The sequence below is a fragment of the Antennarius striatus genome, chromosome 3 (genome assembly GCF_040054535.1).
Source record: "Antennarius striatus isolate MH-2024 chromosome 3, ASM4005453v1, whole genome shotgun sequence".
Lineage (NCBI taxonomy): Eukaryota > Metazoa > Chordata > Actinopteri > Lophiiformes > Antennariidae > Antennarius > Antennarius striatus.
In genome coordinates, this window is record NC_090778.1 from 15,265,955 (window position 1) to 15,327,821 (window position 61,867).

At 40.3% G+C, this 61,867-nt stretch overlaps 2 protein-coding genes across 5 annotated transcripts; both read left to right on the forward strand.

Annotated features, from left to right (window-relative positions):
* The first annotated feature begins 30,381 nt into the window (after window positions 1–30,381).
* si:dkey-193c22.1 (uncharacterized protein LOC567837 homolog) lies at window positions 30,382–34,864 on the forward strand. Of its 4 annotated transcripts, none has more exons than XM_068311040.1 (9): window positions 30,382–30,496; window positions 31,367–31,394; window positions 31,487–31,636; window positions 31,720–31,840; window positions 32,374–32,586; window positions 32,702–32,785; window positions 33,048–33,189; window positions 33,400–33,562; window positions 33,690–34,864. In XM_068311040.1, coding segments are annotated over exons 2-9 (1,107 nt in total). In that variant the 5' UTR covers window positions 30,382–30,496; window positions 31,367–31,392; the 3' UTR covers window positions 33,922–34,864. The 4 variants fall into 4 exon arrangements, with proteins under 4 accessions (XP_068167141.1, XP_068167139.1, XP_068167140.1 ...); XM_068311038.1 differs by having other exon boundaries at window positions 30,396–30,671; XM_068311039.1 differs by having other exon boundaries at window positions 30,396–30,574.
* A 1,807-nt stretch (window positions 34,865–36,671) lies between these two features.
* Window positions 36,672–59,755, forward strand: cspg4ba (chondroitin sulfate proteoglycan 4ba). Its single transcript, XM_068311037.1, has 10 exons — window positions 36,672–36,856; window positions 40,660–40,823; window positions 42,613–46,185; window positions 47,340–47,807; window positions 48,317–48,493; window positions 51,102–51,300; window positions 52,186–52,317; window positions 54,200–54,372; window positions 54,836–55,019; window positions 55,909–59,755. Exons 1-10 carry the CDS (start codon window positions 36,769–36,771, stop codon window positions 57,951–57,953), a joined length of 7,203 nt encoding a protein of 2,400 aa, XP_068167138.1. The 5' UTR covers window positions 36,672–36,768; the 3' UTR covers window positions 57,954–59,755.
* The last annotated feature ends 2,112 nt before the right edge of the window (window positions 59,756–61,867 follow it).

The following is a 61,867-nucleotide window of genomic DNA, read 5'->3' on the forward strand; positions in this document are numbered from 1 at the left end:
TCCAGCTCTGTCTCCTGTCTTTTCCTCAGTGACACTGTCTCTAGACCAAACAACATCGCTGGTCTCACCACAGTTTTGTGCACCTTTCCTTTCATTTTAGCTGAAACTCTTCTATCACACATCACACCTGACACTTTTCTCCACCCGTTCCATCCTGCCTGTACACGCTTCTTCACCTCTTTTCCACACTCTCCATTGCTCTGGACTGTTGACCCTAAGTACTTAAAATCCTCCACCTTCTTGATCTCTTCTCCCTGTAACCTCACTCTTCCACTTGGGTCCCTCTCATTCACACACATGTACTCTGTCTTACTGCGGCTAATCTTCATTCCTCTCCTTTCCAGGACAAACCTCCACCTCTCTATGTACCCTAAGCATTATTATTATTATTGTTATTATTATTATTATTATTATTATTATTATTATCATTATTATTATTATTATTATTATTATTATCATTATTATTATTATTATTATTATTATTATTATTATTATTATTGTTGTTATTATTATTATTAATATTATTATTATTATTTTATTACGTCAGTGGATGTCAACCAGTAGTGGGTCCATTCACAGTCAAGTACGTAACATGAATAAATAAAGTCTAAATCTATTGGAGCACAGCTACTGTAAGCCTCGTCTGATCCCGTCTTAATTGTAAACTTTGTCAAGAGGGAAACTTTTAATCTTACTCTCAGAAGCACAGAGGACATCTGATTCCAGGACTGAGATCTGAAGATGGTCCCACAGACTTGATAAAAAGTCTGGAGATTGAAAAAAGTATCGTTGCTCATCCTGACGTGTGCATGAATGTTTATCAAATTTCATGGCAGCCGATTCTGCTGGATCGATCACCTTTGATCATGAACAAACTTGTAGCCACAGTCATTTTCAATAGTGAAGCAACCTATTCTGCATAGTTTCCAAATACCTTCCTCTATGACAAACTGTCATACCTCCCATATACAATACGTAACTTATCCAGGAGATGTCATGATGACTAAACGAAAATAGCTGTGTCCAGAGGAAGATACCAACAGTCTCTGAGTATTTTTGTCAACTAGTCAGGAACAAATGCAAAAATTACACACAACCATGAATCACATGCTTTGTCATGTTTTGACAGTACACCGTGTTTGTTTACAGGTGGTTATAATTACACTGTCACCTGGTCTCTACTGTATTTCGTAATGTTGTGAGGGCAGGTAGTTTTCTGCTCGTGGATTTCCATTGGTGCATGCCCGACAACACTTGACACCACTGCTATGGTGTTACATAGTTTGCATTTGTGATTACCTTTACAGAGAATGTGGGATCAGTCTTGTGCTCTGACCAGCTGTTATATCAAGGTCACAGCTGTTGTTATGAAGTCATCTTTAACAACTTCCACAGAAGAAATCCTAAAATCAGCTTTATATTCGAGATCTGTGTTACGGTTAATGGAGGAGGAAGAGGTTATTAAACAAGATGAATGAAAATTCATAGCAATAAGAAGAGCTTTATGTCATATCAAACTGTGTTCCTCTATTTACACTTCCGGTATTGTGTTTATTTTCCCAATGTCAGGGAATTTAATTAAGTAAAAAAAGAAAATTCGTTTAATCTATTCTGCAGGGTTGGATTTTTTTTTTGTTTCACACCAGACTGATGCATAGAATCAGAATCCAGGAATGCTATGGCGAATTTATATTGTTTTATGTATTTTCTTCTTTTCCTTTGGGCTTTTCCCTTCAGGGGTCGCCACAGCGAATCAATTGCCTCCCTCTAGCCCTGTCCTTTGAATCCTCTTCTCTCACACCAACTACCTTCATGTCCTCTTACACTACATCCATAAACCTCCTCTTTGGTCTTCCTCTAGGCCTCCTGCCTGGCAGTTCAAAACTCAGCATCCTTCTACCAATATATTCACTATCTCTCCTCTGGACATCTCCACACCATCTCAGTCTGGCCTCTCTGACTTTATCCCCAAAACCTCTAACATGTGCTGTCCCTCTGATGTACTCATTCACGATCCTATCCTTCCTGGTCACTCCCAGAGAGAACCTCAGCATCTTCATCTCTGCTACCTCCAGCTCTGTCTCCTGTCTTTTCCTCAGTGACACTGTCTCTAGACCAAATAACATCGCTGGTCTCACCACAGTTTTGTACACCTTTCCTTTCATTTTAGCTGAAACTCTTCTATCACACATCACACCTGACACTTTTCTCCACTCGTTCCGTCCTGCCTGTACACGCTTCTTCACCTCTTTTCCAGACTCTTCATTGCTCTGGACTGTTGACCCTAAGTACTTAAAATCCTCCACCTTCTTGATCTCTTCTCCCTGTAACCTCACTCTTCCACTTGGGTCCCTCTCATTCACACATGTACTCTGTCTTACTGTGGCTAACCTTCTTTCCTCTCCTTTCCAGGACAAACCTCCACCTCTCTAGCTTCTCCTCCACCTGTTCCCTGCTCTCACTGCAGATCACAATGTCATCTGCAAACATCATAGTCCATGGAGACTATCCAATGATGATTGTTTGATGTATAATTGTATGATTTTTTTGGATCGTTGTTTAGGTAATTCACAGAAAATAAAGGAAAAAATAAATCTTTACAATATGGGCAACTGAAATCAAGAATGGAGTCACTTTAGGAATTAGTTGAGGTTATTGCACTGCTGAATGGATAAGCCCTTACTTAACATATATGGCAGTTATCATGCTTTGATAGATGACTGAATTTCCAAGACTTAAAATGACTTTTCTGTCAGGGAGAATCGAGAATCAGCCAAATATGTGGCATTCTCCTGACATACAGTTCCTACACAGCTGGACCTCTGCCTGAGTGAACGTCCCACCCACATTTGTACTCAGTGTCTCTTTCACCGCTAACTGGGAGTTACTGTATTATAGCAAATCCGGCCATGATCACACCCCTTATCAAGTGCCAACAGAGGCAGAACTGGAGAGACTGGTGAACCAATGGTGGGAGAGCAGGCCATCTGGTAACCCCAGTTGAACCGCTCAGCTGTGACCAGTCATCAGCATCAGTTCTCTCAAAAAATTTCCACACTTACATGAGAATTACTGGCAGTCTGAATGCCTCATATTTGTCATGACCTTAACCCAAAAAAGTCAGATGACAAATCACTTGATGATCTTACTTGGACAATATTTGCATATATGACAAAGTGGGAATATATATATATATATATATATATATATATATATATATATATATATATATATATATATATATATATATATATATATATATATATATATATATATATATAAAGGAAAAAACGTCCAACTCATGTGAAAAGTGCTCTACTCATAATGGAATAGTTCTACCTTGTATTTAATATCCATGGATTTAGATACATTTACCACTCCCTCTCTAGACCTGGGAAATTATTTTCTTACTATAATATAAGGAAAATAGCAATGTCATTTCAATTATACCTCAAAAACTCATAACATACAGCATTAGGATGGTTTTAGTGCACTGATTAAACAAATAAGACAAAGTTAACACATTAATTATTATGTTTTAAAGACGTTTGGGGGTTAACTTTGGACGGGAAAATTGTTTTCTATGGTATTCAATGCCAGGCCATGCTACGCTATGTTATGCTATGTTATGCTACGCTATGCTATGCTATGTTATGCTATGCTATACTAATCGTGTGGATGGTAAATTTCCAGAGGTGTTTAATTGCTACCTCATAAGACTCACTGTTGACATTTTTTGACTGTTGACATAATTTTTGATCATCAACAGCAGATGATCAAAAATGATGAATCAACCGAGTCATCATAAGTTAAGAGTTTATAGCTTTGATATTACATTCCCATCTGTCACACAAATGCTAGACTTCGACACGGGGTCAGAGGTCAATGGACATATTAATGGACATGATGGATTTTTAATGTCGGACCAAGGCAACAAAAAGACCTTCATACAAGCTTAAGAACCCGCTATCGTAAGCAACAGGTTCAGCTTCCCCGTCAAAGATGATTCAGCATGTAGACGAGAAACAGCAGACTAAACCATCAATCGATCGATAACTGACTATAACTTTTGAGCCCCTGCCTTGCGTGCATACATTAACATTATTACAAACAAACAAACAAAAAACAACAACAATAAAGAGAAACCAAGGACAAATAAAGGATTTTTCTCTTTGTTGGCTTTTTAATTGGAAACACCTATGGTAACACTATGAACTGTAGACCATGTAGCCCATGTAGACTGTGTATATTTCAATACCATCTGTATGATCTGTCATGGCATATAAGAGGCCTACAAAGGCATAGTGCCTGTTTTTGGCAACATATTATGTAATCTGCCTTTAGCCATATTCACTCATCGTCAGATTACCACCACTATATCCATCACAGCGGGTCACGGGGAGCCGGAGCCTATCTCGGCAGCATAGGGCGTGAAGCGGGGGACACTCTGGGCACGACGCCAGTGCACCGCGGAGCCACACACGAAAGACATACAACCATGCACACACACACTCACTCCTACGGGCAATTTGGAACGGCCAATCAACCTGAAGGATATGCTTTTGAAGGTGGGAGGAAGCCGGAGAACCTGGAGAGAACCCATGCAGACACAGAGCGGGACTTGAACCCGGGTCCGCCGTGTTGTGAGGAGGCAGAGCTAACCACTGCGCCACCATGCCACCCTTGATCTATGAAGCTTAAAGTAAATTAAAGTTGAAAACTTTAATTACTTTAATGAGATTTGAAGTAAATGATTGTATCCTGTTTTACAATAGGATAAAAATAGATCCCCGTTAGGATTTCTTTTTTTGGGCAGATGTTTTGATTTGGCTTCATTTTTCAAGAGTTTAGAAGATCACATTTGTATGATCAAAAACTCCATGTGACAGAAAGCAAACATTTAAATTGTTAGGATATTTTGAACTTATGGCAAAACTACATAGTAACCATGTCCATTGGATATAATACAGTAATAACAAGGCAATCACAGACTGCAACATCTCGCTACACCCCTGAATTCAAAATTTTGACCTACTTGCCCAGGTCAAAGATTAAAGCTAGTGCTCTGACCTATTGTCATTGATCAAAACACTATCTTTGATATATGGTCTTACACACACTGGCCTTCTCCCTCTGCTTCTTGAGTGTACAAAAGTTGAAATTTAACCTTGACCTATTACTCTCAAGTTCAAGGTCATCATATCATGTAATTCTTGCTTCAAAGCGGTCATGTATTGTAATTGTCAGTGTCCGTGTGTTCGTCCGTTTTATCGTTCGTTCGTCCGTTTGTCCGTTATGTTGCAGTCTGTGACTGCATTGGTTCTGGTTTACTAGTGTCATGAACTACATGTTTCATGAACATGTTTTTAGTGACGGTTGTTTGTACATGGCCGAGGCAGTCATCACCTTAACCTGAATTGCTCCTGAAGGTGTGGTTGTATTGTACACAGCATTATCTACACCGACTATTTACACTTCAATCTTAACTCACAATACTACTGATAAAATAATGTTTGTGCGATCGTATGAGAGATTTACACCCAGCCACTTTTTAAAAATAGTTGGTGTTGTCCTGACCAGTCTATTCCTCTCTTGATTGCAGTACCAATTTGCTTGCATAATGCAGTAAGCAGCTTTATGACAAAGGCACAAAACAAAACAGACATTATTGTTTATGCATATGGATCTAGTATGGGTTTATAAACATAGACCTGTGTACATTTCAATAATGGTCCAAAAAGTGTTTTTTTGAGACTCTGAGACTGTAGATAGGGACACCGTTTACAACAGGAATTCAGGTTAGAGACACAGTTGAGCCGAATCCATGAAGCGTGTATGAATTAATTTTGCTTTGAAGTCACAGGGTTTGATTCATATGATTTACAGCTTCATAGATCAAACACAGTGGAGTGACCACAGCCAACTTCCCAACGTAAACCACAGACCACAAATCAAAGGGAACTTCATTTTTCATCAGGGTTACAGCGGTTCACGGAAGGAGGATTTACTGTTAATCTTTTAATGCCAACTCCAAAGACACATTTTTTTTCTTGAGCAAGACGATATGGAGAACTATCCTTTAAATCACTAAAACATGGACATTTAGAATAATCATTCAAATGAATTCTGTTTTCAGACCAATAAAGCCAGAGGAAAATTGTGTGGAAATTAATAATGTAGAGTAATTAACTAATTTAGCCAGTCAAAGCAGAGGTTAAACAAACTGGTATCTTAAGCCATCCGTTCATTTGCTTGTAAATGAGCCACTTATCCCCCTTGTGGGTTAAGGTCTGCTGGAACTTATCGCAGATGACATGCCAGCATATTGCAGGGCCACATGAAAAACAAACACACACACACACACACACACACACACACACACACACACACACACACACACACACACACACACACACACGCACAGTTTTATTTTGAAACTGCTTTATATGATGTCTTAATCCATTTATTCCATTCATTCATTCAAATGTGGACAATGTGTAAAATATGTATGCTGCCTCAAATGAAGAGAGATGATAGAGTGCTTCAGCATTCACTCACAGCTTTCTATCATTCATGGTTTACATGGTTATTCTTTGTGATGTGGCATCCAATTTTCCCAGTACTATGTTCCTGGGCTAACGTCTGTTCAAACTGCATGCATATGTTATCATTATTGATGTCTCGACCAGTTCCAAAGAGAAATATCTGTGGCTTTTCAGGTGCTGAATGTGTGCTAAGTTACAAATGGGACACATGTTAAACACTGAGCACCCTCTATCACCCTGTATTGGTTTTTGTAATTTTTATTATTTCAGTTTATAATTTTGTGGGTTCATATTCTGTTCATATGCAATATCAAATGTAGTATTTTAGTAATGAATGCATGGGTACAATGGGCAGAGCTCACACAGGCACTTTGGGCAGCAAGGTGGCCTTAGGGGTCCTTAAGAAGGTGCGTGCAGCTGTGTCATATTGTGTATATGGACAACCTGCGGCGTACAGAGAAGAGGCTGACGTTCTTCTTCGCGTGTAAAGGAGTCAGTTGAGGTGGTTTGGAACGCCTTGGGATCCCCCAGTCAGAGCTGGTGGATGTGGCCAGGGAAAGGGAAGTTTGGGGCTCCCTTTTGAAGCTGCGACCTGACTACGGATAAGAGTTGGAAGATGGATGGATGGATGGATAAATAATCCACTATAAATAATCATACATGTATAGTATACAGTGCGCCCTTGTTTGTGTATTTGTGCATCAACGCTCGCGACTTCACCTCATCGCGGATTTTTGGTAGGCAGTCACATGGTACTGTACACTAATTCTATTGGTTGACGGTATATGGAAGTGTGCTACGTTCCATGAGTCTCGGACTTGCGTGAGACACAAAAGTGCTTTAAACAGTTGATAAGACTACGGGAAAAAGTAATACAGATAGAAGGTGGTTTAAAATTAGTATGGGAGGGTTCTTGAACGTTTAAATTACCGTATATTACCGTAAATAATAAAATAATTTGTCGCAAACTTTTTTAATCGCGTGCAGTTCCTGGAATGCATTAACTGTGAGGAACGAGGCCACACTATATCTATATATATATCGCCCACCTGCCCCCACACACACACTCACACACACACACACTCACACACACACACACACACGCACACACACACACACACACACACACACACGCACACACACACACACAAGCAACTTGTGTATTGCTCAAGAGCACCTCAGCAGTGCTAAGGGGGTGAACTGGCACCTCCCATTGCAAGCACACACTCGAAACGTTTTGGCCCACACGGGTCTTGAACTGGTCCCCCGCCCAAGAGCCGGTGGACTGAACTATTGCTGCCAATAAGACTCACTCACTATTACAATTTCCCTTTTATGTTCTATCATGGTTCTACTGTATTTCATAATGTCTTCATTCTGTCTGTCCGTACTGAAGCTGCCTGTCCATAAGAAGCCAGAGAACCCAGAGACAACCTAAGCAGACACAGGGAGATCATACAAACTCCGCACAGAAAGGAATCAAACCCAGAACATTCTGCTCTGTAGTTTGTGTGTTCATCACTGAACGGGGTTCCCTCCTCAGTCACCTGAGGCCCTCGTCACATCCCGCGGAGCGGTGATGTATTGTAATTGTCAGTGTTTGTGTGTTTTTGAATACCACATTCAAAATCCGGATGACTGATGTAATCTGCAGTTTTGTAGTTGTAGTGTATAGTTGGTAGTGTAAATATAAACTGTAAATTGTTGATAATATATGTTAATATGTATACCATATGTGAATATGTATATTTCGTATATGTTATATGTTAATATGTAAATGTGTTAATTAAGTATTTATGTATGACACCCCCCCGCTGCCACAATCGCACAAATTTCCCCACTGTGGGACAATGACAGATTATCTTATTTTATCTCTTATCTTTGTCCATCCGTCCACCAAATATCTTCACATCCATCGCAGATAGGAAGATGAAACAAAAAGCACATTACTCGGGCGGCAAAGAGGATGAGAATGAGATGGTGACCTTGACCTTTAGAAAACTAGGTCAAGGTCAAAGGTCAACTTCTGTACATTTTTTTGCACATATCTCAGGAACCAGATAAGATAAAAAGACGGGGGGAAAAAGGCGTTATATTCAGGGAGGCAAAGGGATGAAAATTAGATCACAACCTTGAGCTTGAAAAACTTGAAAAGCTAGGTCAAGGTCAAATTTTCACTTTTATACCTTTTTAGGTACACATCCCTGATGAGATATAATCATAAAACAAAAAGAAACATTTTCAGGAAGCCAGAGGCACAAAAATGTGTACGTCATGGTAAAATTTTGATTTCAGGGGTGTCACGGGATGTTGCAGTCTCTGACTGCCTTATTTTCTCTGAATCAGAGATCTGAAGACTTAGGGTATCATAAACATTGTTCAACCCTTTGGGGCAAATTTGTAGCCAGTAATGTTGACATAATAACCAGAACTTGACCTAATTGTACTGCTGTAGTTAGAACCTTTCCTCTGAAGCAGCTTTGTATTACTGTCATCCAAATAAAACAATGGTTTGTTATCAAGAAGAGATCACCTCTCCACCTTCCCAACCTCCTGATGTATGGGAATGGGCTAAAGCTATGCTGAATGTTATGGTATTCCACGGGAGTCTCTGTTGAGGAAGAAATCCAAACACTCACGTCTTGGCTTGACATAAATTATGCAACTCTATAAGGCATATGACAGTGTTCCCACCTCAAGTTACGCTGGCAGCAGGAACTCTGTTCACATACCTAAGCACACTAACACATGGCTTCTAACCCAACCGCAAGGCTCAAAGGTGACCACAGACTGGATACGTTCATTCCAAGCACAGCCACACACACACACACACACACACACACACACACACACACACACACACACACACACACACACACACACACACACACACACACACACACACACACACATACACACACACACACACACACACACACGCACACACGCACACACGCACACACGCACACACAAGTGAATTTGCCTTGGAGGCTGAGGGATTTACCCCCATATGGAGTATTTTGTCAATGAATGAAGAGCACACAATGCTGTGGCAGACACGCTGCAGTGATACTAGGACGGGAGCTTTGGAGAAAAAAAGGTTCACACACACATGATAACCACTTCCGTCTCTGGCATTGGTTTTTTACTCATGCAGTAGTATTTCACTAAGAATGAAAAGGAGCCGGTAAACTGAGAAAAAGAAAGAGCGGCAGCAGAAAAACCCACAAACGTGTTGATTGGCTCAGGGAAGAGTGCCTGATTCTGGGCCTATTGTGATTGGCTGAGAGGTATGGCCTTACCTTAAAAGAGGGTTACTACAGTTCAATGACATTTGAATTTACATACGTGATGGCATGTGTTGGTGAGGCTAGAGACATACTTTCAAAACAAGCGTCTGCTCGTCAAAGGAAACATTCTTGAGCCTCTATTCATTGTCATGTTTTCACTATTAATCCATGAGGAAAAATAACTCATGCATTCAGTAATTTGTCAGAAAATACATGAGAGGTTCTGAGACAGCCGCAAAAGATCTGGAAAAGTATTTTTTTACACAAAACAATGAAAATTCACATTTATTTTAATTTGTAGCTCAAAAGAGCTCCTTTAAAAATCTAAAGCTACTTGGTGCTTCGCATTAGATGGGTTTACATTTCTTAAGTATTAGCATGTGTGTTTCGTCAGCCTAATAAAAATAGCAAATTAATAACATCACTTTAGGCTATAAGATCATAATTTTATGGTAAATTCAAATGTTAGCATGTGCACATTTCTCCTTTGTGTGGCACAGCCCCCACAACAATTCAAACCATAGCCCTGACTCCTTACTCCCTCTCCACCAGCAAACCTTTAGACTGACCCCAATTCCTGAACCATGACCCCGCATTGCTTTGAATGTTAGCCATTGAATGTGTGGTACTTGGCCAAACAAAGAGACTTTGTCTTAAATGCAATTCGCACGCTTGGTGGGAAAGTTGCTGTGATAAGTTATTTCCCCACCAAAGATACTTTTGGTTCCAAATGTTCAGATCTGATTGGTACACTATTTCAATGGAGAACAATGACTTCTTTACAAATTACGTCAGCTAATCTACGTGTGAATATGTCAGTGAACAATTGTTTACACACAGATCTAGACAAAAATATTCTTGTACTCTGTTTTGATCTCCACAATGTCTACCCCGACACTGAAGATTTGAATCAACCGCTGAAGAGAAGTTAATACAAAGGATACAGTATTTTAATCCTAATGTGAATGTAGCCGCAAGAGGGCACAAGCCGCTGTCTTATTGTGCCAGTCCCAAGCCCGGATAAATACAGAAGGTTGTGTCAGGAAGGGCATCCGACGTAAAACTTTTGCCAAATCAAACATATCAAATCTATGACTTCCATACCAGATCGGTTGAGGCCCGGGTTACCAACGATTGCCATCAGTGCTGTTCACCTACAGGGTGCCAGTGTAAATTGGACTACTGTTGGTCAAAGAAGGAGAAAAAGAAAGTGTGTTCGTAGGAAGAGAGAGAAGAGGAATGGCAAGAGTATTGGACTGAGAGTAGGCATGTTGGATGTTGGAACTATGACAGGAAAAGGCGGAGTTGTTTGACATGATGCAGAGGAGGAAGGTAGACATATTGTGTGTCCAGGAGAACAGGTGGAAAGGTAGCAAGGCTAGAAGTTTAGGAGCAGGGTTCAAGTTGTTCTATCATGGTGTAGATAGGAAGAGAAATGGAGTAGGAGTTATCCTGAAGGACGAGTTTGTTAGGAAAGTCCTGGAGGTAAAAAGAGTGTCAGAATGATGAGTCTGAAGCTAAAAATAGAAGGCGCGATGTCCAACGTTGTTAGCGGGTATGCTCCACAGGTAGGATGTAAGCTGGAGGAGAAGAAGAAATTCTAGTTGGACTTTGATGAAGTGATGCAGCGCATACCTAGAAGTGAAAGAGTTGTCATTGGTGCAGACTTCAATGGACATGTTGATGCAGGAAACAGAGGTGATGAGGAGGTGATGGTCAGGTTTGGTATTCAGGAGAGGAACGCAGGAGGACAGATCGTCGTTGACTTTACATAAAGGATGGAAATGGCTGTAGTGAATACTTTCTTCAAGAAGAGGCAGGAACATAGGGTGACCTACAAGAGTGGAGGTAGGAGCACACAGGTAAACTACATCTCGTGTAGATGATGTAATCTGAAGGAGATCAGTATCTGCAAAGTAGTGGTAGGCGAGAGTGTAGCCAAATAGCATAGGATGGTGGTGTGTAGGATGACTCTGGTGGTGAGGAAGATGAAGAGGGCAAAGGCAGAGCAGAGGACGAAATGATGGAAGCTGAAAAAGGAAAAGTGTTGCATGACTGTTAGGTAGGAGTTAAGACAAGTGCTGGGTGGTCAGGAGGTGCTGCCAGATGACTGGACAACTACAGCTAATGTGATCAGGGAGATAGGTAGCAGAGTACTTGGTGTGTCATCTGGAAGGACAGTAGATAATGAGACTTGGTGGTGGAATGAGGAGGTACAGGAGTGTATACAGAGAAAGAGGTTAGCCAAGAAGAAGTGGGACACTGAAAGGACAGAGGAGAGTCGACAAGAGTACAGGGAGATGCAGCGTAAGGTGAAAGTGTGAAAGTAGAGGTAGCATAGGCCAAACAAGAGGCTTATGATGACTTGTATGCTAGGTTGGACAGTAAGGATGGAGAAACTGATCTATACAGGTTGGCAAGATAGAGAATCACAGATGGGAAGGACGTGCAGCAGGTTAGGGTGATTAAGGATAGGGATGGAAGTCTATTGACAGGTGCCAGTAGTGTGATGGGAAGATGGAAAGAATACTTTGAAGAGTTGATGAACGAGGAAAATGAGAGAGAACAAAGACTAGAAGAGGTGACTGCTGTAGACTAGGAAGTAGCAAAGATTAGTCAGGATGAAGTGAGGAGGGCATTGAAGAGGATGAAGAGTGGAAAGGCAGTTGGTCCTGATGATATACCTGTGAAGGTATGGATATGTCTAGTAGAGGTGGCAGTAGAGTTTCTGACTGGGTTGTTCAACAGGATCTTAGATAGTGAGAAGATGTGCTGGTGCCCATTTTTAAGCATAAGGGAGATGTGCAAAGTTGTGGCAACTACAGAGGAATAAAGCTGAAGCCACACAATGACATTACGGGAAAGAGTAGTTCAAGCTAGACTGAGGGCAGAAGTGAGCATTTGTGAGCAGCAGTATGGTTTCATGCCAAAAAAGAGTACTACAGATGCAGTATTTGCTTTGAGGATGTTGTTAGAGAAGTACAGAGAAGAACAGAGGGAGCTGCATTGTGTTTTTGTAGATCTGGAGAAGGCTTATGACAGGGTGCACAGAGAGGAACTGTGGTATTGTATGAGGAAGTCTGAAGTGGCAGAGAAGTATGTTGGAGCGGTGTATGAAGACTGTAAGACAGTGGTGAGGTGTGCTGTAGGTGTAACAGAGGAGTTCAAGGTGGAGGTGGGACTGCATCAGGAATCAGCTCTAAGCCGCTTCTTGTTCGCTATGGTGATGGACAGGCTGACAGACGAGGTCAGACATTGTTAATGACATGTTCTTACTGTACATCAGGTGCTGGGAACAAAGCAAGCACTTCACCTGCAAATTAAAAGATGACGTGTGTGGTTTATTATTTCTGTGTGAGCAACAGAGCCTGAAAATAAATTCCTCAGAAATGAAAATCCACTTTGATCAGGGAAAGCAGTTCTAAATGTTCCCAAACTTGAGATCTCTTTCTGGTTGGATCAATTGTAAAGTAATTACGATGCAAACTGTCATCAATCGGAACGCTAATGTGATCAATCCAAGGGATATTAACTTGATTGGCAGCGTACCGCACTGTTTCATCCATTCTAACACATCTCGGACCGGCTGGTGTTTCGGATCACCCATTGACCACTAAACTGTTTCACCTGGAGAATGGGGCGCCAGTGTATCACCTGGTGAATGAGGCGCTTAGTGTTTCGGCGCACTTGTGTGCCAAACGTCATCAGTCACGTGGTTTTTCCATGTTTGAAGCAGGCTCCGGAGCAGTGGCTCACATGGGAACGGCCACCAAGTCTGTATTGGAGCACCGGAACAAAGCGGACATCACTAGTAAGAGATTCCTTTTTCTTTAGTTCTGCTCCCTCCTTTCTCTCACCATAAATATTTCTCAATCATTATTTAATATTTTTTGAATTTATTGCTTATTTTCTCAAAACAAAACAAAACAAAACATCATTTGGTTTTGTCAGCCATGACAACAACCAAAAATTTTCTGGGCGCTGATGGTACATATTACTGTCCTACAGGGTTATTGGAAGCCAGTATACCTACTAGGATTTGTTATTAATTTCATGAGGAAATGTATTTCTTTAAATATTTCAGGTACATGACATGTCTACACAGATCAAACAAATAAAATCCTAGGCATGTTAATCAAATGACATCAATCATCTCTTAAAGTGGCAATGTTGTACTGGGACAGCCATTCGTGTGGATGGTGTTTGTATGTAATGCACATAAACACAGGTACAGAGGAAGTACATTCCATCATGGCAATGTCATTCCCCTCTAATAATACAGACACTGCTTTGACATGAAATAATCTATATCATGCCCTTTAACTTTCAACGGTTTTTATGTCCTGGCTAATCATTCAAGTTTTGCAAGATGAAAACATTCCACAGCTCCCTATAGATTCCCAAAGAAAAATGTTTCAAAGGCTGAGAGTTAGCTTTTGTAATGTGCCGACATGAGACTGAAGTACCATAACAATAATCAGTTTTCAGAAGTATCCACAAATTCATTATTAAGTGCACAACATTAAAACAAAAGTATTATTCATCAACCATGGGGCGGCAGTGGATCAGTGGTAAAGCAGGTGGTAGAGCTGGTAGTCCTATGATTGCAAGATCGGTGGTTCGATTCCTGCTCTTGCCCAAAAAAAAAAAATACCCGGAGGTGAGCTGACAGTAGGAGGTTTCAGCTCACCTATGGAGCACTGCCAAGGCACCCTTGAGCAAGGTGCCGTCCCCTTTACAAAAAATTCCTCATTTAAGGCGCTGAAAGATGGAGCTGCCTGCCACTCTACATCCCTTGCATGCCTACAGGTCCCCTTGTGTATGTGTGTGTGTGCTACAGGGGCCTGTACACACTAATATACAGTATATGCATAGGTTTGAATCATTAGCTAGAGTGTGCATTCTTAATTTCCCTTCGGGATTCAAAACAGTATATTAAATTAAATCAATCCATCCATTTTCTTGGAGACGAGTTGAGCTTAATCATCTCATCTTCAGCTGCTTCTTCTGCTTTGCAGTGTTACAGGTGTTGCTGAAGCCTATTCCAGACTATGGGCGAGAGGCAGGGTATGCTCCTGACACGTCACCACCAGTGCCACCATCACAGTGCCATCAAAAGCACTTCTATTTTTATAATTTCAAAATGCTTGTATTCTTGTGATGACATTTACTTGTCACTTTTGGAAATGTTGTGATTCTGACTCATTTTATTTTGAATAACACCTAAGTAAAGCTAAACAAGATTTTCTACCTCAGTTACCTCTTTTCTACCAACTTCCTCAGGACTTACTGGGATGCGTAATGCAAGTGACATGGACAAGAATGATGAGACACTTGGAGGCTTGGGGGTAGTTATATTGAGCTAATGTGTGGTGGAGGTAAAATCCAAAATGAAGGAAATTGTTAAGTTGATTACTCTTTTGTCACGTTTCACTGCATGTGCATACATTTTCCTTCTTTGCTGCATTAACTTGACATCCCAAGAACATGACAGTTTTCAATGAGCTGATCCTGTATTTAAAGAACATTCATTCATTCATTTTTTGCCGCTTCATCTGCCGTAGCAGGTTAGCCTATCTCAGCTGGCACAGGGCGTGAGGCGGGGGACACTCCGGGCACAACGCCAGTGCACCACGGAGTATTGAAAGAACATGCTGGATGAAATACTGATTGCACAGTCAAATGACATGTGAAATCCAGTTATTTTTAAAAAATCCATGGGTAGATGTTACATGCAGATGGCAAATTGGAGTACTGTATCATTAGCATTGGTGTTGGGACATTATAAATACCACTGAGTACTTTTACTACAGGTTAAAAACTGTAATGATGCAAAAGCTGCTACTTGAAGATCAGACAACAAACTGTAAACACTGCTATAACACAAATAGCTTCATGCTGGCTGTCATTGCAAACACATGTTGCCTTTGGACCTTGATTGTAACTTAAGGCAGCATCAGCTGCACAATAGAATGTAAGTAGATCAGGAAAAAAATGTACACCCTGTCATCTTTGTATTCTATAACAAAAACTAAAGAAGGAACAAGGTTTACGTGTGTGTGTGTGTGTGTGTGTGTGTGTGTGTGTGTGTGTGTGTGTGTGTGTGTGTGTGTGTGTGTGTGTGTGTGTGTGTGTGTGTGTGTGTGTGTGTGCGTGTGTGTGTGTGGGCACGTGTGTGTGTGTGTGTGTGTGTGTATGTGTGTGAGTGAGTGCGCACGCGCACGTGCGTGTGTATGTGTGTGTGTGTGCACAACATCTAAAAGGCAGACTTGACATTACACCATTCTGTCTGCCATATAATTGGTCATTCATTGTCTGACACGGCCTACTAACAGTGGTTTTACACACACACACACACACACACACACACACACACACACACACACACACACACACACACACACACACAGAGAGAGAGAGAGAGAGAGAGAGAGAGAGAGAGAGAGAGAGAGAGAGAGAGAGAGAGAGAGAGAGAGAGAGAGAAACGCATGACGCAGTCCCCGCATACACATCACACCACTCTTCCAATAGTGGGAGTCTCCGCCAATGGTTGTGTCTGTTTTCTGTGTCTAACTCTTTTATTTTCCAACTTGCCCTGCAGTTTGTCTCTCCTGTTTAGACTGAAGTTTAAATGAAAATTTAATCCAAACGCCCATTTAAACGTAATCAACCTTTGATTTTAAAGACAGTCTATGGAATGAAGGGTGTGACTGATCCAGGAAAGTAGGAAAAGTGACTACACAAACTGTTCATTACAACCTGGCATCACAAAAAAACTGCTGATAGACATGAGCATCACTGTGCATCACCTCAAGTGTACCCTAATGCACTTGGAAAATAAACTTTTAAACTGTAAATGCCTGAAACCACTTTCATTTCTACAATAATCTAACCTAAAATTAAACGTAATCTGTTGTCTTTGGGACAGTCGTGGCAGTTTTTGCTCAAAACTGAAGCAATTTGTACTACTATCTTATGGTCATCAAATGTGAATGTAAAATATGGCTATTGTATACAGCTCACCAAATATCTCACAGGGTTATGTTTAAAATAAGACAAGATGAGGATTGAATATTCAAGCAGAACGCAGGACCTTTAGTCCTACAGCTTTCATACTGAGCACAAAAATGAAAGAGTTTGGATTTTGAACACAGTTCAGGTCTGGAGACATTAAGGATCTGCTTTTGCAAATATAGAAAGAGAGACACAATAGAAACCATCACAAGAGGAAACATCCCTTTTTCTTTGCAGTGGAGCCTGCATGTTAACAGCCATTAGTCAGCTGCACAATGTTTTTAGTAAAACCCTGCTCATGTCCACCCCCAGTGGAAATTTTTTTTCTGTCATATGTAAACCTGTGGTTTCTTTACTGAGGGGATGTGAAATCTGACTGAATTAGTCTATTCTTATGACCTTTTCAAATTAAATGTTAGCTGTCTTGTTTCAGTTCACCATTTTTCTACATTTTTCAAAGAAACCCGCTGTCTGGTCTTAGCCAGACCTTGCTTTTCCGTGACGCTCCCTTAGTATGGGATGTTCCGATTCTCTTTACTACTGATATTTTACACCAGTGACACCCAACAATCTGCCTGCTCTCAGGTTCCATCTATTCCTTAACAGCTTTATACACTCTGTGTTTCTGAATGAATGGAATCAGTATAGTTAAAAGTTAAAATGGATCTTTGAGTCTTATTCTTATTAATTCTCCTGTAGTGACGGATTTAAAGACAAAGTGCGACTCATTGTTGTTCTTTTTTGTGAAAGATTTGTCTGTGAACCACATTGGCCCGATGAAGACACATGAAGACATCACCTCAGTGTGGCCTGACAAGCTGTTTATTAATGGAGTCATACAGTAGCTCATTTTACATTTACTTATTTAGGCATTAAGCTGACGCAGACAAAGAGAAGGTTAAAATGAGCGGGCTAGTGAATATGATCCACAGGCTCTAAAACTGTGGCCTGATGTTTCTTTTTGGTTTTTACATCTTGCATTACCGTTAATAATTCATAGCCACAATTATGGCATAATATACATACACAGTGTCCCTCCCTGCCAAGCAACATTTGCCAGGTAAACAGGGCTTTAGTCATGCTTGGATCTCCAAAAGGTTATTTAATGACACGCAATTTGTAAAAAGTCCACTTATTTTCAGTACAAGCTTTCATCAGGTCACACCAGTGGTTTTCAAACCAGGTGGGCTGCGGGATCATTAGCTGCAGGAGGAAAGCGGAAAAATACTCTTTAGAACACGTCTTTTAGTCTTTTAGTCATCTCTATGTTTTAACAATTTATTGTGAATGACTGAAGAACAGAATTTAGTTAGTGAAGTAAACAAAGGGCTGAAAATTATGCCTTTGTAGTACTAGTATGCTAATGTGTTCTGTTGGTGATTCACGGTTTCAAGTGGTGATAGCTTAATTTTTACGAGTCACAAGCCAAGAACAAGTAAAGAGGGAAGTCTAAACAACGTTTAATGAATGACATTGTTTGTTCAGACAAACAGAACAGAATACGGTGGAGTTCACAACACGTGCACTCCACTGCACCTCTGTCCCCAGCAGTGTCACACTCAAATGCGTCCTACGGACAACCCAAACTGGAACCACAATAACATTCTTACAGACATCTTGAACAGACAGAGCAATCCAAAACAGAAAACAACAGCAAACTGAGCAATCAAAATGCAGTACGGTGTGATGTCAGCGTATTTAAATCACTGAAAAAGTTTTTGCTTGTATTTTCTCAGCTGTGTGAGAATCTGTTGAATGATTTGTTCTTTGCTATTTCTTTTATCTTCATAACACACTTTGATATATAAATTTGGTTAAACAAATCGTTGGTTTGATACTGAAGAAAAACTTTGTGTGGCTACAATACAAAAGTATTTAGGATTTAAGGTATCTGAATACGGACTTTCAACATTCCTGTGATTCCTTGAACAGTACAGTGAATCAGCTCAGTCAAATAATTCTCATACAAAAGAATAAAGCATTTGAAACAATGACCAAGAACATTGTGTACAGTGTTTATTTTGATGTGGCAAAAGATTATGACAATACACAATGACACTCAACGATTGGCCTTGTGTGTCTATGTTTTCTCCCCCGTGTATAACCCCAAAGCTGTGCGAACCTGCTAGAAAATGTGTCACAATGAGTTTACTGGTGGGATTACATATTTACTTGTGCTTTTAAAGCTTTTGCAATGTTCTTATGTACAGCAGGATTGAATTAGGTGATAATCTCTCTCCTCAAGTTAAAAAAAAAAAAAAGAAGTTTTGCATGAAGAGTTCTGTAATTACAAAGAAATGTATGGAACTGTGATACAGAAGCAATTTCTGTCTCCATAGCTGATGTAATTGGATTTAATGTCTCAGTACATAGAGACATTTTTGGAGTCATTGAAGTTACCTGGTGGCAATTTAAATACATTTAGATTAGATAATGCATCTCATAAAGACACATTTTGTGTTGCTCTGCCCTCCGTATTTTTTAAACATCTACCAGAGTCACCAAACCTGTGTTCAATATACAAAATGTTACAAAACCTTTGGACTGTTTAACAGAGTGTTACACCATTGTGATACCAGACATAGCGACTTAAGCTACGTAACACAAGGGGAGGGTCTTGAGAGAATTTTCAAGTTTGTATAACTAGTTTGATTTTCATTAGGGTACAATAGTGCAGCTAATAAATAACTTTCATTTTCAAAAAGTTGGAAAATTTTTGATGGTGTTTTGAAATTTGCAGTCAAAAGATTCCACTGTCATTTCAGTTAATTGCACTGTGGTACGGTCTGACTCATTAAATTCATGCAGAAGACAGGTCAGTTTACCTACAGTATATATCATATACTATACATGATGATGTACCAATGGAAGTATGTTATGTGATGTAAGACACTTGACAAATGTTAACTGAAATGTGAAGTGCATTAAATTAGGGGCGGCAGTGAATCAGTGGTAGAGCGGGTCGACCAACGTTCCTAAAATAAGCGGTTCGATTCCCACTCCCGCCCAAAAAACTCCCGGAGTGTGAGCTGACAGTGGGAGGTGTCAGCTCACCTCCAGAGCAATGTCGAGGCGCCCTTGAGCAAGGCACCACCAGTGTCTCGACACTGGTGGTGGTGGATTATGTGGGGGATTATGTTGCTGCTGCTCAGGGCACAACATAATCCCCTTAATTATTTTTTCATCACATTTTATCTGTCGCAGTAAACAGTAACGTTTACGTTTAATGGTGACTGAAATTCATGTTTTAATTTACTTTGATTCGTTACTACTACTTTTATTGTAGAGCTCTACACTTGATACAAAAAGCTGTTTCAAATGCTCTTAATCCTAAAATGAATCACCTGTTTTCATTTCTGTACTGGCATTGCCAGTGGAGGGAAAATTTTCTCCCTCTGAATTTTGGCCCCTGTGTCTAAGCCAAGAGGATCAAAAGTGCTTATGGAAAAGCCTTAATTCATACAGGATTGTCAATGCTCAAATGTGAAAGAAACTCTATGGTTTTATTATTTTTTTCAGGTGTGAGAAAACAGTATGAGGTCTCTTTAAGAGGATTACTGAAATACTGAGTAGAGATTTATTTGAAGAAAAAACTAGAGTTGGTAAAGAAAGTAATTCAGCAAAATAATTTATTTCCAGTTATGGAATTGGACTAAAATATGGGGAAGGGGAAACAAAAGATCATTGAAAAAAAAGAAGTAAAGGCCATTTCTGTATGTAAATGTTGTACTCCTAAACCCTGCAGAATACGGTGGTTTAGACTGAGGATGTGCCCTGTCTGCCTGTCTGCCTGTCTGCCTGTCTGCCTGTCTGTCTGTCTGTCTGTCTGTCTGTCTGTCTGTCTGTCTGTCTGTCTGTCTGTCTGTCTGTCTGTCTGTCTGTCTGTCTGTCTGTCTGTCTGTCTGTCTGTCTGTCTGTCTGTCTGTCTGTCTGTCTGCCTCCAAGTTTTAGGGCTTCACAACACATTATTGAGTTATGTCACAAAACAGACATGCTTTTCATCAGATTAGTAACCACACTAGCAGTGGACTCTTGGGGTGACAACAGTAATCTGTACAAAAATACATCAGAATATTTCAATGTCTGTTCAACAGATTAAGAAAGAAAGAAGAAAGAAAGAAAGTCCACTTAAATAATCCCCTACGGGGAAATTGTCTTTACACTCATACATACATAGAGTTACATACATATACACATACAGTATACAGTATTGCAGTGTACAGGCCCCTGAACACAACACGCTAGGGGCCTGTGGACATGCATTACAGCAAACAGTATATAGGGAGAGGCAGAGTGACGGGTCGTGCATTCGGGGTGCGTCCCAAATGAGCAGCTTGTAAGGGGTGGGGTGTCTTGCTCAACGGTGCCTCGGCAGTGGCTGGGAGGTGAGCTGACACCTCCCACTGTCAGCTTACACTCCAAGGATGGCCTGGCGGGAGCGGGAACCGAACCGCCGATCTCCGAGCATAGGGCGGCCGTTCTTCTGCTGAGCCACTACAGCCCATTACCATGGAATCTTTAAATGATCATGAAATCTCTCTTGTAATTTACTACATTTCCCTCAGGCTCCTTTTGCTCCTGAGGAATGTGTGTTGCCTTTTCACGCCAAATTTAACACTAGTTTCATTTAGTTGCTAAATTAAAGTTATACAGTGCGCCCTCATTCCTCGCGGTTAATACCTTCCAGGAACCACATGCTATTAGAAAAAATTGCGATAGAGCAACAAACTATTTAGCTTATTGTTTACGGTAATTTAAACATTTATAAACCCTCACCACACTGATATTAAACCACCTTTTTTCTGTATTGCCTATTCCCACACACTGATAGACTGTTTAAAACACGTTTGTGTCTCACGTAAGTCCGAGACTCACGGAACCGAGTGCACTTCCGGATGCCATCAGCCAATAGAATGTGTGTACAGTATCACGTGACTGCCTACCAAAAATCCTCGATGAGGTGAAGTTGCGAGTGTTGATGCGCGAATGCTTGAGGGCACACTGTATTAACATTCTACTGGTTTGAGATACAATGACGCCCCTCTTTCTGCAATGGGTAAATTACATTCACTGAAATGTCAGCATGCCTGAGGTGAAGCTCAGTTACCAACATGTCGCCACTGATTCCATTGTTTGTCTTTACAGTTATCGCTCCATGACGATGTAAATCGTCTAGAACAGTGCTGAGTCATTAACTTTCTCCGTCCTCCTCCTCACTATGGTTTTTGTTCCTATGGAGTTTGTGAGGAATCCGACTGCTGGACAACTGAAGAGTCCAGTTTGAAGAAATTCATGGCAGTTTGAAGGCCAAGCAGGAAAGGTTTGGTGAAAAATGACACCGGAATTGATTTTGGAGTTGCAGTCTTGAGAGTTTTGTGTAAAAATACATTAGCTTACCTCAATTTAAAAAAAAAAAGTGTTTATGTATTCCAGTTACACATTATTTAATGCTGGTAAAAGCTATGGAAAGGATATTTTAATCTCAATAGTCAAGGAAGGAGGTGAAAAGCAAATAAAAGGTGCTGAAATTCCAATAAAACCACCATATTTTTCTTGTAGCTGGAGTTTGTGTGTCAGTGGGCAATCGTAACTAAGTCTATAAATGTGAAGCTTTGCCTTTAAACATTTGCTAGGTTTGTTGGATTCAAAAACATGGGGAGCTGTAGCTAATCTGCACACACTCACACACCTTCATTGGGCCACACACACACACACACACATGCACGCATGCACACACAAATGTTTTTTTCTCACATGTTCTGTACAATCTGTTCTGTTTCTGGAGTCTTTAGTTGCCTCTGTTTTACTGTATGTATATGGATACTAATGCAGGACTGTAACTGACACCGTATTTCCTTACGGATATACAATTTCTTGGTAAAGTATGAGCAATCTTCAAGGAAATATTCACCCCAAAATCAAAACCACAAATCGTTCCTCTCACTTTATGTGCTATTTATTAGTCTACATTGTTTAGTGTGAATTATGGATGCATTGACCTAGTCAAGTAAATCCATAGCAGTTTGTTTATGAACTACTTTCTGTCTCTGTCCAACTTAACAAAAGGAAATGTATATTTCTTCATGAAAGAGAGACTGATGATCCTCACAGGGTGTCATGTAGACATTGGTAGCATCCTCTTTGTCTGAGCTGTAACGTTAGCTTGCCTCCTTCACTAGCCTCGCATCTATGAGTAAATGTGTGTTTCTGTCCATGCAGTGGTATCATTTAGTATTCTAGTTCTTTCACATCAGAATCAAGGAATTAATCCAATAGAAGTGGCATCTCCAAAATTTCACAAGTCACACCAATTCATTGCAGATAAATAAACAGTATTTTCTACATATTGCCGAATAAAGTTGTATTTGAAAGGACTCATTGATACACAGTGAGCTTGAAGTTTTAATGAGCTACCAAAAGGCAAAAATAATAAAAATTACATAATGACAAAAACAAAATATCAGCATCATGATGTGCTTACAATCAACAGAACAGAACAGCCAATTCACAGAGCTGAGCTTCCTGCAGGGTGTCACTCTACATATGATAGCGGGGTCACGTCTGAATTAAAGCATTTCGTATGAATGAACATTCATAGCAACCGATAAAAGTACAAGAGGAAGTTGGTCATGGTAGCATGCACACAAAATAGTTTGAATATTTTCCCCAAAGACTCAGTGCACATTTTGTCAAGTCAAGATATCCTTTTCAATCAGGATCTATGTACCTATGAAGGTTCTGAAGTTATCTTGTGCCCATTACATGTAAAGAGGATATGTTGTGCAGAGTCAGCACACAGCTTTGGTGTTTTGCGTAACTGTTATGTAACATACACGCGTTTTTACTTGTCAGGTTGGGTATATTTAAGCTTGAGATTTTGAAGGTAAGGTCTTACCTTCTGTTGACTCAGTCAGTGCTGAAACTCGATGCTTTGCTCTCTGCAAAGAGTTTGGACTATATAAAGACTGAACTAGTACTACAAGGTGCCTCTGGAACCTTTCAACATGTATATACTTACAGAAACCTTCTTTTGATTTATTTGCTTGGATAGTTTCCCCATAAACTACCTTTTCTTCCCAAACCTCTCCACGCTACTTTTCTAAAGAATACACTCTTGAGCATCCTCACATGTTTGCTAGCAATCATCTGGTGCAACTTATTAGAATGGATACTGTGTTTCCGTCCAGTCAATCAGAGGGCCCCCTGAAACACTGGATAGACCACCGAATGCCAACGCCTCAGTGTCTGTTGCTTTTCTGGCATTTGCAAGACTCTGGTGAGACACTGGGCACCAGAATTCCTAGAAACTCTGGCTTGCGGTCAGTGCCGGTTTCCATAGTTCCCCCATCAAAGGGGGATTCTCTCTTGGCCTGGTTCACTTGTCAAGTCCCTGTAAAAAAATGGCTCTGTGTTTTGAGGAACCAAGCCCACTGAGGGCAGAATTCCTCTGTGACACTGAGTTGGCGTTGTGCAGCGCAGCAGATGGAAGGGAAAGTGGGGGAAGAAAACACAGAAGCATGTTTGGGTTGTGGCTCAGCGCCATGCGCTGGATGCTCAGGGGTCTGGGTCAAATCAGGCGAAGAAACACGGCAATGTGTACACATTTAGATCAGCATGCATTCAGCTGTGAAGATACAAGTAGATATGTTCATGAGCTAAAAAAAGACATCCAATATGATTTTTTCATTGATTTATTGATTGATTGATTCATTTGCTCATTCTCTTCTTCCGCTTTCGAGGGTCACAGGGGTTGCTGGAGCCTATCCCAGAGGACTTACATGCCAGAGGCGGAGGACACTCCAGGCATGATGCCATTGCACGGCAGAGCCACACAAACAACAAACAACCACTAACACACACACTCCTACGGACAATTTGGAATGATCAACTCTCCTGAAGTGAATGTTTTTGGAGGTGGAAGGAAGCCAAAGAAGCTGGAGAGAATCCACACAGACATGGGGAGAACATGCAAACTCCACACAGAAAGGACTCAAACCTGGAACCTTGTAGCCGTGAGGCGACAGCTCTTCCCACTGCACCACCATTCTTTTCTTCTTTGCATTTAAAATGTGCATTTACAATCAAGGGCTACACTTAAATAAATGAATACTTACACAATCTGAAAAGTTGTTAACTGTACATTTCATTTTTTCATCACACCTTTCAAATGATTAATATTTGTCCAAGTATAGTTTACATGTGACTCATCTCTTTGAAATCCTTTTGGCACTCCCAAAGTGTTCTTTTCTCACGTGTGGGACATAGTAGTAAGCCTTCGCTTAGTATGAAATGCCCACACATGGAACATATTATACACACAACCCAAAGATTCTAATTATGTGAAGTGGTCCAAATAAAACTAGGTGAGCTTCCTCATGCCTGAGATGTCTCTTATGAAGATAGTTGAAGTTAATATCACAGGAAACAACCGTACATTAGACAACTTCAGCTGTGGTTCTGCTACTGAAGCTGACTAACCTTTATCCTTAGGATTTTAATGCCACGTTTTGAATAGACTTAACTACAAGAACGTCTTTGTCCCAGGGTTATATATTCAAAAGCGGCTGACCTATCTCATTTCAAATGGAAACCAGTAACACCAGCCTTTCCAGTTATATTTCTGAACCAAGTCCTCTGTTTGACTGTTGGTTTCATCCCATGTGACAGATAAAAGCTACTCACACCTTTTTCTTTTATGAGGATAATTATTGTGTTGATATTCTGGAAATTTAACGTAATCTTTTCCTGAATTTCACCCTTATGAAAGTGTTTTTGAAAGAAACAGATTACTTCAGATTTCTCCCTAAATACCAAACTGACTAATGGCGTTACAGTTCTCTGGCGTATGATGCCGTTAAACCTTTCATCCAAAACACATTCATGACATGACAATTTTTTAAAGCTTGTTTCTTACCTGTCCAAAAATAAGCATACACTGTGATGGAGAGCCTTGCCACAAAAAGCTTGGCTTCAGTCCATAAAGACATTCGTACAAACCTTCATTAATCGTTTCAAATGAATTGAAAGGAGTTGGCAGATGGTTTCCTCTACAAAGAAAATCTGCATCAGTGCATCTGGTGGTGACTCAGGTTTTTTTTCCAGGATATGTCAGGAGATGTTTGTAGCCATGAAGGCCAGAGGCTGGGATTTCCTGTTAAGGAACATGCAGTGTGAAGGTTCGCTGTTCTTACCCTGTGGAATCAATGAGCTTTAATTGGATCTGAAAGGTTCAGAGGGCGTAAAATATGATGATGGTGATATCTGGAAGCTAATTTTTTTTCTTGTTCATCCTCCTTTAGCACAAACTGACCACGTTTACCAGAGAGCTGACGTATTCTTATCATTTTCCACTATTCTGACAAATACAATTACTTGAAAACTTTTTCCACGTAAAACATCCTAACACATCCTACGCACTTCTTTACGCCTACACAGCACACCGGCTTGTTCACGTCAATTGTTATTATCTTAATACCGCTATACATACAATAATTCCCGCAGTGATAATATAACTCTTAAACAGCCACAGGAAAACGTAGTGAATTCATACCACAGCGTTTAAAACGGGCTGACTACGCTCATACTGCCGGATGAATGTCTGACTTTGTATTCAATGGCTGTGTTTCCACTGTGGCTTCTGAAAAAGCACCTGGGCCTCCCCACGTCGGGGCAGATGGAGGAACAAATACACTCCCACTCAGGACTGCAAGCTCCATTCTGTGGGTCCAAACATAACAATACCCCTCGGGCTGGACAGCACTCATATCCTGCTCTGCTTTCAATGAATCTGCAATGTTGAATCCAAGGTTTTCTGTGGTCAAGACCAATTAAACCTCTGTCCAGTACTGAACAAGTCTCTATGAAACTACAGACAATTTAGTCTCGGGTGGGCATTAATCCAGCACAGATGTATGATATTTAGATATCTGTATGGGGTGAGGAGAAAAAAATTGTATCTCTATTGAGTTACAGAATTTCTTGAAGGAACGTATGGGTGATTTTGCATGTTTATAAATCTGAATTACTTGCGTTACTTAACATTATTTTTGAAGAACATCATAAAATACATTGCGTTCAATTCAAGTCAATGTGAGGAAAACATTATAAACAACTCACAGTTGAGGTAATATAAAAAAGCATTGAAGATAAAGCTGTCAAACTTGCAGAACGAATTGAAACAGGGCTTAGAATGATTTAACATCAAGTCAGATCAATTCCATATTAATGAAAGTTTGTCGTGTGCATGAAGATGAACCGTGCATCAGCCATCAGGTTTGGTCCTGGAGGAGTGGTCCTGTACTGCAGGGCTGGTCTCCTGTTAAATAGGTTCAATATCTCTGCTGAGATCAAATCTGAGAGTAGGTGTTCACCCGTTGACCCATTTCAGGCTCCAGCCCCTCTAACTACACCACCCGTGTAATCCAATGAATGCTTCGGTATAAAGAAAAAAAAAAAGATATACCGGTATGTCTGGTTTTCTTGTGCCCCTCAGGAACCAGTGAAAGAACTCCGTCTCCTCCTGCTGGACATATGGTTCCAGCGCTGCTTTTTCTGACCCTTATTTTTTATTTCCCAAGACCAAAATATTGTTGATATGTTATCCTGTATCAATAAAATAGTGTGCAATAAGAGCTGAAAGGAGCAGGTGCCTTTTTTAAAAAAAAAGAAAACATTCATTTCTTTTTTAAGATAACTATCATTGGTGAGAAAAGGTTTCAAAAAAATCACAAATGCACTGATAGTGGCAACAAACACAAACAAACTAACTGGATAGTGTAAAATGTTAGTTTGTCTCTAAAAAAAAGTACATTTTGAAACCCAAATATTAGTAAGTGAAGCAGTTGGGTAAAGTGCAGTTTAACTAAAGGAAAATTGAGTAAATAACATAAAAGCTCTCCATTTAACTGATAACTAATTTATAGACTGTTAATGACTAATGTTGCTCTGGGTATGGTTAGATTTACTTGAATCTAAAAGTACAGTTTTTTTAAAGGTAAATAATAACAAAAGTCAAAGGTTAGACATGTGCCAGTGTGTTTATGCAGTTTGTTTCCTTATCAAAACATTAGCTGAATGCTGACATTACAGTCACTGATTATAAAACAGCCATATAAACCTAGAGCTTAAGATTGGGTTACATGGTCATGAACTTTGTGATGCCACAAGTAAACAAACTGTGGACTGAAAAGTGAACTTGACAAATTTCCTCAACACAAACTGGAAAAATGTCAAAATCATTAACCATTTCCTGCTTGATGTGTTAATAATTGACCATAATTTTTTGTGGAAACAGCCAGAGTAGAGGCTTCAGTAGGTTTCAGTTTAGTTGTTCTTTTAAAGTTCGGCAAAATCAAAATGTGGCATTTCAGTACATTTTGATTGATCAGTATACATTCGGAAAAATAGTTGGATATGTTACTCGTGACTTAATTGTCACAGTGACAATAATTTCTATTTTTTTAATAATTCACAGTTTGACATGTAACTCAGTTCGAGCCTATTTCTCAAGCTATAGACAATGTAATATGTGCATGAATAAAACAACAGAAACAGTTTCATAAACCTAAATGAAAATAAATCCAAATCTCATCCCATTTGCTTTTTTGTTTTACCAGGTGGCCCATGTCACAACTTCACTACACAGCTGAGTAGTCTTGCTGACTAGACACAAAATGAATGAATAATTCTGCTATACTGTTTCTGGTTGTTCACATTCTTTACATACTCTCCTACACCCTTCACTGCCTCACTGCTAAGGTTAGTATGTCACATTTTTCTATTACTTACTTCTACCCCCTCCCTTCCTAAGGTGGATCGTACTGTACTTTCTGCTCAATAACTGCTAAGGATGGCTCCCTTTTGTCTGTTGTTTTCACTCCAGAGTTTTCACCATTATGCAAAACATTTCCCATCAGCTCTGAAAAGTTGAAGGACTACATGAATTTCTTTTGTTTTCTTGGCAAAATGATCCATCTTTTCTTTGGTTGGAACGTGTGCTGGTACCTGCAGTATATCCATGTGATGTCAACATCTTGTGGCTCTGTCCAAGACTACAAACAGAATGTCATAAATTGGGTCTGTTCCACTCGGGGATGTACTATCGATGTAGTCTTGATAGCTGGTACTGTCAGCATCAACCTAATAATCTGTTCTGTTCATTGTCCAAAGATCATTGTAGCACATAGTTTTACTAAAAGTACAGTCAAGAAATTTGATGCTATTTTAATTTTATGTTGCTTCTTCTACCCTGCTTTACGAGATTATGATAATCTTAAATAGTGTTCTGTTTTTATTTATTACTGGTATTGTATTTATTTGTTTTATTATCTAATCTTGTGTATTTTTTTATACTTTTTTTTATTTCACTTTACTCTTTTAGTAACTATTTTATGCTTGTAGTCTTTAGCTTTTACTCTTTAGGAGGGTCCTCCATACTGGCAGCAGTGTTGAATCTGCTAGTGGGGTTGCTGTCCTTGGTCCCTTCGACCCAGTCGGCTGGGGGTTCCTCCTTTCTATGTGGGGATCCCCTGTCTGTCGGAGTTGGAGGGCCTGGGTTCTAGCCCCCTCGATGGCGCGTCCTGTGGCCATCCAGGAAGCTAGAGCCACTTTGTTTTGCATGTTGTATGGAAAGTGGTCGAAAAATAAAGTTGATTTGATTTGATAACGGAACCAAAGTCAGTCAGGGATGATCAAACAACAACAACAACAACAACAACAACAACAACAACAATAATAATAATAATAATAATAATAATAATAATAATAATGGTATTTGTATATGTAAATGCATTTTCGTTAAGTTTAGTAATTTCTTTGGAAACTAAAATAGTAAATTGATTTTTCCCGAAGAGGATTGTGGCCACATGACTTTTTTTTTTTTTAAACTTCTCTAAGTATTCTGACTCTAACTTCAAAATTCTCTAATTCTGACAACATTCTCTAATTCCAAAAAACAAAAAAACAAAAAAAAACGTTTTAGTGGTCAGAATTCTAAATTACTGTATTCTCAGAAATTTCAGGTGTCAGAGTTGTAAAATAGTAAAGCCATAAAACTTTACGACAGATTTTTTTTCTATCACAATATGTTTTAATGTTCTAAACCAGTTCTTTACCAAATATCTAGGCCCTGTTCTGTTCCCTGGCTGAGCCTCCACAGAGCGTGACGCCTGGTCCACACCTCTATGTTCGCTCTACGACAGAAACACTGATAATCTTCTAAGTATTTCCGGGTTGTCTTGATCAAAGATGGTTACTACTACAAGACAGAAATCTTCCTTTTTTCTGCCGATATAAGATCAATGTTACTTTATAACCTCAGTTTGTGTGGTTACATTCCCGTTTCCATTGTTAACAAAGTAAAATGTATTCCTGAATTATAAAATCAAGACAAACAACAAAATACGGATTCTATCCGTCTGCGGTGAAGTGATTCGTAACGCTTGTGTCCAACACAGGATTACGTGTCTTTCAAACCAAACCAAAAATAATGAAATATTCCTCTCAATTTGCATGACACATCTTTGTATGGTACAGACTGACACCGGCTTTCTGGAGGACAGCTATCGATATGAGGTCATCCACAGCATAAGTTCCTCATACACAGCAATTTTATAACGAAAAAAATCAACCGATTACGCTCGCTTGAATGTAAGGAGCGTTGTGCTTACATTTTGGTAAATTGGCCTCCTGTACCTTTCATTGTTTTCCCGAAGCGAATAGGAATAGGTATGCTAACTCACCCTCCACCCATTGTTAGCCGCAGACAAACGGAATTGATGACATAAACCCGAAGGTCTTCCTGTGTTTACCCGGTGCTTTCAAAGTGAGGGACACGCCAAATTAACTTCAAATCACACATGTGGTTTAATGGACTGATAATGATGCGATGTTGTTTTCCAGACTAGTGAAAGAAGTAGCGATGATCAAAAACGATGAAGACTCGTCCATGGATGGATGGATGAGTCTCGGTGTCATTGTGACTTTACAATCCGCTAGATGGCGCCCTGTTGGTGTGGAACAAAAATGGGGTGACCACATTCTCAGTGGTCTTTTATACGTACTGTAGTTACAAATGAAATAATTTCTTTTAACTTTATGACCCATTTATAAATGTTTTTTTAGAATGTCCTAGACCCACAAACACATAATTTAAGGCGTTTGTGCTCTGTCAATAAGGTAAATAAGTAACTTCAACACTGATCTTACCCTACTAAAAGTATGTTCTCAAAATGTTGTGTTGTGCTTGTAAGTCTCATGAGTTAAGTTTAGGAATACAGATTTAAAAAAAGACGAGAGTGGATTTTGTTCTAGACTCTCTAAGGTATTTTTTATTTTTCAATTCACAGGACAACCACTTTAGTGTAGTTCTCCGCAATGACAGCTGGTTTATTTTTAATAAATGAAGTATGATAAACAGTCACAGTATACACCTTCTTGTGATGAATTATAATTTAATCTGTTGTGTGTCTGATGTAGTGTAACAAATGATGATCTTCCTAAATCTTTTGTTCTTTCTAGGTAAGGCTGACAGACTGACTCACAATATGTAAGAGACTTTCAAATATGACATTTTGAAGAAAACTTGTCTAAAAATGCATATATCATAATGTATAAGTGCATATTCTTTTATTCCTGAAGGTATAGATTGAAATGTCACGTGTCACGTCCTGTGGCAGTAAGTCTCTTGTTGGTTGGCCTCCCGTACTCCATCTCTCTAGCGGCTCAGTGGCTTTATGGCTGGCCTGACAAACCTGGGTATAAGAAGTACATAGAAGCACTTAAACCAAGGTAACTTAAAACTCTTGATGATTTTTATCCCCTAAAATCATCTGGATGTTAATCTACTATTTTATTTTTGGGCTGTCCATCAGGCGAATATTCTGTTTGACCAGGGCAGTGCTGGAAACTGTCAAATATCTGCAATATGGGAGACTTTACTTTCAGTGGAAGTCATGGTACCAGAATGATGACAACCGTAAGCATTATGAAAAGGTGTGTGAAGTTTGAAAAATAAAAATTTATATATTTATATGTAGGTGGCGCAGTGGGTAGCGCTGTCGCCTCACAACACGGCGGGTCCGGGTTGGAGTCCCGCTCTGTGCGGAGTTCGCATGCTCTCCCCGTGTCTGCGTGGGTTCCCTCTGGGTTCTCCGGCTTCCTCCCACCTCCAAAAACATGCGCTTCAGGTTGATTGGCCGGTCCAAATTGCCCGTAGGAGTGAGTGTGTGTGTGCATGGTTGTCCGTCTTTCTGTGTGGCTCCGCGGAGCACTGGCGTCGTGCCGGGAGTGTCCCCCGCCTCACGCCCTATGCCAGCTGATTTAGGCTCCAGCTCCCCGTGACCCGCTACAGCGGATGAAGCGGCAGAAAATGAATGAATATTTCTATGTGTTTGTATGATGGAACCAAACATTTTTGAAATATAAAAACTCAAATAAGCTATTTTTGGTCTCTTTTACTCATCAGCATAATCATTAGATAATTTGCTGTGCATGACCAAAGTTTTGTCTTTGTGGACATTTGAAAGGGCATTACATTTGGTCGTCGAGGCAACAAGCTGGACTTGTATTATGCTCCAAATAGCGGCAGTTCTCAAGGTGTGCCTGCTCCACTGGTGGTTTTCATCTACGGGGGTGCATGGGGCTCTGGAGAAAGATCCATCTACTGTTTGCTAGCCAGACAGATGGCTAAAGAACTGAATGCAGCTGTCATTTGTCCTGATTATTGCACTTATCCAAAGGTAAGAGCATTTGCCACACTCATGTCATGTATCTGCTAACAGACAACGCAAAGAAATTGAATTGTGAACGTTAACAGTAGTTTCTGAACTGACTGTTGGTTTCATCTGATTACAGGGAAATGTTTTAGGAATGGTCCAAGATATCGCTGACTGCTTGTTTTGGGCCCAAGAGAATGGACCGAAGTTTCACTTTGACAAAGTATGAAATATTTTTATGTACTATTTTGAAATTGAGTGTTAAGTTACATTACACCATTTATTATGAATACCAAAGGAAAGGAAATAATGGTTCAAAGGGTCCATGAAATGTTTTAATCTTTTAGCTTGAAATATCTTGAATTATTCCAAATTTCCTGGACAACAATTTTTTTAATTATGGTTGAGCATATTCATTTTGACATTTTCTATCTGTGTATGTTCATACCTGTGCTGTTGTTATGTTGTTTTTTTGTCTCCTCCAGGACAACATAGTGTTAGTTGGCCATTCAGCAGGTGCCCACTTGTGCGCACTGACCATGCTGTTTCTTATTGATGCAAGAGAGGAGCTTTTCATAGAGGCCAGCAGGCAGAGGGACATAACACTGGCAATGAGAGGAGTCATTGGTGAGGACCACTATTCAGTGCATCACCAACTATAAGTTGAAGTCATATTTTATGCCAACAAAAGTACAAAAAATTAAAATATTTCTCTGCTGTGAACTGTTTTTCACCATATGCACGTTTTACATCATGAGTTTGAATTAAATCTTCTTCCTCCTTCCTTTATTCAGGATTTAGTGTGAATGACAGTTCATTTTTAAAATTCCTATACAGGTCTGAGTGGTGTATACAACATCATGGACCATTATGAGCATGAGCAGAAGCGAGCTGTGGAATTTGTCTCCACCATGCACAAAGCCATGAATGGAGTGGAGAACTTCCAATACTACTCACCAACACATCTATTGAAGAAGCTCAGTCAGGAAAAACTGAGGAGGTGAGACAACAGCACACATAATAATCAACAGAAAACAGTGGCCTTTATTAAATTGTTGCTTCAGATATTTACATAAAATACAAATGACAGTATTTTCCTCTCATTCTTTACATTTTCTTCCTGTCAGAGTGCCACCAGTCACTTTGGTCCATGGAACCAATGATATTATTGTTCCTGTTGAATCCTCCACCAAGCTCTCTGAGCTCCTCACCTCTCTGTCCATTAATGTGTCGCTCTACCTGCTGCCTGGAGTCGACCACACCGAGATCGTCACTGACCTCATGGCATCGGACAGGCGCTTCTACCTTCCCATTTACAGCATCATCAAGCAGGAATACAGAAAATTTATGGGAAGCTAGTTAAAACACATCACATCAAAAAAACAATATTTACTGGTTGTGCCATACACTTACTGTGTTTACAGTGTCTACTGTAATACCTCAAAAAGCATCTTATTTAGCCTTGAGTTTCACTTAATTCTTCAACTTGTGATTCCATTATCATGATTTATATTTTTTTAGATCTATGATTGTAATTTTGATCATTACATCTGTTTAAATGTACTTTGTATTAGAAAAATAATTCTTGGTGGACTGAGAAACATTTTAAAAATGTCTTGATGAGTTGGTGTCAAGAAGGCACTAAGTAAATGTTTGAAAAGTGACGTGTTTGTGAAGTGATTAGTAGTATGTAATATGAAGAGCAAGTAAAGTACCAGGTTACATGAAATAGGAGTCCAGGCAACAAAACTGCATCTCTGACTGTTTTTATGTTTTACACCCATTGCAACAGATTCATTGACTCCTTGTTCCAGTGGTAGGGTTTGGTTACCACTCTGCATCACACGGGAAGAGAGTTAATTGCAATGAGTGTGTCTTGTTATGAACGTTAGATGTGTTGCTGAATCAGGAACAGTTCAGCTAAACTTGTTTGAAACTGGAGAAGCTGGAAACCTTAAGTAGTGTGTTTAAAATCATATTAATAGAGAAAAATACAATCGGTGTAATCACTGGAACGTGGTCACAGGCAGACACCACAAGAGTAGCAAAGAGAAAATTTAACAATGTTTTTGTCAATTTTTTTTGTTTTTGATATCTTGGGTAATTCTTCACTAATCCCAGACACATTAAACCCACCTGCCAAAACTATTGAATTATTTTTGCCTTTATGAACTCTCACAAGATACTATGCAAACTTTTGTTTAACACACTGCAGTATTTCCAGCAGACACTATTGTTAACAATATTTAAAAAAAATCATGAATATTGTAAATTTAGCAATGCTGTGCTTTGTATTTATCAAATAAAGTTTTCATTTGTATCACCTGTCTACATTTCCTTGTCTTAAATAGCAAAATCCAGTGCTCAGTGAAATACACAGGCTGCTTCTGTCAGGACTCAAGCTTCAGTTAAATGAAGGGATCTTCTTCTTTTTCTGTTCCGCAAAGTTCACTGTCTGTCTTTGGCACATTGTATTCTATGACCAACTCCTCTACTATCAAGCCAATGAAACAAAAGCATTGTAAATAGTTTATAACAACAAATACAATTAAGTTTCCCAGACACACAAAGTAGTTCTTTTATTTAACCCTTCAGTTCCTGTCACACATCTGAAGTATTTTGTAGATCAGCATTTTCCTGCTACTATCTACTGCAAATAGTATGACACAACATGGTCAGAAATAAGTAACACTCCTGGGGAATCTTAACCCGTTCCCCTCCAAGTGTTTGAGTGTGCATCATGTTTGTAGCAAAAGGCCTGTACTGATTTACTGCCTCAGTCCTAAAGTATGGAACACCCCCCAAAACTCATCTATTCGGCTGAGACTGTTGACTTTAAAAACTATTACGTTGACTTCTCATAATTAGACCGATTAGTTGGTGTACTTTATGCTTATTTGTGTTGTGCACTGACTTAATTGTGATTTTGGGCTGCGGTGGAAATCCTGATTCCTTGCTTTATGTTAAGTCCGTGGTTCTTAACCTGGGCTCGATCGAACCCTCGGGGGTTCGGTGAGACGGTCTCAGGGGTTCGTGGTGACACGCCCCCCTTAGCCATCACTGGCTGCAGGTGATCACGTGACGCTACACCGATTAGCCTACCTGTGCTACATGGGGTTTTGTGCACTCAGTAGTCGATTTATGCCTGTCATGATGGTACGTCATCTGATTGCTTTCTTAATATTTTAATTCATAGTAACTATGTTGAGCACAAAAAGAAAGTAGTCGGACGAATATGTGCAACATGAATTTACATGTACTGTATAACGGAACGTGATGGGAGTCAGTGTTCTGCAGGATTTGCAATGTCAAGTTGAGCAACTCTAGTCTCACACTGGCAAAAATAAAGGAACACTTGCTTAAGATGCATGGAAAACAAAAGAAACAGACTTTGCTGTGAAAATGACATTAGAGTAACACTTGCCAAGGTGAAGCCACACATATCTGAACTGGTCTCTCAGTAACAACAGAAGTCACACTGATTTACAGGAAGGTCATTTCATGTGAGTTCATGCACTGTCTTGGTTTTGTTCTTTGAAAAAGGTGACATTAATGCACAATTCATTAAATACATCAGTAAAACAGACTTATGTCTTAAATTTGGGGGGGGGGGAAAGTTTTTACTAAAGAAGGGTTCGGTACCTCCAACAAGGTTAAGAACCGCTGTGTTCCTTTTTTCCCTTATGTACAGTACTTACCTGCTTATAGTTACACTAAGTGTAAAATACTGGACATGCTTCTCCACCAGAGGAAGTACTGTAGTTTGAGACTGCAGTAGTAAGTAAAGCAGCGTGTAAAACCTATTGAACCATTAAGATTATCTGATTTGGTTGATACAAAGAGTTGATAAGTCGCATATTTTTGCCAATAAACTTAACATTCGATGAGTAGCGGATTATGTTTACTTCACCTGTTTTAATTTTTTATTCGTGTTTTTTCTCTTTCATGACTTTTATTTTGAAAAGCGGCTTTAGCACGCGCGCACGTTGACGCGGGGCGGAGTCAGCCGCTCACCTCCAGCAGCGGTCCTCCAGTCGGCCGGGGCTCCAGTCGGCCGGGGCTCCGCGGGGTGGTCCCACTGCTCGAATCACCCCCACCTCCAGTGGCGTCAGAACCTATCCTCGTTGGTTCTACGGGACCGACGCGTTATAACCGGGTTATAAACATGTAACAGCCGCTCTTAACGTTTCCACCGGGAGAAGAACGATGGACTCTCCAGTCAGAAACAGTCTCCTGAAGTTGTGGCCCCGCTGTCTGCTGCTGTGGTCGTTCCTGCTCGGGCTGGCGTCGGGAGGTAACTAGTTTAAGACTCATTTTCAATGCAAACAAACGAAATACAAGTTTGATTCACGCTGCTTTTAAGGACAGCTGTGTGGAGATATCATCATGCTGGTGAGCTGTGACGACTATCATCCAGTTTTTGTTGTTAAGTGAGGGGGTATTTTCACGCTGGAAACTCTTGTGTTCTAACCAGAACGTTATGGCTCATAAACACAGTTCTCCATTCTGGCTCTGGTTTCCTTCATATGCACACTCCAGCTCTATTTCTGTAATGCCATGGAGTCTCTCCTGGGGCACACTCAGTATCACTTTGCAGCTGTTTTAATGTTCTTTGCCTGTGTGTGTGCGTGTGTGTGTGTGTGTGTGTGTGTGTGTGTGTGTGTGTCTCCACAAATACTAGCCCCAGTTGTCATGATTATTTGGGAAAATCAAATCATTGTCTCCCATGAGTCGTGAGTACCAGACTCAGATGTGTATAATGAACACAGGGTATTTGCATTTTATGAGAAGCAGCAGCAAAAATAACACTGTGCACAATAATAATAACACAATAACACAATAATTCACTCAAATTCACTCAGAAATGGACATTAGTTGGTGCACTGACACATCTAATGTAAAAGTGAGTTGATTTTTGAAGTTACAACTTCACATGAAGTTCACATCCATGTGTGCATGCATTAGCGTTCTTGGTTGATTTCATCCCGGGCCATGTGTCATCCGATTCAGCGTTCATCCATGCTGTGCCCCTTGGGATAATCAGGAATCACTTGTCCATGACTCACACTCTCACCATACCCTTCAATAAAATAATTACAGTATAAACATTTGTTTTGCTTCAGTGCGTTTCAGATTGTGTGCATCCTTCGTGTTCCAGCAGCATTATGCAACGAGGCTCTACTGAAACATCCACATCCCAAATCTTAACAATGCATCCGCAGCAGAGTGGCACAAATGTCAACACTCAGAGTGGGACTTCAGTCAAGTCGCATCTCTGATTCTGCTGTGTAAACTGAGCACACAGGCAGTGACAAGCACTGCTCTTACCCCTCAAATTAACTGTAAGCGGGTGTTCACTGAAAGGTCACCGGCTTTGTTCTTGTGAAATCTCACAAAAAAATGTGTGTGACGCACAGAAAACTGACCCCGCGGACACGTAGATTACAGGACAACCTCGAGCCTCTCATGTTTGTGCCACCTCAGGTAGACAATCAGGTGGATACTGGTATGTTTATATGTAGGTATTGTTCTCTGTCAGTCTGTTTTCCCTCTTAAATTTACACCACCCCAAAATAATGGCCATGTTTCAATGGGAGCTTCCTCCCAAACAGTCGGCTTACAGCTATTCCTCATAGCTTTCTAAGAATCCAGCTCCCTTTCCAGACATGATATTCATGAATTCAACAACTCTACAATGGAGCATGCCCCTCCATCGCTGGAGTTTAAGGCGGAAAAAATAGTGTTTCTTCCCTTTTGGCCAGTTGTCAGAAACGTTTCTTTATTATGTACACAGAGTCAGTGGGATGAAAGAAAATGATGCATGAATGAGAATAAACTCGAGCCAGTCTGACTCACGGTCAGAGTGAGGATAACTAATGCTGCATGTCATGTGCCTGTAAGCCAATTATTTTGTTTATTCCCAGTTGTATTTATAGTTTGTTTAACATTACACTCGACTTATCCATCAATGAACATTGATTTAATTTTTACAAGTGGGAACTTTTTTTGGCAGAGGGATGCAGATTTGGCATGAAACATGCACTAAAGTGGGCTACAGCGGGTATTATAGGATGTAAACTATGTGACTGACTAGAATGTGAGTTGGTGACATGGAAGATTGTTGGCTGAAATATTAATTGGGAAAAACAAGCAAATTAATCTTTATCAAATGCGCTATAGACTGTTTGAATGCTTTAGTTGTGTTCAGGTATTTTATATTTATTTATATGTTTTCTGATTTTGATTTTTCATTTGAATGATATTGAAGTGAAAATCTTGCAGTGTTTGCTTTTGGTCAGACAGAACAAGAAAATGGAAAATACTAGTTTGGGATTTAGAAAAATCTTTCTATTCATTATTTTCTTAAAAATTAATTAAGAGACAATAAACAAAAGAATTGTTACTAAAAGTTATTGTTAGACTAAATTCCATTGATCAAGAGAAAGTGCTTTGCTAATGGTAAAGTGTGGGGATACCCACTGAGAAACAAACCAGAATGTTGAGTTTATTCGTAATGTTGAAATTCTGTTTTGCTTTTTTGCTTAAAATTGGTGATTCACTGAGATTGATTTTTATTCTTTTTTCTTTTGATCTCCCTGCAGTCACTTTGCATACATTAATGACTGTATATTGATATAGCCAGAGGATTAATTTTCATGCTTCAGCAGTTTGATTGCCTTTGTTTAAACAGCTCAGGGCATTCAGATTTGGTTAATCAAACTGTCCATTAGTGCATTAACCTGTTTGAGAGCTGAAACAATGGATTGATTCACATTAACCATGTCACTGGCTCATTAGCACTAGTTTCTTTCTTCCCTTTTGGAAGTGAGGCGATCGTGCTTGTTAACCTTTGCATGGGAACTCATTAAAACTGAACCGATGGTGCCAGGGCACGGAGACTTAGATCAGAAAGCTTCAGAGTGTGTTAGCCAAGATTACAGGGTGATGTGAGACGGCTGGGTGGTGAGGTAGAAGAAACAGCTGGGTCCGTGAACCGTGCTCTTCCTGGAACATGAGGCCACAGACGGTGTAGTGATGTCGGAGCCTTTCATGTTCAGGGTGAAGGTTCCTGTCAGAGCAGGGCAGGCCTGAACACATCTGACTCCCTCCGAGACACCTCCACATCCACCTCCCCAGCTCGTAGAGTGTTGTTGTGGCATTAAAGTCAAATACATTTAAAATTCAGTTATGTCATTCCTGTGTTTTCAGACAGTTCATAAACACCTCTCTCCAAAAGCTACAGACAAGTGGAGACAAAAACCAGTATTTAATTCCAGTGAATGTGTGGAGTTTTGTTCTGTCCTAGTAGTTATTATTCAACAGGTAGAGCTTTAACCCATCATAAGTGTAACTTAAATAGATGTGATGACTGAACGCAAACTACAAACACAACAGACCAATCAGGATGGCTATTACAGGAATTATTTTACGTATGGGATATGATTTAAATTTAAATAAAGAATAATTTGTGCAGTTGTATAAATCTGTATAAATCACTCTATCTTTGTTCTCTTTCTCCTTCTCTCTTTTGCTATCTCTCATATTTTTTATTTTATTTTATATTTTTTCTTCTATCTTGTTCACTGTTTTCACTTTCATTTCTCTTTTTTACCCTCTTTTTTACCCTCTTCTCTGCCATTTTTTACCCTCTTCTCGTATTTCCTTCTCCATTGCCCCCCCCCCTCTCTCCCCATCTTTCTCTCTCTCTTTGTTTGTGTGTGTGTGTTGTGTGTGTGTGTGTGTGTGTGTGTGTGTGTGTGTGTGTGTGTGTGTGTGTGTGTGTGTGTGTGTGTGTGTGTGTGTGTGTGTGTGCATCAGCTCTGCTCTATTTTTAAAGAACAGTGAGTTTAATAATTAGCCTGGCTTTTATCTCTAAATGTCACATGTTGACTATATTAAAACCACAATGCTAAACTAGATGTGCTGTCGATTTGCTGTTTCCCACACTGGTCTCACTTTGAGCGAGCATTAAATGTTAACTCAACAGCCTGCATAAGACGGTAAACTCCACATTTGGCCACATGTACAGTACATTCTCCCTCTTCTTTTCTGTTTAAATTTTAATGAAGCATTTCTCTCTTTAATGTCTCTCTCCAGCTTCCTTCTATGGCGATGGCTTTGTTCAGCTCAAGGCAACAGAGTCGTCCGACCATAACATGCTGCGCATTCGCTTCAGAACCTCCAGCACCAATGGCCTGCTGTTTCTCGCCACTGGCCCGACACATTATTTGCTACTGGAGCTTTTCGCTGGTCGCCTGCAGGTGGGTACATCTGTAGCCCCAGCACATCAAGCGTGTGTGTTTATACATACATGAACACACACACACACACACATGCAAATATGTGCAGGCATACAGTACACACAGATGTTAGTGCTTGACCACATGCACACATATGAAAACACACCCAGACCACCGTGAGTTATTGCTCCATCTCAGTTGACAGTGTCATTCTCTTAGAGCAGTAACATAATCAGACAAGCCTGCATGGTGTGAGCAGAGTGTTAACACCATATCAGTCAGTTGTCACAGTGGAAACGAGGAGATATAATGAAAGCAGGAGATCTTGTCTTTGTTTATGAGGAATCAAGTTATCATTGCATAACAGTACAGTTCACATTGAAAAAGTTGAAGGCACATGCATCATTCATATGCTTCTTACCACCTCTTTAAAACAATTTGATAATTTGTCAAAAACTACATCATAAAATAGCAAATGATCATTTCAGAAGTTGAAAGCAAAAATGGTTCGCACTTTGGTTAAAAACACACATTGAAAGCATTCATTTTTGGTTGATTTATCAATTGGTTAAATGAATGTTGTCACTTACTGTGATACTATCCTGCTGCGCATAAAGGTGTCTGCTCAGTGATTGTTGTACCTTTTGGTCAGTTCAGTCATAAATCTCGCAGGAATGTCTGTTGAAGTAAAATATGAGTTTCAGTCTGTTTGTGTTGAAATCACACATTTATTAATTTTTTCATACATTTATTCATAATATAAATTAGTACCTGTCAATCATACTTTACTGGTAATGAGGGAATATAACTGTTTGTCCCTGCTCCTTAAACTGGCACGGGTCACCAAATACTTTTTTCACTGGCACAAGTGATCCTCAGGCTTGGGGTCTTATTCCATTTGAGTCAGTTATGAGCATTTGCTCCCTGGAAACCCATGCATGAATAGCAGGGACTCAGCAGCAATCCTTGACAAGCATGTCATCCAAATGCAGTGTTAATCTGAGATGGTGACTCGAGGCAAAGAGATAACAGTTTTCTTCCTGTTTTAAATCACAAACCAAAGCTCACTGTTAAGACATCGCAGAATACAGTTTAAATCCAGTTTTCTTTGCTTTCACCTAGTAGCCAGTTAATTATTCATGATAATATTCAGTAATTTATAGAAACAGTTACTTTATCTGATTCTAGGATTGATGTATGTATTTAGAATATACATATTATGTTTTTTTTCTAAATTCTGGGTATTTTTTAGTAATCAGTGTTTTATGACTTGTTTATGATGGAAGATAAGGTGTTGTTATATGCATATGGGACAGAACAAAAAATATAATCAATGTAGTATGAACTTTGCAAAAATATGTTTAAAGTATTGTGATTTTTACATCAATGTTGACAGTGAAGGAAGAGTCAAAAAATCACCAAAGTCACCATGGTTCATTCTTTAAGAACTGAAACTGTATTCAAAATTTTGCATCAGTCAATCAAACGGATAATGACTTCATAATGAGACATTTTACAACAGTATGAACCTAGAGTAGAACAAACTATTGGTGGTGAAAGAGGGAAAAATTCAAGGTATATCCAGTCAGTGGGCCTTTCATCACATACATGCTATAAATGGGTATAGAGAAGTTCATGACAGTCTATCTGATAGTCAGTGTAGTATTGTGTTTCACAATGAGACCATTGCTATTCCAACATGCACACCATTTCCATGGCACACAGCGAAGATATTTAAGTTGTAAATCACAATAAGTGATGCAAAGTCAGAAGTACAAATTTAGATTGAATTTCTGCTTTTTCTTTATAGCTGAAACTGGATCTTGGATCAGGGGAACAAGTTTTACAGTCAGAAAGAGGCACCCAGCTCAATGACCTGGCCTGGCACTCCGTTGAAGTGTTGCATGTGCAGCACAATGTCACTCTGACAGTAGACAAGAACTCTCACACAATCGTACAGATGCCAGGCTCACAGCATGATCTCAATATTGTGGATGGCCTCTACGTTGGTGGGTCAGGAGGTCTTGACAGACTTTACCTCCCCAGAGACCTGGTTGGATTCAGAGGCTGCATGGATGACGTGATCTTCAATGAACGTGACTTGCTGTCATCACTGAGGCCCTATGCAGGGTTCAAAAGTGTCTATGAGGTGTCTTTAGGCTGTAGTCCCCAATTCTTTGCCACAGAGGAGGATTCTATCAGTTTATTCAGCTCCAGAGCTTACATTTCTCTTCCAACCTGGAACACCAAGCAGGAAGCGGTATTTGAGTGTGTTGTTCACACTTTGGCCAAAGACGGAATTATCCTGTATAATTCAGCCAGAGAAGGGGACTTTGTGGCTGTGGAGATCCAGGAAGGTCTACCAGTGACCATTATTGGGAAGGGTGGAACGAAAAGTGAGCTTCGCTCCCCCACATTCATTAATGATGGGAAGTGGCATTCAATCAAGTTGCATTTCACCTCCAAAAGCCTTGAGCTGACTGTTGATGGAGAAGCAGTGAAAACCAGCCTACGTCTTCGCCCACAGGGGCTTCAGCTGAGAGGGTATCTTTTTGTTGGAGGTATTGATGACAGCACCAGGGCAGAAGTTAGGAAAGTGGGGCTTCTATCTGTGTCTGGAAAGCGAGTAAGGGGAGGTTCCTTCAAAGGGTGTTTGAAGAACATTGAAGTCAACAGAGTGAAGATGGGTCTCGCCAATTCTGTAGTTACGAAAGACATCTCAGTCGGTTGTGAGCCAGAGAAAGAAACAGATTCACTGACCCCTGTGAGTCCAACAAGCACTCCTATATCACTCTTTCACTTGATTACACCACCACCATTGTTTCAAATGTCCACCCTTGCAAGGGGCTTGGACAAAAGGTATGGCTCAAATTTTCTGCAGTTAAAAAACCTTGTTGTTCAAGAAGGAGGTCGAGCATCTCTGGAGGCCAAGCACATCAAGGTACTTTTGGACTTCAAGAAGTTGGGCATTCGACAGTCTCAGATTATGTTTCGAATTATGGAGCAACCAGTTCGTGGTCAGATAAGACTTGATGTTGATCAGGATCAAGAAGAGAACACCTTCAGCATGTTGGACCTTTGGCATGGACGAGTGATGTATATCCACGGAGGTTCAGAAGAACCAGATGACTTCTTCATGCTGTCCATTTATTCTAGCAGTAGAAAGGAAGTACCTGATTATTTGAAAGGCAACAAACTGTACCGCTACAATATTACCTTGACACCCACCAATGATTCACCTGAACTCAGCCTCCCTGAAGGAAATCTCTTTGTTCTGTTGGAGAACTCAAAGAAGCATCTCACCACAGATGTTCTGAAGGCTACAGACATTGACAGCCCGTACACCGACCTTGTCTTCTCTGTGCTTGGTAACCTTAATGCTGACGCAGGATATTTGGAAATAGAAAACAATCCTGGCAAGGTAGTGACTACATTCTCATATTTAGACTTGGAGGAACTTAGGGTGTACTATGTTCACACAGGAGTTAGAACTTCAAGGATAGTTTTCAGAGTTAGTGATGGGGAAAAGGTCAGCAACACTGTGGTTTTGAGGATCATGGCTGTAGCACTGGAATATAGGCTAGCAAATAACACAGGCATTAAAATCATTCAAGGAGAGTCAGCTATAATTAGTTGTGATCAGTTGGCTGTGCAAACCAATGCTGTGAAACAAGTTGTAGACATCCGCTATGATATTATCGAGCCCCCCCAGTATGGAGAGCTCCAGAGACTTCACTCAAGTGGTGAATGGAGGCCAACTGACTCATTTTCTCAAAGGCTTTTAGAAAAAGAGCGTCTGAGATATGTTAGCACTTTTCAAGAAATCCAGACATCCACTGCCACTGATTACTTTAAGAGCAAGGTTAATGTAGCTGGAAGAGCAAGCACTGAAGTAGTTTTCCCAATCACCATAAAATGGGTGAAGTATAACTTGGTGAAGAATGTAATGATAGAAATGGATAAAGTCAGAACAGTGACACTTGACTCTGAACATCTTTATGCTGCAGCTGAAGGTGTGGTCCTCTCAGAGGATGACCTTTATTTCAGGGTTCTCACCATACCAAAGAAAGGGAAACTTCTCCTTGGCAGCACAGTATTGGCCAAGAACTCAACCTTTAGCCAAAGGGATTTAACAAATCTGAAAGTACACTACGAGCTTGTCGACAGACCATATGAAGATACGAGTGACCGGTTCAAATTTCATTTGGTTTCCAAACACGCTCAGTCACAAAACTATGATTTCCAGTTTTCCATTAAAGCTGATGTGAATAGTGTGTTTATGAGAAATGACGTACTCTCACTCTTGGAGGGAGAAAGTAAACTTATCACAAAAAATTATCTGTTTGCAGAGACGTTGAGTACAAAGGATTTGTACTACACAGTCATTAGCAGTCCCAAACATGGAAAGCTAGCACGTATTAGCCAGTCAAACTCAAATGCTAGCTACAACAACATCTTAACTTTTAGTAATCAAGATATATTGGAGGAACGGATCATGTACATCCATGACGACAGTGAAACAACTCACGACGGATTCACTTTTATAGCCTCAATCAGCCAAGGCTTCAAATCTTCTATCACAGAAGATGATATTGGCACCAAAGAAGGAATGTTCAACATTTCCATTCAGCTGGTCAATGACCAAAAGCCCATACGCACTATTGATAAAGTTTTCCATGTGGTGAGGGATGGACAGAAGCTACTCACTATAGATGATTTGTGTTATCGTGATGCAGACTCTGATTTTGATGACAGCCAATTGATTTACACCAGACGTGGAATCCCGATGGGAGACTTGGTGCTGGTGAATGACACGACTCATCGTCTGTTCCAGTTTCGGCAGAAGGATTTGGAAGAAAAACAAGTGTTATTCATTCACAAAGGTGTGAGCATAGGCCGCTTTGTGCTCTTTGTGTCAGATGGAAAACATTTTGTGTCAAGCCTTTTAGACATCAGTGCTCATGACCCTTTCTTGAAAGCTGGCAACAACACTGGTCTACTGGTTCAGAAGGGCCAGTCCGTACCCATTTACACAAGTAATTTTAGTGTCATATCAAATTTGGACATTAGAGATGACCAGGAGGTCACTTTCAAGTTAAGTGAGGCTCCCAAGTATGGAGGACTCTTTTACAACGATACCAAGGTGGATTCTTTCTCACAGTCTGACTTAAAAGAAGGACTGATCTCCTATCGGCATAATGACAGTAAACACCTGGCAGACAAGTTCGGCCTCACAGTGAAAGCTAAAGGTCTTCAAGTTTCAATAAGAATCAGTGTGAAGGTTTACCTGGAGAGTCACCAGAGGCCACCCATTGTGCAGCATCACGACATTTTACTGGTGGAAGAGGGTAAACCAGCAAAGATTGACGAAACTAAACTGGAGGTGAGTGTGAGAGAGAGAGAGAGAGAGAGAGAGAGAGAGAGAGAGAGAGCGAGAGAGAGAGAGAGAGCTGGAGTGGTTTGGAGATATTTTTAGTCTTTTATTTTTTGACCACTTATGTGATAGGACAGTGTAGAAATGAGCCACTTGAATGTTGAATCTGAAGCAACTGGTCTTCTGTTTTAACTGACTGGTGGAAAGTACTGATATTCATTTTATGGGTCATTACTGGCATTGAAGACACAAGTTGTTAGCGTGCTTTATGGTGCATCTGTCAGCATGTTATTATTATTATTAATAATAATAATTATTTTTATCACTTGACTCAAAATGTGGATAGTTGTGAAATTCACCAGTCACCTCCTGAATGAGAGGTGTAACATCTCAAAATCATAAACAAGATTCTGTTGTTTCACATTCAACCTTCTAAGGTTACCATGACCGGGATGAGTGAGAATCTACTCCAACGTACTTAATAGAGGTAGACAGGAAAAGAAAGTTGTGTGTGTATATGTGTGTGTGTGGGGGGGGGGGGGTGCCACAGAGATCCACAGGCTGGATCAAACCAGGCTCATTGCTCTTTCATCAGCCCTGGGTCATACTCCACAGTTGAGCTCATAATATTATTATGAAGTTTGATGAAATTCTCTTATGTGATCATTCAAACTTTAAAGTTGTTTCTATCATGATCACTTAACCTCTTTTTAAAGGTCAGTAATAATAAGATTTAGAAGTATTTAATTTACATGATTATGATGTAAATCATGTAAACTATCATGTGAAGGGAAGGCCGAAAGGAGAAGAAGCTGTAAATAGCAGTATTTGATTCCAACTGGAACTGTGTGTCATTGTTCTATGTTTTATGCTGACAGCCTCTAAACCTGAGTATTTATTGTGAAAATATTCATTAAAAAACAGGAGCTTTAACTATGGTGTCATATTCGTCAGATAAATTCTAGTAAAGGAGCATATTATCAAAAACTACAGTATTTCCTACTCTGGTTTATAGCTACTGAAAGGACCTGAATACTGACCAGTGTTTGCTTAACGTTTTATAATCATGCCACGTTACATCAACAGCAAAATAAAAGCTGAACATCAGCGACACGTGGAACATTTCAAATTTAACCCTTGAATATGTTTCTTGATTGTTGCAGGTCACACACGAGGACAACCTGCCATCTGAGATTTTATTCACAGTCATGGTAGCCCCCTCTCATGGCTTTCTGCGGCGTTTTGTCAAAGAGCGCTACATCGGAACCAAACAATCTCCTGTCAAGACATTTACCCAGGAGGACATTAACAGCGGCAACATCCAGTATGTGCAGGTGGAGCCCGGCAAAGTCAATGACACTTTCATCATTGACGCCACAAACGGGGTCACCGATGTCAGTGGGATTAGGATGACTGTTGACGTCATCCCACGCCTCATCCCACTTCAGGTCACCAATATCACCATGGAGGAAGGTGCCTTCAAGGCACTGACACAGGATGTGCTCAAAGTCACCAACAGACACTTTTCTGGAATCAACTTCCTGTACAGTCTGACCGATCCCCCACATCATGGTCATGTGGAGCACTCTCGACACCCTGGTGTGTCCATAACATCTTTCACCAGGAGACAGGTGAGATTTTCTCATAGACACTGTTGTGTTTGCTAAAACAAAAATCATTTCATTCACTGCGGCAGTAACATTTTTCCTGCCCAAAACCTGCGATGTCATTTTTCAGCAGGTATTTATAGGCCCAATAAAAATTAGTCTGGTTTAAATAACGCTCCAATCAGACCCAGTTTGAACGTGTTTGGCTGTTTCCTAAAGTACAAACTGATATGCTGAGATTTCTGAACACATTTGTTAACCGATGAATAAATATGTTAGATTGTCAGATATAAAAGTGGGCGTTAAAGGATCTCTTGACCGAACAGTTTGCTACCTGGTAGGGTTAGAGTTAGAGTTAGTTAGGGTTAGATCCCTTTTCCTATTAAAAAATTCAATAAGCAATAATGTCCATATATGCATTCCATATCATGCAATAACTCGTAAATCATTATAGGAGGTTTTTTCTGTATTTTTTGAAATTTTTGCTGTTTTTTGTGACGCTGTAAGGAATAATTTCTGTGCTCTTTAATCAGGTGGAACACGAATTCATTTACTATGTTCACGACAGCAGCGAAACGTCAGCTGACAACTTCACTGTCGTCGCCAATGACACGGGACTGAGGAAGCTGAGTGCAGCCCAGACGGTGTACATCCAGGTTACAGCTGTCAACGATGAACCTCCTGTTATTACAGCCAACAGGGTCCTCAGGGTGAGTCTGTGCTGCTCTATATTTAAACTTGGACATTTCTTTTCTAGCAGGTCTGGCACCACAGCTTACTGTCAGATCGTTTTCATACGGGCAATGCTACAATTTGCCATGGCTGACTGGATGTAGGAAACTATGTTTGTTATGGAGAGGAGGGTCCAGCTTGGCTGACAGACTTTGGGAAGGTCTGCTTTGGTGCTAAGGTGTTAAGTTCACAATCAGATTCTCCTCCTTGGTGGGTCGGGTTGCAAGCAATGTTGATTTACTAAGTTGTTGCTGTATAGTTGACTAGAAATGGTTTCTCATGAGCACAAAACAGTTGAAATTAAATGGAAAATGAAACCAAAGCATCACAGGGACATAAGGTCCTGCTGCCCAAAGTATGTCATTTGAAATTAGTCCCATTTCACAGCATCCCAGTGTTGACTGACATGATGGCACAGCCTGGAAATAGCAAACACTTTGACATGTGGCTGCAGTTCAGTCTTTCATGTCATCCACTTCACATCTCTCTGCCTGTTCTCTGCAGCCCAACTGGTCAGTTTCTCCTCAGTGGCTGGATTTGGGAGAGCTCATGCTGATGAAGAGGGGATGAAATGTGGGTCTCGATTGTCCACGCAGCTTTGCCATAAATACCTCAAATTCTTGCAGACAAATCCTGCAGGCTGAAAGCCCACTGACTCAGAGCAGCGACTCCTAGAAGTTATTAGACAGAACTCTGGGAGGCCAGCTTAAGTTTTGATCATAAAATGTTTGTGAAGGAGAACGGTGCGTTTTTTTGGGGCAAACATGACGACGATCTGTTAATGTGATGATAAGGTCCACGAGGCGACGCTCTGACATTCAGATTCATGCTGGCTCTCAAAGCATTGGAGTCATTTGCAGGTCTCTACATCCGCTGACTTATACGTACCATTATATGATCGATTGTAAAGTTAGTTTTAAAACAACTTGGGTGTTATCTGAATCAGTATTCAGATGAACTACACCATTGATTAGACTGGATACCTGAATAAACCCTGCAGAATACAAAATGTCTGTGTGTGGCGGGCAGTGTGGAGACCGTTCAAGAGTCTTTAAATCCATTTGGCACGACTGAAGACGTTTAGATTCTGTCACACTGTTTAATTTAATTTTTGATTTTATATACTGTTCGCCGAAGGGAAATTAAGAATGCACACTCTAGTTTTTTGTTAGTCTTATCAATCACATGCATATTAGTGTGTACAGGCCCCTGTAATTCACATAACCACACACAAGGGGGCCTGTACGCATGCAAGGGAGGTAGAGTGGCGGGCAGCCCCTTTTTGTGGAGCGCCCAAATGAGCAGCTTGTGAGGGGGGACGGTGCCTTGCTCAAGGGCACCTCGGCAGTGCTCCGGAGGTGAACTGACACCTCCCACTGTCAGCTCACCTCCGGGTGTCATTTTTTGGGTGGGAGCGGGAATCGAACCACCGACCTCAGAACATTGGACGACCCGCTCTGCTGCCCGATTTACCACTGAGCCACTGCCGCCCCAGTTTAAGCCTCCTACGATGTGTGTCGTAACCATACACCTCTGCAGCTGCACTCTGAAGCATTTCTTTGGTTGTTCTCATCTCATCCTGTCTGTGATCACTGACACATCTCACCTGGGTCAATGTTTAACAGAGCAGCAGTAGGAATCTTCCCTTAAAAAATTTCAGTGAGTGTTTAAACACAAAGATAATTTAGCACCCTTTGTCTGAAACATGAACACGACCCTTGAGCAGCATTTGTTTAAAAAGTATGCAAAAGGGTAATTTTGCTACTATGGAAGAACTCTGCTGTGAAATGGGTGATAATCTCTACAGAAATCCATACAGTGTCAACCTATGTGAGAAACAGTGGCATGTTATGCAATCGTTGCTCTGACCTGTGCTTTAGAAGCTCCTCCTTTGTCTCTGTACGGTTCAATGGGTTTAATGTTCTGAGTGTCAATGAGTTCCCCTTTTCCTTCGTGTTCGCTCCAGGCTTTTCGATTTGCCTGGAAAGGAGACCTGAACTGTGCCTCACCAATACTCTGCACTCGGTCCGACTTGTTTACCATCTCCAAAGCTATTCTTAGTCCGGAGATATCCTTCATTTGAATGATGTTGTTCAATGTGACACGAGTGATGCTCAGAGTGTCATTTCTCTACAGGTTGTAATTGTTTTACTGTGTTTAGGTGTCGCAGGTTGACATTTTTTTAGCAGTTGTGCTTTTTACATTTACATCATCATGGTTTGTTTCTTTTTGTCATTTTTGGGGTCTCCCTTTCCTTCTATTTATTGTACAGTATATGACATGCAACCTAATCCTGTTCCATTCTAATTATTGTTTTGATTAAATTTTCTTCCAACTACCTGAGGGATGGTGATGCAGAAATGGTGATAAGGGATACTGTCTTCATTTCGGTTTATAACAAAATATGACAGTATTTCAGTCCGTCTATCAAACTAAATGTCAGAGTCACAGTTGGCTGTCAAATACTGTTAGCCAATATGTCATGAACCACGTCACACAAGCGCCCCTGTGTCCTTGTTCTTGGAGGTCTGAATTTTGTCCTCTGGGTTACAGATGACACCTAACGTGTCCTCGTACAACTTCTAGGTTTGGGTGTCTTCCGTCACAGAGATCAGGATGGAGGATCTGCGAGTGCAGGATCTGGACTCAACCCCACAGGAGCTGCACTTCATGGTGACCCCACCCAGCAACGGACACCTTGCCCTTAAGAGTGCTCCCATGAGGGAGGTGCTGAACTTCACCCAGGCACACATAGACCAGGGACAGCTGCTGTTTGTTCACAAAGGTAAGATATTTTTTAAAATCATCTATTGAACATTAAAATCTTGAAGAAGAGTCTTTTTAATGGGAAAAGCCAAAGTTTATGTTGTACGCTACTTAATATTCCATACATACAAACAGCAGAAAACAGGATGAAACAGGAGATTTAAAGGAGAGTTCTAAACAAACCTAAGATGCTAAGTAAAGAAACAATATAAAAATGATTATTAAAATAATTATTGAAAATAACATGAACAGAAAAGACAAACAATTCCCAACCACACATTTAAATGTTATTTTTTAAATTATGACATTAATTTGTGATCATAAATATAACAAAATTGGCTGCTGAAAATGTGAACACTGCCAGTGTTGGATTTAATGCAGCATTACCAGATGTAATTGATAACTTGTGGTTTTTAACTTTTGTTGCTGTTCTCTTTGTGTCCACTAGAGGACGCCGTTGACAGTTTATTATGGTCTGATTTGTTTTCCACTTGTTGTCAACTACCAGAGTAATAGTCTTCAGGAGGAATATTGTGCAAGTTTCTTCATTAAATTTAGTGACGTGCAGTAGATGGATATGACTGGAGGCCAGTCTGGAAGCGGCAATGTGTTCTTTTTTGGCAACTCTGAGTAAAATTTGGAAAAGATCTGTCAACAAGTCTGTCAGCCTGAGATCAGGTTTCTGATTACAGTTTTGGTTTCTAGTTCTTTGCCTGTTTGTTTCTAGAGACCAGAATCAGGAATGCAGATTCCAACAGTGTTGACCCGAAACATGTGACCCAGGTTTTTTGTGATTTAGCACCAAAGCAGATAAAAGTCAAAGCATGGACTCTCCAAACTAATTTTTTCTTTTTTTGTTATTTATTTATTTAATTCATTTCCTCCCCCCCCATTGAATTTCCAGGTGCCATGTCTGGAGGATTCAGCTTCCAGGTCAATGACGGTGTGAACTTCAGCCCCAGGCAGATTTTCAGCATCACTGCCAGAGCTTTAGTTCTCACTTTGGAGAAAAAACGTCCACTCAAAGTGTTTCCAGGTAATTAAAGGCAGAGAGGAGCTTCATCTTTTTGGAATAAAGCTGGCATTACTCTATATGTTATTGTCAACAAATGTTTCAAAGTGAATGAATGTATTTCTGCCCCACGATGTGCTGGCAATACGTCCTGCGTGTACCCTGCCTCTCACCTGTTGCCAGGTGGGATAGGTTCCAACAACACCCACGACCCACAAAGGGGAAAAGCTTAACCTCATGGGTGGAGGAAAAGATAGTGCAGTCAAATAAAGTAGTTTCCAGAAACATGTGGGTGACAAGTGTAAGTGTCTTTTTATAGGCTTTCATGCTGTAATAACTCTACACAGCTGCCTCTTAAAATAGAAATGAAATAAAACATTTATGTATTTCTCAGTCATTAAATTACAGATTTGTTTCAGTTGTTCATCCAGAGGCACAAACATGATTTCCTCTTTGTTTCTTTTGTTTAGATTCAGCTGAATATTCTGAGGTTGTGTGTGTGTTTGTAACACCTCATTGTGTTTTTTATTTTGAGATTTGACCTGCTAATTACTTTCGTGTGACCTTACTACAATATCTACCCACAATTCATTTTGTCTCATCTTGTCATCTTCCCAACAGCTAAGTGTTTACTTCACCAAAATTCCACACTGGTGAATCATCTGCTGCTGTGGATTAATGGTGGTGGTGATGCAGAGATGCTGCTTCAGATAGGGAAACTCAAAATAGAACGACTGTGTTTCATCTGCAAAGACATTTCAAGGGGTTTTTTTTTGTAGACTTACAGTGGTCTGGTTTGTCAGCTAGATGGAGACGATAGTGCGATGGCAGCAGTCTGCCAACTGGAATAATCGGCCCAGCTTCCCAGCCACAGGGTGAGTGGGTACTTGAAAAGCTGTGGCACCGTTTGTCTGAGGCTGGCCTGTTTAAGCTTGATGTCAAGCGGCGCAGAGCGAAGGGGCGGCGTTGCCAAGATGGGGGCTCGAACTGACAAGAGGGGATTTCATAGGGTCAGAGGCAGCATTAAAGCACTTTACCAGAGTAGAGGTGAGATTTGTATTTTCCCTAAGCACACATAGTGGAAACATATTCACACAAGGGGTAAGCAGCGGGAAGCTCCTTCTTGGAGCGCCCAACGAGCAACTCGTAGGGGGGACGATGCCTTGCTCAAGGGCAACTGGCATCTCTCCACTGCCAGTTCACACTTCTAAGTTTTTGGTCCAAATGGGCCTTGAACCCTCCGGTCCCCAGCCTAAGACCCAGTGGACTGAGCTACTGCCGCCCCCACCAAGAAGGAAATTTCCTGTGAGAGGCAAACAAGGATGGTGGGAGTGTTCATGACATGTGATGTATGAATTTCACTGAGCTTCAACCCCTCTTTCCCTCCATCACTCTTCATCATTTATCACAGGTCTTTTAAGAGGATTCTAACAACCTGCACAGCAGAGTTACGGATATCTTTTAAATGTACTCACATGAAGAAAAGCTCTCATTAGTCAGTTCCCGTCATTATTCACAGTAGATGTTTCTATTTAATTTTCTCCAAAGTTTCAGGTTTCTGTAAATGTAAGGAGCAGATCCATTTTTTATACTTACTTGGATTTTATGGAGCTGCTGCTCTGCTGTGTTGAAGCGGGTCTGTCACGTCTACAGTGTGACTCTAATGTGACACATCAAAGGGCTCCCAGCTGTTTATTCTTCAGCTTGTTTTGCATAATTTTGGGTCAAAAAAGACATGAAAACTTTCCAAAGGGGAAAACCTGCAACAGTGAAATCCAACACAAAAAGAGTTTTAACTGTGTGGTTACAGAGAAACTGAATGCCAGACAAGAACAAGTTATTCACATGTCTAATGCAGTTTTATGACCAACCACTTCATCTCCTAGTTTTCTTGCTATTTCTACAGGCTCTTCTACAACAATCACAAATGTGGATTTACAAGCAGTGACCAATGACATCAGCAACACCTCGAACCGGTCCATCACATTCAGTGTGATTCAGCAGCCGAAGCTGGGCCGTTTGGTGAGGAGGCAGCCCAATAACTCCACAATGGACATCTCCACTTTCACACAAGATATGGTGAGTAAAATGTTTTGAATTGAAATAAAGGGAATTATTTCAATATTTAACATCAGATTTATTCCATTAATGTCCGGAAGTTGCTATAGTATGAATAATTAATATTATATTATTGACTTTGTGCTTCTTTAGCTAAAATGGGATATGTAAGGCTTTTATGGAATCAATTATTTCTGATGGATTGTGGTACAGTTATAGCTGTGATGCTCTGTCTACTTTTACTTTATGATGCTGAGCCAAGTTGATTTAAATTGATAGAATTGTATGCATACTGTCTTTATGACTTTCAGAATAATGAACAATTACTGAGATGATTGAATTCTATTACAGTGGATTAAACCAACAGGTGCCTGCTGATATATATATGTGTGTGTATGTGTGTGTGTGTGTGTGTGTGTGTGTGTGTGTGTGTGTGTGTGTGTGTGTGTGTGTGTGTGTGTGTGTGTGTGGTTTTGTCCTTCAGCTGGACAGGAAGGAGGTTGTGTTCATTCAGTCCCCCATTGAGTCAGTAGGCTGGGAAATCATGGACTCTATGACCTTCTCCGTGTCATCACCGCCGGCTTTCTTGGACAGCCAGACCTTCAAAATAGACATTTCTTATGAGAATTCTAGACCTGAACACAGAACAGTCCTGCTTGCAAACACAGGTAAGGCTAACAATAATACTCTCAGTGTCTTAGCAAAGCTAAAATTTGTCAATTACTAAGATGATAAGATTGGAAGTGTTCGGGTTTTTCATTAATTTGTTTGGGGTAAAAACTATGTCTGATCAAATGAAATGGTTGATGACACATTAAACGGTAGGTCATTATTAAATTTAGTTCAATTTTTTTTAATGGAGGGTATTCCAAAATTGTACATTACAGCAATCCCTCGTTACTCGCGGTTAATTTATTCCAGGGACACCAGCAAAAAACGAAAATCCACGGTATAGTAACCAAATATTTATCTTATTATTTACGGTAATTTAAACGTTTATGAACCCTCCCCATACTGATATTAAATCACCTTATATCTGTATTACCTTGTCCCACACTCTTATAGACTGGTTAAAACACTTTTGTAAGGTGACAGGAGGAACCGTGAGTCTTGGAAAGCAGCGCACACACGGATGCTGTCAGTCAATAGCATGCGTGACTACAGCTCATGGGAGACACTTGCTCCTCACCTCTCTCTCTCTCCCTTGTCCTCGATGAGATGAAACTTACATTTCATCGAGGACAAAATATAATTTATATATAATTTTAAAAATCCGTGATGTAGTGGAGCCGTGCATCTTGAAGCACAACTAAGCGAAGGAATACTTAACTTTGTTTTTAGATTACATATTTTCACATAAAACTGCAAACTTGAGAATTTTTGCAGTCTGTCAAACGATTGTTGAAATATTTCAGTCTGGATTAATGAGGAGCATGAAATACTTGAGAGAAATTTAACAAGCATGACTGAAGCTCACAGACTAGTCTCTATATTCATGGTTTTGTCTGTTTCAAGGTTTTATTCTCTTCTATAAACACATTGTTTGCTTGTTTTCAGGTGCCGAGGTAACCGAGGGGGAGAGTGTCGTCATTGATGAAACCAAGCTGGATGCCACCAACCTGATGTTCAAGTTGTCAGTTCCTCAGCGGAGCTCCCATGAGGTCTGGTTCCAGGTGACATCTCTGCCTCAACATGGTGTCATAGTGGTGGGCGAGAGAAATCTGACCAGTGAGAAACCCAACTTCTCGCAGTTCATTGTTAACAAGTATGGTATTACCTACAAACATGACAACTCAGAGACAATTTATGATTATTTTGCATTCAGTGCATGGCTAAATGCCAAAGGAAAAACAGCAGTACGCCCTCAAGATGATCATGATGTTGTTGAGGAGTGGTTTAACATCACAATCACACCTGTAAACGATCAACCGCCACTGTTAAAAACCAAAGCTCCAAGTTTGAAGGTAGTGCAAGGAGATACAGTCGCCCTTGGGCCCGAGAATCTTACAGTTGAGGACTTAGATAACCCTCCTGATGATATTATGTTCTCTGTGATTAGTAAGCCAAATAATGGACACCTAGCTCTTAAAGGAAGTATGAATGAATCGTTAATGGCCTTCACCCAAGCCCAAATCAACAATAGAAGCATCTATTTCATCCATGATGGAAGTGCTGTTTCTGGGGTGTTCTACTTTAGTGTCACAGATGGCCATCATAAACCACTATATAAGCTCTTCAACCTGGAAGTAACAGAAATTACAATATCTTTGGTTAATTACACTGGATTGTCATTGGAACAAGGTCAGACCTCTGTGTCATTGACTGCGGACAATCTTGCTGCTGAGTCCAATGGGAAAAACATCACCATTCACTACCTGATTACAAGACCGCCAACATTTGGCAAACTTCTGAAGGACAGCGATGAGGTTACACAGTTTGAACAGGAGGACCTGCTGTCTGGAAGACTTTGGTACCACATGACCTCCCTTTCCTCATCCAAAGACAGCTTTGAGTTCACTGCCTTCACCTCAGAGGCAAACGTGACAGGCCAAGAGTTTAACATAACGGTCAGACCTTTAGTCCAGCTTGGCAAAGGTTTGAGAATTCCCAACGGGATTGTTGTCAAACTCAACACGAGCTTTCTTAATGCCTCTGAATTGGCTAATATCACGGATACGGACCCTTTATTTGTCATGATTTCCCATCCAAAATATGGAAAGGTGGTTAGGACTAAATCTCAATCCTCCATAAAACCTTTACCAGTTGAGTCATTTACCTTTCAGGAGGTAAAACAAGAGAAGATAGCGTTGGAGCTGAATGCTAATATGACCGGACTTCAGGAGCTGAATGACTCATTGGTGTTTGTGCTAAAAGCTGGTGACACCCCACCTGCTCAAGGGGAGCTCCATTTTACAGTTGTGCCATACATTGAAACTGTTTCATCAACCACACAGGGTGCTGTCTCAACAACAGATGTTCCTCAGACATCCAGAAATGGAACTGCTTCACCAGCCATTTCTATGGCTTTCTTCTCCACCCAGCAGCCAAGCAAAAATCAGCAAAAGTTCAAGGGACGCAACCGCTGGGGAAACTCCAACAGAACGAGCCTTTTCAGTACGACTTTAGGCAAACCAGCGCATGAAACAGAAGATGTCCCCTTTAGGAACACGCCAGTTCGTGTAGAGTCCTATCCTCAAAAAACCTCCAACCCACTCATGGTGATTCTACCCCTGTTGGCTCTGCTGCTGCTTGTCATCATCTTTGTAGTCCTGGTTGTTTTTCTTCGACACCACAGGCAAAGGAAGCAGAGCACCGCTGTACCGAAGGAGTCAACGTCCACTGGTCTCCCCAACAGTCATTCTTACCAGGGTCCAACTCAGAGAAGTACAACAGTTCCCACAGTCACTGTCACTCCCTTAAACCACACCTCCACAGGCAGCCCTGTACTGGATCGGTTAGCGACACTACATCAGGTTTCACCTTATGACATGCTTGATTCAAACATGCTCGTAACTTCTTGGAGGAGCGGTTCTCCAACGTCATCTTCTGAAGTGATTCAAACGACTGCGCCCACTCTGCAGAAGAATCAGTACTGGGTGTGATCTTTCACAATCCGTCTTGTAGCTACATGTGTTGACAAACAGGTTTGATACCAGATTGGAACACGGTGATGTAAATAAATGAGGCTGCAATGTTGTGCAAGCTACTAGGAAAGTGAAACGTGTTACGGTACGAGTTCATTTGCAGTAAATGAAGTGACCCTAGACTGAAGCTACCCTCCAGAAATGTAGCAGGCTGGACCACAGGTACACAGTAAAAGTAGAGCATGTGTGTGTGTATGTGTATGTGTGTATGTTTGAGTTAATACTCACAGTTAAGAACTGGATAGTCATACAACAAACTATCTTCGAGGTCAATCTTCTTGCTGTCTTCACATTCTACATTTTCAGTAATCAAACTCATACTTCACTGCAGTAGAGGTGAAACTTCATACGTCAGCTGAACAAGTGGGGTGTGTCATTGTTGTCCTGAAGTACACCTTTGTGCAACACACATTTGGCAATGGCAGGTTTTTGATTCTCAGCAGTCTGTTTTCAAATGACAGCAAAAAGTTTCACTACTTGATCGGTAAACAGGCTAAACTACTGAAAAGCTAATCGACTGATAAATAGTGACACGAATCCCATGCTACTGAGAAGTGTCGCTTAATTGAATCGCTGCTACTGTAAGAACCACTACTGCTGGACACTGGCTGGTCACTAGTTTAAAGCTGCGTTAACTAATATTTTAGTATTAATACTGAATCAGACTATTGTGTGTATTATCACACAACTAATAAAAACTAAAGTCATAAACTGGCTTAACTAAAACTGGATCTAATACTCCTACTGGATGAATGATTGGAGGAATTATTTTTTGTCTGTTAGTTTATGTTTTTGTTATTTTGTCCCTCGTGGCCAAAAATGATTCACTCAACCTTACAGATCAAAAGAAAACCTGTAATGAACCAGGAGAATCCAACAACAACCACTGGTTTATGTTCATTTGGTGGGGAGGGTTTTGTTCACTTTAAAATGTATAAATCTTGTTATTATGTATACATGGTGGTAAATTATAGCATACATGACCAGTTAAATAGTTGGACTCAAATTCAAGTGAATAGATGAAAAAGTTTTGCTGGTAATGACTTGTTGATGTCTGCTATAGGTTTAGGCCTTCTGGTCTTCATGCTCACTAAAGTTTCCATTTGAGTTATGATCACTTGAATGGAAGGCGATGCAAGCAGCTTGAAACTGTGAATTACTTGTTAAGATGTCTTCTCTAAGCATTTCAACTGATTGTGCTGATTTTATATCATTCTCATGTATTCTATTATAGTAGAGCTAGTTTTTTGTAAACTCAGGTATTTTGTTAAATCATTTACTTCATGTCACTATTAATAAGGATTGCATGTTTTGTCAAAAACGAGGAATTTATTTAACATTACAGGATTGAATATTATGGCATATGATAGGTGCTTCCCAACAAAGCCGTACAGTATATTGCAGTGAGACACTGAAATGGCTGATTTTATTAAAATGTTTTTTAGATCTGATCAAATCATACTTAGAACATGTTAACACTGCTTTTCCTGTTGTTCTATTTTCGGAAATAATAGAAATGTAGACTGTAGTTTGCTTGTTTTTATCTCAGTGGTCACAGTTTTGTCATCAGATTTTTTATGTATTCTGGTGAATTGTAGAGAATGAGAAATTACAGCTACAGAAAAAAGTAATGTAAACTTGTGAAATATTTTTGTACTGAAGAAACATGTCCAGACACTGTATTCCAGTCTCATTTGACCCATGTAACTCAAAGTGTCATATTGATTTATACCTTATTTTTAATAAACTATGTTAAGATGTTTGAGTTTCAGTGTGTACGCTGTACAATAATCATAAATCTTCTATGGGTGTATCACATGCAGTCTTTTCACTTTGTGTTATGTCTCCATCAGCAAGATTGTGCTGGTCCAAGTTATTCCTCATTTTCTTCCACTTTAATGAGCTTTTTCTAGTTTCATCTATCACTGTCATTACAATTGCACTGGTAGCATGATGCCCTCCTTCTAATGGTACACCAGTCATAGCAACAAAAGATACGTTGAACCAGAGGGCCAATTAGAAGCAGATTATTATCATTACTTCTTCAGGTTCCTGCCATTACTTAAATTGTGAGTTCCTTGTGCAAAAACAATAAAATCAGCAGGAGTTGGTCACATGATCTCCACTGAAGTGTCATTTGGATTCTCTCTCAGTAGGAAAATGTGACATTTCCGTACCAAATGTCTAAAAATCTCAGTGAATATCGAGAAGGCAAACATGTAATGTAATTTGGAAAAGCACAAGGATCTTCTTTTTCAGCTGAAGCTTCACTGCTGTGAGTAATTCCACATGATGGTTGGTGGTATTTGTTTTCCAGACCCCAAACACACTAAACATAGTGACTACAGCAGGATGGTTCACAACGAGGTGATTATTAAAGATTACGGTACAATGTTTCATCAAAAATGTCCCAGCTCCTGGTTTGGACACCATCTGCTGCTGTGCTGACAGTAAGACAGTCAACAGGAGAAGTGAGCAATCACAAGAGGTCAAATTTAGCACAATTATGGCACGATGTCAGGCCAACAGGAAGTTCACTTTTGAACTGCTGTTAAACTCAGAGTTGACTGGTTTAAATGGAATCTTGAAACAAGTCACATTGTTTAAACCATCATTAACTAAGAGGGTTTTAAAGGCTTTGCATCTTAACACAAGTGTAAAAAAGCTGTGTGACACTTGAGAGAATTTTGAATAGCTGTTGGCCGCCCAGCTCCAATAGAAGGTATACAGAAAGATACAAATACAAACAGGAAGTTGAACGAAGATAAAGTCAAGCAAACAGCTGTGTCTGAGGTCAGACTGGAATAGGAAGTTTAAAATGTGTATCCTCACTGGTATTGCCTGTTGGGGACCTACAGGCCCTCCAATCCCTGCCCCTCTTCATGCTTCTTTTACAGCATGAAAGGATAATTCAGGGTAACTATCAGAATGGGTGAACACTACAATCACAACTATAGGAATCACTCACTGATAAAGTAAAAGAAAGAACCCTCGTCTGTGACCAAATCTACCTCAAAGGTAACTCACAAATAACAACAGCTTATCTTTTGCCCAAATATTTACTTCACAAATTGTTTTAATCAAAATCTGCAGATTTAAAACTGTAATGATGTTATGTCACAAACATGTCAGCTTTTCAAACAACAGCGAATGGTAGTTCCCTCAAAGTGAGGGACTTTAATCGCCCATTCCACAAGTAAACACAAACAGAAATAGACAGGCAGACTGCTTTCCTGGACTTCCCCAATCTGAGTCCAAACAAAGTTCCCACCACAATCCCAGGACTGTCAAATACCAAACGACATTATCCAGAGACTACAACAGTCCAACTCAGCCTCTATTCATCGTCTGAACTCCTTTGTCAAGCTGGATGCTCATAAATCTGGTGGAACATAAATGAGAAGCAAAGCAGATGAAACACAAATCAGATTTTTAATGTTCACGGTCAGCCTCTTTCCATCTGGAGCCATGCACCCATCCATCCATCCATCCACGATGAAATTGAGATGATGGCTTTGACCTTGAGAAAACTAGGTCAAGGTCAAATTTCAACTTTTGTACACTCAGGAACTGGATAAGATAAAGAGACGAGGAAGAAGGCCACTGTGAGTAAGACCATATATCAAAGGTAGTGCTTTGTTCTACCTATACTTTGATTTACCCTGACCTATGAAAGAAGGTCAGGGTAAAATTCTGAATTCAGGGGTGTCGTGGAATGTTGCAGTCTCTGACTGCCTGGGTTCTAGTTACTATTGTTTCATTAAAGAGCCTGAATGACAGAAGAGAAGCCATGATTTATGTTTTCCAAAAACTACAAAAGTATTTTAGGACTGGCAGAACGTTTACAGGCCTTTTCACTGATTTGAAAGAGG

What these genes read in the sequence shown, in the direction of transcription:
- si:dkey-193c22.1 (XM_068311040.1), top strand. An exon ending in ATAGAAGCACTTAAACCAAG is followed by an intron (nt 31,637 to 31,719) that starts GTAACTTAAAAC and finishes GCTGTCCATCAG; the next exon opens with GCGAATATTCTGTTTGACCA. An exon ending in ACCGTAAGCATTATGAAAAG is followed by an intron (nt 31,841 to 32,373) that starts GTGTGTGAAGTT and finishes GACATTTGAAAG; the next exon opens with GGCATTACATTTGGTCGTCG.
- cspg4ba (XM_068311037.1), top strand. Translation starts at nt 36,769, where the DNA reads ATGGACTCTCCAGTCAGAAACAGTCTCCTGAAGTTGTGGCCCCGCTGT. An exon ending in CATCTTTCACCAGGAGACAG is followed by an intron (nt 47,808 to 48,316) that starts GTGAGATTTTCT and finishes CTCTTTAATCAG; the next exon opens with GTGGAACACGAATTCATTTA. An exon ending in TCCACTCAAAGTGTTTCCAG is followed by an intron (nt 52,318 to 54,199) that starts GTAATTAAAGGC and finishes CTATTTCTACAG; the next exon opens with GCTCTTCTACAACAATCACA.